The 72,089-nt window shown below is 37.9% G+C and overlaps 1 protein-coding gene across 1 annotated transcript; it reads left to right on the plus strand.

The window, feature by feature from the left end:
• Nucleotides 1-26,425: 26,425 nt before the first annotated feature.
• Nucleotides 26,426-26,923, plus strand: LOC128128378 (uncharacterized mitochondrial protein AtMg00810-like). Its single transcript, XM_052767169.1, has 2 exons — nt 26,426-26,548; nt 26,630-26,923. The coding sequence occupies exons 1-2, from the start codon at nt 26,426-26,428 to the stop codon at nt 26,921-26,923; spliced, it is 417 nt and encodes a 138-aa protein (XP_052623129.1).
• The last annotated feature ends 45,166 nt before the right edge of the window (nt 26,924-72,089 follow it).

The following is a 72,089-nucleotide window of genomic DNA, read 5'->3' on the forward strand; positions in this document are numbered from 1 at the left end:
TTATAAGAATGACATTTTTGGTCAATAAAACCAAAAATTTACAATTTATACACATTTTTGGTATAAATGACACTTTAGGTCCCTTAAGACCCAAAAGTTTACATTTATGGGCTTATTTCAAGTAAAATGACATTTTTAGCCCACTTTTATTAGAAATAACATTTTCAGCCCAATTTTTATGAAAATTGACATTTTCGGCCCAAATGTGTATAAATTACCTTTTCGGCCCAAGTTTAATAAAATTGGCATTTCCAGCCCTTTAACCGAAAATTAACATTTTTGGCTCAAATTTGTTTAAAATGACAATTGAATCCACAAGAGTAAAAAATTTACTAATTTAGCCCATGAAACCATGTAGGCCCAATTTGAGGCCCATTTTGCGAAAATGTACACTTTTGGCCCTTTTAAAACTATGAACTTCATAAAAATCCATTTTATTTAAAAATGACCCATTTTGGCCCTCTTAAAACCATGAATTACATAAGAACCTCACTTTTTGTTTACTTTGTCAATTTTTCGCCCTTTACACGATTTTACTTTGTTTCAAATATCCTTAACATGTTTTTAATCCTTTCATCTTCATAATAAGTTGCATGGAGTGTTTTAGTTTAGCAATATCACCATATTTTAGTAGATCTATCGAAATCTATGAAGTTCCAACACATAATCACACCATATAACATGGAAAAACACAGATAATCATGCTTAAGAACATAGATCTAACAGAAAGCACTTGTATCCTCCCCCAAAACATAGTAAAAACCGAAATTAGGGGGTATGAACTCAGTTTGGGGTTTGGATCGGTTTTAGTGAAGAGTTAGAAGGATTTTTCGGCCTTGGAGTATTCCTTGAGCTATGTTTTCGAATTCTAGAAAGTTCTAAGAGCATGATCATGAAAACATGTGTTCATGAGGATTCATCTAGTATAGAATGACACAAATTACCTTGAGTTTACATGATGTTACCTAAGTATGAAGTTTGGAGAGATCTTCTTGTATGCACCCAAACTCACGAAAATTTTGAGGTAAAGATGAGAGAAAGTTTAGATGGTCTTTTATAGGAAATCTTGGAGTGTTAGTAGTTTGAATCGAGAGTGGTGCGTGGGGATCCTTATGGCCGAGAGTTATGAAGAGAAGAGAGAGAGGTTTAGTTAGGTTAATACATGGAGGGTTAAACATAGATGTATGGGAGATATTAATGAGGTGTCATCCTCAAATTATCCCCATAATATCCCTTTTTTTACAGTGTATATATATATATATATATATATATATATATATATATATATATACATACATAACCAAGAATGAGAGGAAGGAAAAAAGAAAAGAAAAGAAATGTTTGGGCTAGTTTTTGTTATGCTTGAAATTATAAGGCCTATTATGGAAGTCTTCAGCCCATTGGGCCCTCTTATGAATTCACGGCCCAAAAGGGGTAAATATAATGGGTTTTCGGCCTAATGAAATTCAAGAAGACATTTATGGCCCATTAAGGCCCATGTAAACAAGGTGAGACATTTTAGGCTCAATATGGCCCAAAATGCTATTATTTAATGAATGTGGGTCGAATTAGGCCCCAAATGAGGAGTCTTAGCCCAAAATAATTCAATCGAGAGTTTATTGGCCCATTAGACCCAACAAATGATTCCTGGCCCAATAAATGTTTTGAACCGGGAAGTTAGGGTTACAAACCCAAAGTCCAGTGAATGTAGTATATTGAATTAGGTTAGGGCTTCATGATAGAGTTTTGATTTGAATAGTTATTTTTGAATGGGTAATATGTATATCATCAAACTTTGAATTACAAGATACATTGAGAGTTTATCATCCATGGATAGAATTTCCTAGGCAGAAATGCTAGTTGTGACACTCGTTGAGTACATGAATAGACTCAACAAGTCCACTCAATAACTAGGGAAACTCGGCGAGTCATTTTATGTACTCGACGAGTTGAAGGCCCTGTTTGCAGAATTTTGAGTATCTTGGCCTAGTTTGGATTAGGAACACTACCACAAACTGTTTTGGATCTGTAGAGTCGAAAACTCTTGTAATATGTCGAAGTCTTTGTATTTGTCAATTTCATATGTTTTATATGTATTTACTAAGGCTACTTTTTAACAAAGCATAATGTCTAGCCTTAGTATTTTTGTACTTTCAGCTGAACATAGAGTTGATAGTAGAGTTTTCCATGTTTTGCTATCAGTTTTGTACTCTTGCTCATTGAAAGTAATATGAGCTGAACCAGGCCTTATTTACTTCTCGTGTTTATCTTTTAAAATAATTTGATTCTTATACTCGATTAATCATAACTAAAACTGGTATCAGAGCAGGAATCAATACAGCGAAGATTTGATTTTCAATTGAATCTCTAGTTTTTTAGTCGAGAGTTTGTCCCAAAAGTTTATGCACTATTTGATTCTGAAAATCATCTATGATCTACAATTTTGATTTGATTATGCGTTTGAATTATGTAATTGAGTAATCGATTGTGAGTTTCTGATCAATTCATTCATTCAATTTTGAATTCTTTCAAGTTCTTCTGAAAATTCTCATCCGTACATTAATGGAGAATTTCAACATGAACACGATGACTTCAGTTTCTCATCTGTTAAGATCTTCTACGAAGATTCTTATGTTGATTCTAGAGTACTATGATCAGTGGGCTGAACGAATGGATGATAACTTGAACGGATTGGACGAGGAACTCTGGAGCCACGTTACAGGAATCTCTCAACCTCCATCGAATGTTCAAAATATTGGATCATCTGGATCAACAACTTCAGTTACTGATCAATCCACCAGGCTGAAGAACAACGAAAAGCGTTGTTTGAGAGAATTATGAGGTACCTTGCCACATGTTGCTTACAATTACGTCCATGGTTGTAAAACTACAAAGGAAGTTTGGAATAGTCTTAAGGAAAAGTATCAAGGAAGCGAGAAAACGAAGATAAATTATGTTAAACAGTGTCTTGTGGAGCTGTAAGAGTTCATACAAAAAGAGAATGAAACAATTAAAGTTTATTATGATTGTCTTAATGAACTGATCTGTAGATGCAATCGTTATGGAATCACAAGGTCATCAATGGAGTTCAATCTCACTTTTGTGATGGGACTTCATAAGGAGTGGAGAAGTGTCAGCATGATGGTGAAGAAACAACAAAGCTTCGATACATCATCTCTGAATGATTTGTATAATTAGTTGAAAACTCATGAAAGTTAATTGAATGAGATGGCTGAAGAGTCGAAATCTAGTTTGGGTTGTCCTTTAGCTTCTGTTTCGAAAGTGTAAGAGAAAGAAGCAGTTGAGAAAGATGATTCTGATGAAGAAGGTTTTCTAATGAATTCTAATGATGAAGCGATTTCATTTTACTAGAACAACCGAGTTAAAAAGTTTTACAAGAAACCTTTCAATCCCAAGGTGAAGCAAAGTGAGTTGAAAGGAAGTTTAGTGTGACATCCCCAAAATCTCGGCCAGAAAATACCGATTTTCATTTATGCTTTTAAAATAATTTCAGAGTAAATCCTTTTGATTCGAAAGAGTTGCGGAATTTGTTCCCAAAAACAAAACGTGATAAAACAATGTTTACCAAAGCATTTCATAAAAGAAATGTATTTTCATTATATAATCAAAACTCGGGATGTCATGTTCCGATACAGACCATAAAGCATAAACGATAACATTACAAGTCATTCAACAAATATATACATATACAGGCTTGTAAACAAAACAACTTGATGGTTCATCCATCTTATGCCCTTGCGCCACTTCCTGTAATACAAATAAACTGAGTGGGTCAGGCTTGGGAGCCTGGTGAGCATATAGGGTTTTCAACCCACAATAAATAATAATATTTAATTTCCACCAACCAACAATAACCCAATTACCCATTCCTGTTATTCTCACTTTACGTCCCTAAGACAACTAACATAAGGGACCTAGTCTAAGAATATTTCATCGGGGCGACAACACATGCTTCGGGGGTTCCTCAGCAATATAAGTCAAATAAGGCAACCATGAAGGGGATGAAATACAGCGAATGAACACCCAAGTTCATTAACACCTACAGGTTATGAGCCTGCTAGCATTCCACTGGACTGTCTAGAAAAGTCCGTGGTCGTCATCTAAATTCCGCTAGATGACTGGATCAAAACAACATCGAGGCCTCTCATTTGTTTATTACACACCAACTATCTACCCATGCTCTACCCAACATATTAGTAGATAAAATATACATTTTTTATACATAGTTTCAAAACCTATATAGCATGCTCAATCAATACATTTTCTACATAACAGATGAGGCACACACACATAACATGTATTTCATAGAGAAATAATGAGATCTATAAGATAGAAGAAAGTGAATATACATTCACACACATAACAACAAACTATACACATAACACGTATTTCATATAAAATACTTCATAATTATGCGTTAGAAGAAACTAACTACACACTCACTTGATCAGAAGATGATCGGACAGCACTACGGCTTGTAGAAGTAGTAATCCTCAGCAGATCTGGAAGACCTCTATAAAAATCGAACTTCTCGCAGGCAGAGCTTCGGCTCGGGAATCGCACTTCTCGAGATCCCGGGAGCGTAAAACTTCCTTCGGGGGTTTACGCGCAGAGCTTCGGCACAAAAGACAGAAGAAATGAGCAAAAATACCCGAAACCCTCGCATCCTATTTATAGGAGGCTGAACCTCGCACGTACGCTGGGCGTACGCCTGTACGCGCGGCGCGTACGCGTCCGAAGTCGTCATGGTGTGCATCATCCGAAGAACTCGAGTGCGAAGGTCGTCACTCTTCGTTGTACGCTGGGCGTACTTCGGATATGCCCGGTGACTCCCCTTCGGATAATACCGGATTTTATAATTAAATTTAAATATTAATTATTTAATAAAATTTGAAAATTCATATCTTCTTCATACGAACTCCGTTTTCGACGTTCTTTATATCCACGCGTAGGTGAGACTACGCTCTACAACTTTTGTTTAGACTTCATCGGCTAATTTTGACTTAATTTTTATTATTTATTTTTAATAGGCCGCGACAGAAAAATTTCGTTATAAATTCATAACTTCTTCGTTTGACGTCCGTTCTCGCCTAACTTTTCATCGCTTCGATACCAACAACAAGATCTTCGGTTCTCGTTTAGATTGTTTCTGCTAAAAACCGCTCGATCTCAAATCGAGTATTTCGGGCTGCATACCGCTAAGTCGAAACTTCAGAAAATCATAACTTCCTCATACGAAGTCAGAATTTGGCGTTCTATATATATTCGGAAACCTTGTTTCAACTACTACAACATTATCCAAAGATAACGAGTTTATTTTACACTTAATTTATGACGCTTATTTTTATACTTAATTAATCAAACCACATAATTAAGCAATTTAACACAAAACACATAATACTCAAATAATACACTTTTATTATTTCCAAACGGGTTACAAAGGTTAACCTAGACTATTACATCAACGAAAATGTCTGGCCTGGAAACGCGGGCATTACAATTCTCTCCTCCTTAGGATGATTCCATCCCCGGAATCACACATCAAACAAACAAATGCGGATAGCGACTCAACATGTCACTCTCCTTTTCCCAGGTGAGATTTGGCCCATTCGAATGTTTCCAACGAACAAGCACCAATTCGACCATCTTGTGTCGAAGCTTCTTAGTCTTTCGGTCAACAATTGCCTCTGGTTCTTCAATCAACCTTTTGTTCTCATCGATTCTCAACTCCGAAAGTTGAATCATGTCGGGAACTTCCCCCGTGAACTTCCTCAAATAACACACATGAAAAGTGTTATGAATTCCATTCAGTTCTTCGGGTAATTCGAGCTTGTAAGCTTGGTTCCCAATCCTCTGAAGAACTTTAAACGGTCCAATAAACCTTGGACTTAACTTTCCCCTTTTACCAAATCTTATAAGTCCCTTCCACGGTGAGACTTTAAGCAAAACCGAATCTTCAACCTCAAAAGTCATCGGTCTTCGCTTCTCGTCAGCATAGCTCTTTTGACGATCTTAAGCTGCTAACATTCTTTCTCTAATTATTTTCAACTTTTCAGCAGTTTGATGAACCATCTCTAGTCCCATAAACTGCTTTTCCCCAGCCTCAAGCCAACAAGACGGCGTACGACACTTATGTCCATACAAAGCTTGATAAGGTGCCATCTTAATGCTCGAGTGAAAACTATTATTATAGGAAAATTCTACCAAAGGTAAATGTTCATCCCAATTACCTAGGAATTCCAAGGTACATGCTCTTAGCATATCTTCAAGTGTTTGTATCGTTCGTTCGCTTTGACCATTAGTCTGCGGATGGTAAGCTGTACTTAAACACCACTTGGTACCCAATTCCTCTTGTAGACTTTTCCGAAACCTCAAGGTGAAACGGCTATCACGATCCGACACAATCGTTAACGGAACATCGTGAAGCCTCACAATTTCCTTCACGTAAGAATTCGCAAGCTTTTCCATAGACCATTTCTCCTTGGCTGCTATGAAATGCGCACTCTTAGTGAATCGATCAACGACCACCCAAATCATGTCGTGACCATTCTTTGTTCTGGGCAGTTTAGTGACAAAATCCATAGCAATGTCTTCCCACTTACCCATAGGCACAGGCAATGGTTCTAAACTCCCGTACGGTTTCTGATGTTGTGTCTTTACTCTCGCACAAGTCACACACTCAGCCACATACTTTGCAACATCAAGCTTCATCGTTGGCCACCAGTAGTAGGGTTTCAGGTCCTTATACATTTTAGTGCTACTAGGATGAATCGAGTACATGGTTTTGTGAGCTTCTACCATCAGAAGATCTCTTATCCCTCCAGACTTAGGTACCCAAATATGATCTTGGAATACCTTCAGTCCATGACCGTTTGTACCAAATACCAACATTTTGCCCAAACGTTCCTCCTTTCGGTCATTTTTCTCAGAAGCTTCCTCTTGAGCTTTCTTTATACTCTGCACAATGGTCGAGACAACTTCAATTCTCAACGCTCTTGGCCTCCTTCTTTCAAGATTGATTTTCCGACTGAGAGCATCAGCAACAACATTAGCTTTACCAGGGTGGTAAAGTATCTCACAATCGTAGTCCTTGAGTAACTCTAGCCAGCGTCGTTGCCTCATATTTAACTCTTTCTGATTGAAGAGATATTGGAGACTCTTATGATCAGTGAAAAGTTTACACTTCGTGCCATAGAGGTAATGCCACCATATTTTCAGAGCGAAAACTACCGCTGCCAACTCCAAATCATGAGTCGGGTAATTCTTTTCATGCTCCTTCAGCTGTCGAGACGTATATGCTATCACCTTTCTCTTTGGGTCAAAACACAACCCAATCCAACCCCTGACGCATCGCTATAAACAGCGAAGTCTTCAACTCCATCGGGTAGAGAAAGTATTGGTGCCTTGCATAGCTTCTTCTTTAGCTTCTCGAATGCTTCTTTATGGTTATCATTCCAAGCATAAGTAGCTCCTTTGTGGGTGAAAGCTGTTAATGGAGTAGCGATCGAGGAAAAACCTTGGATAAACCTTCAGTAATATCTGGCTAATCCTAAAAAGCTTCGGATCTCCGTGGGACTTTTCGGTTGTTCCCACTTCATTACAGCTTCAATCTTTGCTGGATCAACCATTATCCCTTCTTGGTTGACCACATGACCCAAGAATTGGACTTCACGAATCCAAAAATCACATTTGGAGAACTTTGCATACAACTTCTCCTGCTTCAAAACTTCTAACACTTATGGCAAGTGTCACGCTCCTCCTGGCTTTTTGAGTAAATCAAAATGTCGTCTAGGAACACTATCACGGATTTATCAAGGAAGGGATTACAAACCCTATTCATTAAATCCATGAATGCTGCCGGAGCATTGGTTACTCCAAACGACATAACCAAAAACTCGTAGTGCCCATATCTAGTTCTGAATGCAGTCTTCTCGATATCTTGCTCTCTTACTTTTAGCTGATGATATCCTGACCTTAGACCGATCTTCGAGAAATAGCTCGAACCTTGCAATTGATCAAACAAGTCATCAATCCTTGGCAACGGATATCTATTCTTTATTGTTGCCTTGTTCAGCTCTCTGTAATCAATGCACATTCTCATACTTCCATCTTTCTTCTTCACGAATAACACCGGAGCTCCCCAGGGCGATGAACTAGGTCTAATGAAACCTTTGTCCAATAACTCCTGAAGTTGCATCATCAGCTGCTTTATCTCCTTCGGTGCTAATCGATAAGGTTCTTTTGCTATTGGCGTGGCTCCTGGTAACAAGTCAATTCTGAACTCCACTTGTCTATCAGGTGGTAATCCAAGAAGATCTTCGGGAAATACTTCCGGAAATACTTCCGGATAATCACACACCACTGGAATACTTTGCATCACCTTCTTTTCCTTCTTAGCATCAATCATGAATGCTAAATATGATGTACATCCCTTGGTCAAACACTTTCTGGCTTTCATTAGGGAAATGATTCCAGAATTCACTCTATGTTTGTCCCCATACACCATAAACGAATCCTTCCCAGGCGGGTTTACTTTAACTATCTTCTTCTTGCATATAATTTTGGCATCATTGGCGCTAAGCCAATCCATTCCCAACACGATGTCGAAACCATTAAATTCGATAGGCAATAATTTCTCGTGAAACTTATTCCCATTAAGGTCGATTAAGATGTTTTTCATACGATGGCTAACAGGTACAAACTTGCCACTAGCAACTTCGACTAATAAATCATTATGTAGTCTATCAACAGGCAAAGCTAGTTTTCTACCAAACTCATGCGAAATAAAGGAGTAGTTGGCTCCAGAATCAAACAAAATTTGAGCAGGTAATTCGTTTATGAGAAAGGTACCTGAAGCAACATCAGCTTCATCTTTCGCGGCCTCAAGTGTCATCTGGAAGGCTATCGCCTTCGGCTTTGGTGGAATGTTGGGCTTAGCTGCCTCCTTCTTCTTCGGACAGTCTTTCAAAATATGCCCCTCTTCATTACAACCAAAACACATCCTTTTGTTGTTCGGACACTCATTGGCAAAATGCCCAATTTTTCCGCACTTGTAGCAGGTTACATCCTCGCTACATTTCCCAAAGTGCTTTTTCTTACACTTATCACACCACTTCGCTTCGCCTTCTTTTCCTCCACCAAACTTTTTCGAATCAGATTTCGAAAATTTGCTTTTCTTACCGGAACCAGATGTTCCTTCAAATTTTCTCTTCTCACCAACCTCAACCTTGTCAGTGGTTCTCCCCTTAATCATATTCTCAACAGACTTAGTAGCCCAGATAGCTGCCTCTAGAGTATGTGCCTGACATACTGGCACCTCGTACTCCCATGGGAGTCCCTTCGCATACCGGTCCACCTTTGTCAGCTCATCTGGAACGATGCGCAAAGCAAATTCCATCTTATCTGTAAAGTTATTAGTGTATTCATCAACTGACATGCTGCCTTTCATCAATGTCAGAAACTTATTCTCTAGTTCCAACAGATTTTGAGCCGAGCAGAACTTGCGCTTGAACTGCACCAAGAATTCTGCCCATAACAATTGCAGTGGCTCATTAGGGCTTAAAGTCTTCCCTAGATTGTTCCACCAACGAACAGCTCCACCCTGGAATTGACGCACTGCGTAGATAGTCTGCAACTTGCCTCTGCAGCCACAAGTCATGAAGGTCAATTCCATTTCTGAGATCTAATCCATAAATCCAATCGGATCCTCCTTTCCATTGAAGGTCGATGGTTTGCAAGTTAGAAAGTCCTTGTACTTGCATCCCATTCCATCATTCCTTCCATCATGGTTGTCTTGCCTAACTATCGGTGGGTTGGCTTGACCAACAGACCCACTGAAGTTTCCACCTTCCGAGTGCCTTTCATTTAATTCGGGCTCTTCCACATGAATTGACAGTTCTTCACGATTCTGCTGAAGCAACCGCCTAGTTTCATCCATATGACGATCCAACATTGTTTGAATCATCATTTGCACACCAGCCATGGTTATTGGCTCAGGTGCTGCTCCTACGACATGTATTTGTTCAATCACTGGTGGTTGATTCCTGTTTTCATCAGCATTTCCAACTCCACTTCTTGTTCTCACCATTTTTGATCTACACACCGAATAAGGTGAAATTAGATCCTCATTCATGATAGATATTCAAATCATCCTTATCACTTCAAAACGTTTACATGCTAGTTCTAATATCGTAGACGTACGCTTAGAATCCTACACATATCAAGTTTCTAGATTCGGTCGGCAGCAGACCATAGATCCGAACAAATAATATCATATATGGCAACATATAACATTTAGCACATAAAAGCATTTTAGGCAACTTTCCTAAAATAAACTAGTGCTCGTGTCTAAAACATAACAGACACATATCTCAAAACTTCACTTAGCATTCTAAGTTTAAGTCTAGAAATCCTACAAATTCCTAGTTCGCTTAAACTAATGCTCTGATACCAACTGTAACATCCCCAAAATCTCGGCCAGAAAATACCGATTTTCATTTAAGCTTTTAAAATAATTTCAGAGTAAATAATTTTGATTTGAAAGAGTTGCGGAACTTGTTCCCAAAAAACAAAACGTGATAAAACAATGTTTACCAAAGCATTTCATAAAAGAAATGTATTTTCATTATTTAATCAAAACTCGAGATGTCATGTTCCGATACAGACCATAAAGCATAAACGATAACATTACAAGTCATTCAACAAATATATACATATACAGACTTGTAAACAAAACAACTTGATGGTTCATCCTGTTGGATTAATGTCTAAGTCCATAACTATAATTGGTAAGACTTGACCCGACCCGGCATGGTCCATTTGGGTTGCATGGCATCATGCACTTGGATAGACTATAATGAGAGAAATAAGACACTTACGGTTATTAATATATTATAAGTTCTAGTATATTAATAATAAGAATAATGAGATTATTTAATTAGTATTGATCAAGAATTAATCTAGTATTAATTAAGTGATCAAAAGAAGACTAATTAAATATATGGGTTGATTGTGTAAATCATTCATTCTTATATATGTGGGCTTGTGATCCAAGATTCCTTATGTTGGACTAAGTCCATGGGGTGATCCATGGATACTCCATGGAGGTTAAAACCCATGGAGCATAAGGAATGGGTAAAGTCATGAGTTACATGGTGTAACCCTAATAGCCACCATATAAAAGAAACCCATGGCTCAAGAAATCGTGACTAACACGAACACTATGTGTGTGTATGAGGGCTAACCGATTTCATGAAGTGTTCTAGTTTCTCTCAAGTTATTCCAAGTGTATTTGGTGTTGTGTGAACCATTTGAGGCATCACCACTTGTGGTGCTAGGCTCACAAGGTTTCAAGGAACACAAGCAACAACGAGGTATGTATTCTATCTTGTTATATTCATTATTTTGTATGCTAGATTAGGATAATACCTTGGATGTTCATATTTGCATGTATAATAGAGAAAACATAGATCCAAGGTATTTAGGGTTGCATGTACACTTAGGAGTGTTAGAATGCTCATAACCCAACAGTGGTATCAGAGCCTGGTTTTTTTTCTTGTTATACCTGCAATAGAAGCTGAAAAAACGAATCTGGCCATCAGACTCGGCGAGTCCATCAGGAGACTCGACGAGTCCATGCCTTAAAAATGATGAATTCGATCCAACTCGCCGAGTTTGTTCATGCACTCGACGAGTTGGACCCCCAGACAGCATATTTTCGAGTTTTTTGGCTAGAAATGGACTAGGAACATTACCCTAAGTTATTTTTGATCTTATAAACTTGTTTTTGATGTGGTAATGTTCATGCTAATCCATTTTCAAAGATAATTGTCAATAGATTCATGTTTTGTATTAGTTTAAGGTTTAGACTAATTACATGAAAAAGTTTGATTTGAATTATCTTGTTCTTATGAGTTGCTTAGATTAATAGAAATGTTGAGTGAAATAGTTGTTTTCAATCCATTTTAATCTAAGAGTTGAGTATAAAATGTGTTTGTGTAACTTGTCCTCAAGTTACATGAAGAGTCACATTAAAGACTCATAAAATTCATAAGAGTTGGCAATGGTTACAAAATGAAGAGTCTTGTGTCATTGAATAACTTTTTATGACTCCATAACTTGTCCTCAAGTTATGGAAGTTCAAGAGTCACTTCATTAAAGAAAAATATGTAACCATAATTAAATCCATAAGTTATAAAATAAAGAAAAAGTTAGTTCTTTTATTAGTTTAAAGTCTTCCATAACTTGTCCTCAAGTTATGGAACTTGAAGAGTTTTTGGATTAAAACTACTTTAAACACTTAAGTTATGGAAATTAATTAGTTTTGAATAGTTTCAAAACTTGCCCTCAAGTTTTGGAATTTGAAAAGTTTTCAAGTATGAATACTTTAATTCCAAGTTAGCCCTTAGAATTTTAAAAAGTTAAAATTCAACCCTTATACTTTATAGTATTATAAGTTAATAATACATATATGTATAAGAGTAAAGTCAGTCTTACCGCTAGTACGCCTCATTCACGAAGTCGGTCTATAAGGTGGGTATAAGGTTGTTGCCTATAAAATGGCAACTTAATGGGTGTCCACTCTCACCCACCGCTTGCTTGACTGGTGGAGGGTCGTTAGCCGAACGGGTTTGACAGGACTAGAATTCTCCCTTCATTAAAAGTATTAATGATAATACTAAGTAACTAAACTCTTAATAATACCCAATCTTAGTTACTTAGGAAAAATGTGAATAAGGTGCTAATCCATGAAATTGCACTTTACACTTTGTCTAAGTCGTTAGTGGAGCGTGTGTGGTTAACCGGCACACTAACTTGGACTTAACAAGGTAGGTAAAGGGTGACTTAATATTTATCATAGTATCGATGGAGCGTGTGTGGTTAACCGGCACATCGATTGAGGGGTAATTTATTAAGGGTACCAAGTGATTTGCATGGTTACTTCACACCTTGTTTTGTGATCCTCGGCATCCCAGTCACAAAACCTGAAGGGCACACTCGAGATTGAAACATGCCATTGAACAGTTCAATGAATCTCAAAAGATCTAGGAGTTTCAAAAACCAATTAAAACCTAATAATACATTTCGTTTATCTTGGTGGAAATTGGTGAATCGTCATTCACCTACCTTCAAATTGTTTTATAGCTTGGATTACGGCATACCTCTTCTAAGTTATAAAATAGTTTGTTGGGTCCTAGCCTTAATATTTCATATTAGGTGTCATATTAAGGACTCAAAGATCAACTATCTTGAATATCTCCCATAACATGTCTGGATTAGACATTTATGATCTTCCCAAATCTCTTGAAACAAGCTTTCCTAAATGAAGATGATGTCCCATGGATATCATACTTCTCTCTCCTCTTCCAATTATTCTCCCTAACCCACAAGTTCTTGAAAAAGTTTAAGATCACTCAAGCCCTAATGGCAAGGCAAGGTCTAGGTGTGATCACATCTTGGAGATGTAGTCACATATTGACAAGCCGGGAGAGTTGGGTGTCAAAGTCTTGAGAAAGTTGGTGGTTCAATCACTTTCTAAGTCACATAGTGAGTTCCTTTGGGACACCTATGAAATAGACTATGACAAGACCCTTAATGATCTTATCTATTGTTAAGATCAACTTCCTGAAACTTTATGGACATTGACAATGGTGACACTGGAAATACAGAAAAAACATTCTCTTCCCAATGGAAAGGGATCGGCCATAGTCAACTCGGTTGACCAAATGGTAAAGAGAAAAGTCTAAGTCTGTGATAGTCTCGTGTACCATTATCAAAGGGTCCATATGTTTGTATTGCCAAAGAAAGGGCATTGGTTGCGAAGCTGCCAAATTTACCTAAGGATGTTAAAGTCAATAAGTTTGACTCTACTTCAGGTAAATTCCACTATCTAACTCTGTTAAGTTTCTATTCTGAGATTCTTGATACATGATGTGACTGGGTCACATGGCGATGTTTTAAGAATCAAAGGAAAAAAAGTGAAGAAACTTAAAGAAAGAATATGCTGAATCTAATCGCGTAGATGGATTTCTATCGCATAGTTTGAAAAATCGGATTCTTGAGCTACTTCTTAGGAGTTATGAGATATTGCTTAAGGAATAGATAACAACAAGTTTTCATATGGATTGTAAGGATAGTTTTTCCGCAAAGTTTTAAAATAAAAGGAAATTTTTGATTTTATTTATTTTAAAATATCCTTACAATGGCATCTGTGGAAATTTTTGTTGCTTATAAGATTCCATTAGTAGCAAGAGTGGAAGTATGAAATTGATTCTTTCATTTGTGGTAATGTCTAAATTTACCAAATAAGGAAAGATTCTCATCATCCAAGGTTCAATTGGACCGGAACTTGGAATCATGCAAGTTGTATAGCATGATGAATGAGAACTTTCAAGTTTTGGAAAATTAAGACTAAATTACTCGGCCACATGGATGTGTGAGTCAAGTAAAGGACTAAGGGATCGAGTACACATTCTTGTGCACTGATTAAGTCCACCACAAAAGATTGATAAGACTATTCGTCATAGTTTACTAAAGCTCAGTAAATATGATTATACTTACAAGCTTAAGTGTAACTCTGAGACATTGGAAAAGGTTCCAATGTATGGCAGGGCGAATAAGAAGAATCAAATTAGGCAGAAGGATAAAAGTTTCTCATATCTGAAAAGTTGGGAGAGTACTTTAGTATCAGTTTTGTGATCATCTTAATGATTAAGAAACCATAGCACAATTAGTTCTCTAAGGAAGTCTTAGTGCATTCTTATGACTAAGAAGAGGGATCTTGAATTGTTGAAGTGGTTAAATCAAGAAGATGAGTCATACTTCGTTCCAATACAAGTCTTAGAGTAATACTCCAAGATTGTAACTTGAGTGACATGTCTTAAAGAAGGTTTAAAACACTTGTCAAATGTAAGAGTAAAAGTTTTCTACTCTTGTACATTTGAAATTGGTAAGTTGTGATGTTTTGGATAAAACAAAGATCAACTTTGGCCAATTGTGTGAAGTGTTTGTCTTGATTAGAATCCACACTATCTCTTGGATATTTGACAAGGGAGTCTTATAGGTCAAGAGGACAGTGGGAGTCTTAAAGGTCTTGAAAGTCTCAAGAACTAATCAAGAATAAACCTGAAGTTCTTCACTAGCACACGACTTGAGGTTTATAACCTATCGTGTTGACATATCTGTGCCCATTCCAGTTAAAGTTGGCTTTGCATATGAGTTCTTAGAGTTCTCAGTTTGTTGCATAACAACTTGGAAGCAATGGCAGGCCCTTGAGCTGCCAGGTGGCAAGAAGTTAAGATTGAGTTCAATCCATATGGTTTTGGATTTGTCATTATCTTTGTCTTGTGATTATGGTTTGACAAATTCATATGGGTAGGAACTCATACACCATATAAATCTAAGTGTCATAAGGTTTCTCTCCGATTCATGAAAATGATGGTGAGGAAACACTTTCACTAAGTAGATTTTATCTAGATAGCCATTGTGATATTTGCATTCTCAAAGTCGTTAGTGGAGCGCGTGTGGTTAACCGGCACACTAACCTGGACTTGTGAGAAGTGGCAAAAAGGTCTAAACATTATGATTACGGCATCCCTCTTCATAATTGTTTAGATACACAAGTGTGCTATCTAAGGGAAGGTGTATGATTTTGATAAAGACTTATCAAAACAATCTAGTATCAGAAATCTGAACTTTGGTAAGAAAGTCAGCTGATTTCTGAGTACATGTCAAAGCTAGTGGGAGCATAAGTGTTATGCTAATAATCATCATGTTAGTGGGAGCATGATAATTATGATAAGTATTGCAAGTCAGCAATGTTAATTATAGAAAACAAAAGTTTCAATTGGGAAAAAGTTGTTTTGCTATAATTAAGGGAGAGGAAACTATGCTTCATCTCAAATCTATAAGCTTAGATCGTGAGGTTTTAATCATTTAGTCAAGGATATATATGAATTTCATTTTGGAATGGCTCAACATAAGGAAATTCTGTATATGGGTCCATTATTTGCGTTCTAAAATTCGATTATGATTACGGCATCCCTTTTCATAATCTGAATTATGAGAACTTGGCAAATTGAAATGGAAATATTATAGCAAAAGACTGGTTTAGTCTTTATGTAAGACATCATGAATCGTGTCCCATATGCTTCGGATATAGGATCGATTACATGTGCTATATTCATCCGTTCTAAAATTTTCCAAATGCCTGGGGCATTAAGAAGGGAAAAGGTTTAGAACTGGATATGACTAAAAGGATTAAACAATTGTCGAGGACAATCTAAGGTTTACCAAAGATTGGTTACTCAAGGACAATTGGAAGTATAGTGATAATTCTGGAAGGACCATATTGACATAATCTGTAAGGAGGCAACTCTTGTTCAGAAGTGATAGTCAAAATGGAATCTGGAAATGTTTCAAAGTTAGAATTTTCAATCTGTGTAAAATTAAGGAAACTTAATGCAAGAAGGATATTTCCAAGGAGTTGATCTCCTTTGGAATACTCTGTAATGATTGTTGCCAAGTCTTTATGACTTTGTGCATAATCATTACGAGAGGATCAATGCATATAAGTTTAGAAGCTAACAGATTTCAGTAAATGGCATGAATTTGGAATTCTTGCATTTGCGGTAAGGATTTAGGAGTGTGAAAAGAGAATCATTGAAGTTATGTTCAATTGATCTAGTTCACAAAGTAAGGATCATAGACAAACATAGTATGCATACTTGGTGTGTGGCATGACTAGTGTTTAAGAAAACATAGTGTACATGCTTGGAGCATGGGACAACTATTGTTTTAAATTCAAGAATAAAGTTGATAGCTGAAACAGTATACAATGAATAATGTGTAATCATATGGTGATAAATAAAAGGTGTTTTATTTATGTTCAAAGATTTGATACCATATTGGATTCAATTATTATTGTGTTTCACTTTGCATGTTTTGACTTCCCGAATAAACTAGGTTATTCTTCCGGAATGACTAAGTTATTCAAACCATCCACAGTCGGTCGTATTTTGGAAGTAGATATGAATTAAGACTGTCATGATGGGTTGTAGAGGTCTAAGGTGTTGGACAAGGCTACAACAATCATGAGTGCTCATAAGTTCTGAGTATTGGATTCAACCCGCGCTCATTGGAATCACTTCATGGATTTTATCACGAGTGATCATGAGACGATAATATCTTATATTCTTCAAACCTAGAGATATGAGTTGTTACTATGAGTTGGTTGTACATTAATTGCACGAAACTGCATTTGGTAACTCGGTGCTATAAAACGTGTCTTTATGTATGATTCAACAAGTAGTAGAACAAGCCATATGAGTCGAAGTTTATCCATTCCTTTTACCTTTGGGATGAAAGCGATATCTGTGGGCCCCTCGATGATTTGATGATGACAAATGGAAGTGCTCGGCCGGGCCAGGACTGATTTGATTTGTTCAATTAGTCAGTCGTCATAAATCGGAAATCGAGAAACAACTAATGGACAGAGAGAATGATTATAATCCATGTCTCAGTCCATATGATATCTAGAATGGAGGAATATATGATCCCTTATCTAATGGACAAGTCATTGACAAAGATCAGAGTTCATCTACAAGGTCAGAGTTCGACAGAAGCTTTTGAGAGCTACGATTGCTAGTTGGTTCCTGAAGTCATACGCAATAATAGTTTTAGACTTATCCAAGTGGGAGACTGTTGGATTAATGTCTAAGTCCATAACTATAATTGGTAAGACTTGACCCGACCCGGCATGGTCCATTTGGGTTGCATGGCATCATGCACTTGGATAGACTATAATGAGAGAAATAAGACACTTACGGTTATTAATATATTATAAGTTCTAGTATATTAATAATAAGAATAATGAGATTATTTAATTAGTATTGATCAAGAATTAATCTAGTATTAATTAAGTGATCAAAAGAAGACTAATTAAATATATGAGTTGATTGTGTAAATCATTCATTCTTATATATGTGGGCTTGTGATCCAAGATTCCTTATGTTGGACTAAGTCCATGGGGTGATCCATGGATACTCCATGGAGGTTAAAACCCATGGAGCATAAGGAATGGGTAAAGTCATGAGTTACATGGTGTAACCCTAATAGCCACCATATAAAAGAAACCCATGGCTCAAGAAATCGTGACTAACACGAACACTATGTGTGTGTATGAGGGCTAACCGATTTCATGAAGTGTTCTAGTTTCTCTCAAGTTATTCCAAGTGTATTTGGTGTTGTGTGAACCATTTGAGGCATCACCACTTGTGGTGCTAGGCTCACAAGGTTTCAAGGAACACAAGCAACAACGAGGTATGTATTCTATCTTGTTATATTCATTATTTTGTATGCTAGATTAGGATAATACCTTGGATGTTCATATTTGCATGTATAATAGAGAAAACATAGATCCAAGGTATTTAGGGTTGCATGTACACTTAGGAGTGTTAGAATGCTCATAACCCAACACATCCATCTTATGCCCTTGCGCCACTTCCTGTAATACAAATAAACTGAGTGGGTCAGGCTTGGGAGCCTGGTGAGCATATAGGGTTTTCAACCCACAATAAATAATTATATTTAATTTCCACCAACCAACAATAACCTGATTACCCATTCTCATTATTCTCACTTTACGTCCCTAAGACAACTAACATAAGGGACCTAGTCTAAGAATATTTCATCGGGGCGACAACACATGCTTCGGGGGTTCCTCAGCAATATAAGTCAAATAAGGCAACCATGAGGGGGATGGAATATAGCGAATGAACACCCAAGTTCATTAACAACTATAGGTTATGAGCATGCTAGCGTTCCACTGGACTGTCTAGAAAAGTCTATGGTCGTCATCTAAATTCCGCTAGATGACTGGATCAAAACAACATCGAGGCCTCTCATCTGTTTATTACACACCAACTATCTACCCATGTTCTATCCAACATATTAGTAGATAAAATATACATTTTTTATACATAGTCTCAAAACCTGTATAGCATGCTCAATCAATACATTTTCCACATAACAGATGCACACACACATAACATGTATTTCATAGAGAAATAATCAGATCTATAAGATAGAAGAAAGTGAATATAGATTCACACACATAACAACAAAATATAAACATAACACGTATTTCGTATAAAATACTTCATAATTATGCGTTAGAAGAATGTAACTACACACTCACTTAATCAGAAGATGATCGGATAGTACTACGGCTTGTAGAAGTAGTAATCCTCAGCAGATCTGGAAGATCTCTACAAAAATCGAACTTCTCGTGGGCAGAGCTTCGGCTCGGGAATCGTACTTCTCGGGATCCCGGGAGCGTAAAACTTCCTTCTTAATTTGGATATGAGATCCGGGGTGTCGGGATGGCTTCGGGGGTTTACGCGCAGAGCTTCGGCACAAAAGGGAGAAGAAATGAGCAAAAGTACTCGGAACCCTCGCATCCTATTTATAGGAGGCTGAGCCTCGCACGTACGCTGGGCGTACGCGTCCGAAGTCGTCATGGCATGCGTCATCTGAAGAACTCGAGTGCGAAGGTCGTCACGCTTCGCTGTACGCTGGGCGTACTTCGGATATTCCCGGTGACTCCCCTTCGGATACTACCGGGTTTTATAATTAAGTTTAAATATTAATTATTTAATAAACTTTGAAAATTCACATCTTCTTCATACAAACTCCATTTTCGACGTTCTTTATATCCACGTGTGGGTGAGACTACGCTTTACAACTTTCGTTTAGACTTCCTCGGGTAATTTTGACTTTATTTTTATTATTTATTTTTAATAGGCCGGGACAGAAAAATTTCGTTATAAATTCATAACTTCTTCGTTTGACGTCCGTTCTCGCCTAACTTTTCATCGCTTCGATACCAACGACGAGATCTTCGGTTCTCGTTTAGATTGTTTCGGCTAAAAACCGCTCAATCTCAAATCGAGTATTTCGGGCTGCATACCGCTAAGTCGAAACTTCAGAAAATTATAACTTCCTCATATGAAGTCAGATTTTGGCGTTCTATATATATTCGGAAACCTCGTTTCAACTACTACAACATTATCCAAAGATAACGAGTTTATTTTACACTTCAATTATGACGCTTATTTTTCTTCCTAATTAATTAAACCACATAATTAAGCAATTTAACACAAAACACATAAGACTCAAATAATATACTTTTATTATTTCAAAACGGGTTACAAAGGTTAACCTAGACTATTACATCAACGAAAATGCCTGGCCTGGAAACGCGGGCGTTATATTTAGTTAATAAGTCAGTGGGTTAGGAGAAGAAGAAATTCGAGAAGAATGATGTGAAGTCAATTGAAGCCATAATCGGATGCATGGGGCTATGCTCGCACAATTTGAAGAGGATGAGGACGAAATGGTAGTTGGTCGTTGTTTCAAGACCAAATCAGGAGACAAATCACCGATTACAACGAAGGTACATATTCCTTTATAAGCTTATGATTATGAAATAATCGCATTTAATGATACTATTGCTTACTTTCATACAATTGTGGTGTCTGCTAGTAATGTAGCTAGGAAGCTAAGAATCAAGTTGCTAGAGACCCAGAAATTGCTAGATTCGGAACGAAGCAGGGTAGAGTATCTGGAATTGCAATTGAATAATGTGAATAATGATAGGAAATGCCTAGATAATGAAGTTCTAATGATACTTGCTTAGAGAAACATTTACTGTAATTCAGCAAAAGGACTTTATGCTAAATTGACTTCATTGCATCATTCATCTGATATAAGCAAAGAACAACATAGGAAATTGTTGCCTTTTCTTGTTTTTGAAAGAGAGAAAGTTGATAGTTTGTCCTATGATTGTGATAAAACCAGAGCATAATTTGATCAAGTGTCTGATAATCGATTTGCTTATGGTATTGTTAAGATAGACGAATATTTGAATGCTGATGAACTTGTTGAGATAGTGAATGATACTTTGACCAAAAGTGAACAAATCAAAATTTTGAAAAGAACTGAGAATTCGAAACTTGAATCTCAATCTAATTTTGCTGATATCGATGATAATTTTGATAGTTTTAGTGAAATCAGTGAAACTGAGGAGGAGGAAAATATCGATTGTTCTCAGTTATCAGTCATAAATGTCACGTCTAAGTCAAGAGGTAAAGAAATTTGTGATGATTCGATGGTTGAGGATAACATTGATAGACCCTCTACTTCAAATGTTTGTGACATTGATCATGTGAGTGTAAGAGACAGTCAAACGGATAGTAGTGAGGATGAGAATGAAGAAGAAGTTTCGAACAATTCTGAGCCAGAAAAGAAAATTTCGAATGAAACATCCATTCCACGAGTTGTTGTTGATCAAGTGTTTGGAGATACTAAAAATTTCGACAAAGTCTTATACGAAAAAGTTGCTCATTATTTTTAAACAAATACAGTTGTGTATCCAAATTTTAAGTGCTCAGATGAAGTTGTATTTCCGAATCAAGTGTTTGTTACTACTGGAAATGTTGAAAACATCAAACCAGAGTTCAACAAAATGGTCGAAGAAGATAACAATAAAACATCAGACGAAGGATTCTTTTCAAAACAAAACCCTGTCGAAAATAATCTAACAAAGAAGTCATATGTTTTTCAAAGACGAAAACCACAACAAAAATGGGTTGAAAATCAAGAAAATACAAAAGAGATGTTGAAACAAGAATCTAATGAAACAAATGAGAATGTGAAACTAAATTCACAAGAATTTAAGGATCTTGTTGAAAAAATTTCGAATGAAAAAGGAATTTCGAAAAGACAGGCACGAAATAATTTGTTTTGGAAAGTAGTGTAAAATGAAAAGCAATCAAAACAGGGGCGGAACACGAGACTTAAACCTATGGGGCCGAAACAAAGTTACTTACGGTTTTTGGTAAACAAAATTATGAGTTTTGATATTTCAAAACCTTTTTTTTTCATATATGAAATTTAAAAATAAAAAATAGTCAGAAAGATCAATATGAATATATTGAACAAACTTTAGTTGTAAGATCGCTAAATATCACCATATTTCATATGTACTATATAAAAAACAAAAACAATTAACTATAACATAAAATAACACAAAATCCTAAAATCTCTTTATATACATAAACAGTTAGGTTAAAAGAATACACCACAAACATTCACATGGCGGCAAAGAAAACTAAAAAAGTAGGTGAGAACAAAATCGAGGCAACAGGCAGAGAGAAGAGAACTAACCATCGTATGGTAGGGACGGCGATTAGTAGGGTGCCGGAAATGGAGCAGTTCTCCGATGTCCGCTGTTTCTTTCAATCTTCTCCAATTTTACAGTTTCACAAATTTGATTTCACGTCTAATAGTGGTGCTGTGGTGGACAATATGTTTTATTTTTTTATTTTATTTTGTGTATATTTTAGTTTTTAATGATCCGCAGGATCTACCTTCCTTTATTATTGGAATTTGTGGGATTTCTATTGCGATTTTTTAGGGTTGAACAACTCTATCGACTCATCTTGCCATTTGATTTCTATCCCACAAATTTCTATGGATAAAATTACTACTATAATTTAAAAAAAAAAAAAAAAAAAAAAGATAAAATGAGTGATTTACCGAACAAAAATTAAATTAGTTGGTTTTGTGTATTCTCATAGATGATTGACTTGTCTATAGCTAATTGTTGAAGAGTTTTATATCTTACGCAGTTACCAGGCTTAAAAGCAGGGGGGCCATGGCCTCCCCTGGCCTCTTAAGCGCTCCACCACTGAATCAAAAATACAAATCAAGAAAATGTGAAAATGGGGTGTCTAAATCAGTACAAACAAAGTTTTCAACTTGCTCGCATAAAAAGTAAAATCACGCTTAACCAACTTCGTCTGATTCACAAAATTATTCAAAGAAGTTTTCAAAATCAACATCTTTAAAGACTTTTCAAACAAATGAGCAACAAAAGAATTTTCAATCAAAAAGCCAACTAAAGTTTTCAACTTCAAAGTCATCTTTTCCAAAACCAACAAACGATCAAAACAGATTTTCTTCAAATAGAACAAATCGAAATTTTGCTAATGTTCGTCAATTCGAAAATGTTCAAAAATTTGAGAATATTCGAAAATTTGACAATGTTGAAAATTTGAGAATATTCGAAAATTTGACAATATTCGAAAATTTGAAAACGTTCTAAAGTTGGCAGACAATCAAACATTTGTGAATGATAAATCCAAAACATCTGCAAAGTTTATTCCACAAAAACCAAATTTTCCGAATCCATCCGTACACGAAGCCACTAAAGTTTCGTACACAAAAGGTTCATCTGGTGAGAAAACAATCAATCATTGGCTTGAGGAAAAGGGAAAAAGTCAATCGGGAAAGTTTTCTCAACATCAAATCAAGCAGGCCTATGAACAGTATTCGAATGATACTTCATCTGGAAGTTCATCTTCGAAAGAATCAAATACTCCAGTTCAGAAATGGCAACCAATCACAAAAGTACAACATACTGAGAAGCACGAGAAGAAAGTCAGTGCAAGTCCAACACTATCAAAAAATTATGTTTCGATATCTTTAACTGATGATGTCGACTTAATTGATACTTTCAGAACCAACGTTCAAAATTGGGCTTTAGGTTCTAAATTTCATTCACTATTTCAAACTAATGACCAATGACCCAAACAAACTTGCGTACCTAAATTCTATTAATAATTGAAGTACTGTGTGACGAGCAATATGATGAGAAATGGTACATTGATAGTGGTTGCTCAAATCACATGACTGGAAGGAAGGAGAATTTATGTGATTTTAGAAGTTTGGAAAATGCAAGAGTAGTGAGGTTTGGAAATAATCATAAGTGTCAAGTTAAAGGTTATGGCAAAGTAACAAATGGACAATTTACAGTGAATCGTGTTGCTTAAGTTGAAGGTCTTACACATAATTTGATAAGTGTTTCACAACTTGTTGTGGGCACTGGCCATCAAGTTATGTTTAACGAAGCAGGAAGTATCATTTCTAATGTTGAGACGAACGAAGTTTTGCTGAAATCAAAAAGATTTGGCGACATGTTCACTCTTGACATCAAACCTAATGTTGGGAAACCCTCAGTTTGTTTACTTTCGAAAGCTTCATCTGGTGTTAGCTGGTTGTGGCATCAACATTTATCTCATTTAAACTTTCGAAATCTGAATAAGTTGTTAGTAGAAGATCTTCTTCGAGGTTTACCTGTTCCAAAGTTTGACAATAATACTTTATGTGCAGCTTGCGAACAAGGTAAATAGCATCATAAAGGACATCCCATTGTCATAGATTCGAAAATACTTGAACTGTTGGAACTCCTTCATATTGACCATTATGGACCATCAACTATTGAAACTCTCAACAAGAAACGGTACATTTTGGTTATTGTTGATGATTTTTCACTATTTACTTGGGTGTATTTTCTCAGGTTAAAATCTGAAGTTGCTCAAACAATGATTGAATTTATCAAGAAAATTAAGACAAGTCTAAAAAAATCTTCTTAAAATCAAAAGTGATAATGGTTCCGAGTTTAAAAACAATGTGCTTGATTCATTCTTAATTGAGAAAGGAATTTCGCATAATTTCTCATCACCATATACACCACAACAAAATGGTGTGGTTGAAAGGAGGAATAGGTCTCTTTGCGAAGCAGCCAGAACAATGTTGACATATGCAAATCTTCCTCAATATCTATGGGCAGAAGCAATTTCGAGAGCATGTTTTACTCAGAGTCGATCCTTTATTCATCGTCGTTTCAATATAACTCCATATGAAATCATAAATAACTGAAAACCAAATCTTAAATTCTTTCATGTGTTTGGTTACAGGTGTTTTATCATGAATATCAAAGATAATCTTTCAAAATTTCAAGCTAGGGCTGATGAAGGAATATTTATGGGATATTCAAATAATTCGGTTGCATACAGAGTGTTGAATAAGAGAACAAGAAAAGTTGAAGAAACGTTTAACCTCACTTTTGATGATTATTATGTGAAACAAGTTGAAAAACATTTCGATCAAAAACCAATTCTTAATGAATCAAATGATGAGTCTGAAAGTTATAATTCATCTGATTTTGATTATGATTTAATTTTTGGTGTTCCAGATAGGGCTAAAGATGTTGAAGTCCATGCTGCAGATAATCTAACTCCCGAATCTTCAAAACATACTGATGATACGACAATCACATCAGATACAACTGCTAATGGCGAAAGTATGCTAGATGCACAAGTGTAAGGGGAGCACTTGAATATACCTTCAAATGTTGAGGGGGGACATCTTTTCGAGGGGGGAGAATAGCAGTGTAAATGAAAGTTTCGAGGGGGAGCATCAAAATGACAATTATGTTGAGGGGGAGCATAATGATACTGAAACCATAAATGAAGAAATGTAGGATCTGAAAATGAAGAAATGTACGAAGATGCACCTTTGGACTTTGATCCAGCATATCCACCATTGGAAAATGGACAACAAAATCATCCAAAAGAACAATTCATTGAGAATCCACAAGATGGAGCTTTGACTAGAGCTGGAATTTGTGCACAAAATGAGGTATTGAATGCTCGTCAAGAATTTTGCATGTTTAATGTTTTCATTTCAAAAATCGAACCCAAGACAGTTAAGTTTACAATGGAACACTTAGATTGGGTTGTAGCAATGCAATCTGAACTTGTTGAGTTCGACAGAAAAAAAAAGTTTGGAGGTTAATTCCTAAACCTGAAAATGTTTCAATTATCGGATTAAAATGGATTTTCAAAACCAAACCGACAAGGATGGAAATATTTTTCGAAATAAAGCTTGATTAGTTGTTAAAGGATATTCACAACAAGAAGGTATCGATTATGAAGAAACCTTTGCCCCTGTCGCAAGACTTGAGGTTGTTCAAATATTTTTGGCTTATGCAGCTCACAAAGATTTTGATGTTTATTAAATGGATGCGAAGTGTGCTTTTCTCAATGGTGAACTCAAAGAAACAGTTTATGTTGAACAACCAACAGGTTTCATAAATGAAAAATATCTTGATCATGTTTATATTTTAGATAAAGTTGCATATGGTTTAAAACAAGCACCAAGAGCCTGGAATGCAACTCTTACCAGTTTCTTAAAACAATCGAAATTTAAACAAGGATCAGTTGACCCCACATTATTTCGAAAGAAATTTGGGAATCATCTAATTCTTGTTCAAATTTACATCGATGATATTATTTTTGGCTCTACTGACCCTGCTTTGTCTAGTGAATTCGAATATTTGATGAAAAGCCAATTCGAAATGAGGATGATGGGTAAAATCAATAATTTTCTTGGTTTAAACATTCATCAAAGAAGAGAAGGAATTTTCATCAATCAAGAAAAATATACTAGGAATTTGCTCGAAAAATTTAGTATGACAAATACCACAAAGTTAAGAGTACCAATGGCGGTTGGAACAAGGCTAACACCTTCATTAGACACACCTGTTGTTAATCTTACTTTATACAGGAGTATGATAGGTTCATTGCTTTATCTTACAGCAAGTCAACCAGATATCATGTTTTCTGTATGTAATCGTGCTAGGTATCAATCAAATCCAGTAGAACCACACTTGACCGTGGTGAAAAATAATTTTCGTTATCTCAAGGGAAAAATTTCGTTTGGATTGTGGTATGCTTCGAAATTAGGATTTTTCATTCAAGCGTTTTCGGATGAAGATCTGGGTGGATGTACACTTGATCGAAAAAGTACAAGTGGAGGATGTCAATTGTTAGATGGGAAGCTTGTAAGTTGGCAATCGAAAAAGCAAACTTGTTTTGCAATTTCCACTGCTGAAGCTGAGTATGTTGCAGTTGACAGTTATACTTTGCAAATCATATGGATCCATAATCAATTGCGTGACTATGCAATTAATATGAAAAAATATTCCATTGTATTGTGATTCACTAAGTGCTATACGCATTTTTCATAATCCAGTACAACATTCGAAAACCAAACATATTGCACTTTGTTATCATTTAATTAAAGATCATGTGGAAGATGGCAATATTGAAGTTCATTTTGTAAAAACTACTGATAAGCTTGCAGATATTTTCAAAAAAGCATTGGATGAAAAATCATTTGTTAGAATTTTGACAAGATTGGGAATGATTGAAGCAAGTTCGGTTCCAGAAATCCTTTCGAAAGAATAACAAAGAAAGAAGAAGAAAAAGTGTTGATTTAGAGGCATTATTGAATGGTTCAGAGGCATATAGTATTAACCATTCATAGGTTACTATTCATATTCAACGCTTGGATATGCTTCGTTTTCTACATTTGGGAAAGAAAGTTTTGTTAGTTTGGTACATTGTTAAGTTTTAGTTTATATTCGAAAAATTGGAAAAGCCAAAAATATTTTCGTTAATTTTGTATTCTTTTCGACAAATCAAAAATACCAAAAAGATTTTCTATTGTTATTTGTTTAATTTTCAAAAAATGTAAAAACACAAAAATATTTCTTTACTTTCAAAAACATAAAAGACCAAAAAGATTTTGCTATTTTGTACTTTGTCTTTTCTTTCTTGCTGCAGATTCAAAGGAAGTTTTACAAGGGTCATGCTTGCGTTTCTAGGGTAAGGTAAATTTTCGAAACTTTGTACTAGTTAGAATGTCCCAAGAAGAATGTTGCAGCGTGTCGACCCAAGCCTCTATTGACTCAATGTGTGATTTTGAAAACCTTAATGAAATTTTTCATTAGGAAAATTTCTTCCAAATTAGGCTTGCATTCACATTAGTCTACTGAGCTACCTAACTCTTCTCAAATGAGTTAAGAGTTTTCAGTTTGGTCCAAACATAATAGAGGTACAATTGAATTCGTGAAACAACCTTTTTCATCTCAAACTTCTAACACATTTCACACACAATGAAGTATGTCCAAGAGGTTATTGATCAAAAAAATCATCACTTAGACATATCAAAACTCTGTGTTTATGATCTTGATTCATGAGGCCGTGATGAAAGTGAAACCCAATTTTCTAAATTCTTAAGGAATTAACGGGGAACTATGTTCTAGATTTTCACAAAACATTTGTTTTAGTACCAAATTTTTGATGCTCCAAATCATATTCTTTCGTTATGAGTGGTCTTGATCAAATGTTCGATGCCCACGACATTTGATACCAAATAGGATCCAGCTAAAAATAGTTTTTCTTTGAATATGATTTTCATGGGAGTATCAATTCTTTCAATTCTCACTTTCAAATTAATCCAAAGCATACTTGTCACTGACTACACTGGTCACACAAGTAATTTATGTTACAATTACTCACCTTATGTTTAGGTTGATATGTAACGAAATTTTTAAGCCACCCGCGAAGCCTTGAAAAGAATCCCTTCGATACTTCTTTATAAGTATTCGATTGTAATTCACGGGAAACCACACAAGCTATTTATTATCTCTCTTTATAATTAATGAAGTAACCTTTGTCCGGGGTTTAACTGCCTTTGTGTCGAAATTTTATTTTTCGACATCACAGATCCCAAATTTTCGTTAGTTTTCTTCTAATCTTATTCTATCGGCACACTGCACTCACGAAATCCTTGAGGTTCTGAGTATTACCAACTCAAGCTGATTATTTCAACAGTCTGGCATATGACTTCGTCTCTAATCCCAAAGACGAAAGAGCCTAACCTCCATGTTGAAGGTTTTCGATCTTATCCACTTGGTACTCATGAACAGTTTGATGTGACGGTTTGGCAACGTGGTCCGACTTTCCAGGTACTTTATCTAACATGGTACAAGTTACAGCTAATGGTGCGAGTTGCAAGGGCAGACGTGGCTTACTCTATAAAGAAAACATTTGGAATTCTATTGGGGATACATATAAAAGGAAGTTATTATCTCTTTTTATAATTACGCGTTCAAATTCTCATCCGATCAAAAAGCCCTAAATTTCTTTGTTCTTCAAGAATTTCTCAAAACCCTAATCAATGGTTGCTGCTCCAACCGACACTACTGACGAAATTGCATCTCAACCAATTATGAAGATTCAAAGCACAAACTATCAGGTTGAAGGATATGTGTCAATGTATCCTGGAGAACTCAAGATGCTGATTGTTTCTCTTTAACATTCAGGTCTTACAATGTCACACCCCCAAACCAAGGATGGCGGAAACGTTCGAGGGTGGAGGACTTCATGTAGAGTATCACAACAATGAGTATAATAGTGCTCAAAGTAAATACAACCATCATAAATATAACTGAAAAAGTTACACCAATGTATATGTTTACATGATTCGAATCAATTACATTATGAAACAAAATGAACTGTTTGACGACTTATCGTCCCATCCTCAAAACGTTGTTGGTTTCCTGTTTTCACTGAATTCCTGAGAATACAAGTAGTTTTGAAAAGTGTCAACACAAAGGTTGGTGAGTTCATAAGAGATTTTATTGGAGAAATAGATCGTTTTCCTTGTAAAAATGATATGATATGTATTCAGAAAATCCGATATTTTCTTTATAAAGTTTATGTAATGTAGTCTCATAACCGACGACCAAAATGTATAAGTAACCTTTCTTATTAAAGGAAAATAAAATGTGCTTAAATTGACATAAACGCACTTGAATGAAATGATGTTCCCGCAAATTCTTATGTTTGTTAATACTTAATGTATATGTAGTCCTAAGTCTCAGGACCGAGAAAATAACAAGTATCGTCTATACTTAAAGTTATAAATGTGGTTTCAAATGATGTGTAGTCATAAATACCATAAACCGAATGTAGACAGTAATATCGGTACTTATTGAGGTAAAAGGTGATTTTAAAATCGTCATAAAACCCATTAAAGTTTTATAAAAATCCCGTAAACTTTATGTATTGTTATATCCTTATGTGAGCCGCTATAATCCTACTTAAGACTAAATGAACCTGCCACGACGTTTCTCAGGCGTCGAATAACTGAAATGACAATTATCACCCGTAGACCTGCAGGTCCAACTGTAGCTAGCAGCAAGGTGTGGGGTGTCAAACCCAATATAGATCTATATATAACTATCACGTTCTCCCTCCAGGAGACTCTGATTATAACGTACAGGATTTTATATTCCGCACTCGGACGTACGGAAAGAGAATGTCTCACAATCTAGGTTAACCAAGTTTACAAGTTGTATGCGGGAGTGTAAAACCTTTCTGTATGAATGTACCCTTTTCGTACGTGTGTGTTATGTGATGTATTTAAAACTATACCTATTATAGTTTTATCCAAAACGTTTGTAATATATAAGAACTCTTTTATGAAAAAGCGTTAGGATTATAAAATCCATTAAACTATGCTTCTTATAGTTTATATATATATATATATATATATATATATATATATATATATATATATATATATATATATATATATATATATACGTGTTCTAAATGAATGAATAATCTTATCATTAATGACTTATTTTCAGTTTATGATGATAAAATTTACAACATATCACATTCAATACTTAGAACTTGACATTATCCACTTTGCTCAACATTATACAAAGTGTTGTAAAAATTACAAGCTGTTAACAAATTTTCAGCCTTTCTACACTATTTTTGAAAATTCATAGAAAAATCATACGAAGTCGAAAACTAAATCCGTAAATTCTGGGAGTTCCCAAAATGTGTCTAGTTTACTCATAATTTTTATCATGATTTTTAATGACCTGTAACTTAGGTGAAAAAGTCCATAATCACAGACTGGTCCGGATTGGTGTTTGAAATGATAGGCAGTTTTGTAAAAATCACCATAATTTGTAGAAAAATCGTATGGAGATGTGCAAGTAGTCATTTTAAAGCTAAGAAGCGGAACTACATGCACCTAAAACAGTTTTGAAAACTAAAATGTTTAAGGTGTCCAAAATAGTCCGTGAATGGAGTCCAACTTTTCTGATGAAAGCTGTTAGGAAATTTTAGTTATGTTCTTGGTGTTTTAACTTGTATTCCCCCCCTAAAAACTTAAGAAAACATGAAAATGTAGGGGTATGAACTCACCTTGTGTGATTTCAGTAGATAAATATTGAAGAAGAGAAGTGTTCAACCCAAGAACACTTGAAGAATCGCTTGAAGATTTGAAGCTCTAACACAAATATAATGGAGTTTGTGTAAGATACTCATGATTTGAGTGGAAATAATTGAGGTAATATTAAAGGAAATGGATTATGCTTACCAAAGGTGGAGGAAACTCTCAAGATCAGCCCTTGAATCTCGGATTTCTAGAGAGAGAAAGGAGTTTGATCTTCTTGTGAAATGAGAACAAATGAGAGAAAATGAGGAGAGAGGATGAATATCCAGCTCTTCAAAAACGTGGGAATGAGTGATGATTGAGTGGAAATGACATTAATGTGACCTAGGTAAGGTGGGGAGGTATAGCTGGTCATAGAGTGGGTGTGGGAGTGGTTGCTTGTGTCATAAAGTAAAGCAAAGTCAACACTCCACCTCTTTGTACTTTTACCCACTTGCTTTTATTATTTAAATAGAGATTTTTATGAATTTATGATTAAATTGTGAATATTTAGGGTTTATTATGTTAAAATATGATTTTGGGTGAAAACCCCGCGTTAAAATAATTAAAAACGGGTCTTAAACGCAAAACTACGCGAAAACCGGGAGAAAAATGTGTTCCCAGCGAGACCTCTCGGTCCTAGGCCGAGGTTCGGTCAGGGGGGTGCATGGTTCGGAAGCGAAGGCGCGAGCCAGAAGAAGGAGCGAAGGCGAGGGTTCGTCCGAAGGCTCGGTCCGAAGAGAAGTCAGAAGCGAAGGTCAGAAGGTTCGGTCCGAAGAGAAGCCAGAACCGAAGGAACTGTAGTGAACAGTAATGAACAGTACCTTCGGGTTCGGTTCTTCCTTCTATGCGAGGTTCAGCTAGGATGAACAGTACTCTCGGTTCGGACCTTTCTCTTATGTGATGTTCGGTTCGGACCTTCATGAATAGTACTTTCGGTTCGGTTCATGAATAGTACTTTCGGTTCGCAGGGTTCGTTTCCTTAAGTCCGTTTTTCGCGTAGACTTCCGTTTTTGGGCTATTTTCGCCAAATTCGGGGGTCGGAATGCCCCGAGTGATTATAGAAAGTTGGGGAGAGATTTCGAGAGAGATTTGAGAGAGATTCCACATACTCAGAGAGATTTGGGAGAGATTTGACATACTTGGGGAGATTTCTCATACAAAGAGAGATTTGGGAGAGATTTCACATACTTAGGGAGATTTGGGAGAGATTTGACATACTTGGAGACATTTCACATACAGAGAGAGATTTGGGAGAGATTTCACATACTTAGCGAGATTTGGGAGAGATTTGACCTACTTAGAGAGATTTGGGAGAGATTTGACATACTTGGAGAGATTTCGCATACAGAGAGATATTTGGGAGAGATTTCACATACTTAGAGAGATTTGGGAGAGATTTGACATACTTAGAGAGATTTGGGAGAGGTTTCACATACTTAGGGAGATTTGGGAGTGATTTGACATACTTAGAGAGATTTGGGAGAGATTTGACATACATGGAGAGATTTCGCATACAGAGAGATATTTAGGAGAGATTTGACATACTTAGAGAGATTTGGGAGAGATTTGACATACTTAGAGAGATTTGGGAGAGGTTTGACATACTTGGAGAGATTTCTCATACAAAGAGATATGTGGGAGAGGTTTCACATACTTAGAGATATGTGGGAGAGATTTCACATACTTAGAGATATGTGGGAGAGGTTTCACATACTTAGAGATATGTGGGAGAGATTTCACATACTTAGAGATATGTGGGAGAGGTTTCACATACTTAGAGATATGTGGGAGAGATTTCACATACTTAGAGATATGTGGGAGAGGTTTCACATACTTAGAGATATGCGGGAGAGGTTTCACATACTTAGAGATATGTGGGAGAGATTTCACATACTTAGAGATATGTGGGAGAGATTTCACATACTTAGAGATATGTGGGAGAGGTTTCACATACTTAGAGATATGTGGGAGAGATTTCACATACTTAGAGATATGTGGGAGAGGTTTCACATACTTAGACATATGCGGGAGAGGTTTCACATACTTAGAGATATGTGGGAGAGATTTCACATACTTAGAGATATGTGGGAGAGGTTTCACTAGTGACCTTTTTGAGTGTCCGGCTACGCACTGCAAGGTCCGTAAACCCCGTTAAGCCTTGTTTAGGGATCTGGCATACTCCCGATGAGTATGTAACATTGTTTTTATCGGTTTGGCTCTCCACGTATCACCGTTTTAGGTTAAGGATATCTAAATGTACGCACTTTTCGATTTATGATTTCTCATTAGAATAGAGAGTTGTTTAGAAGTTACGTAACGTAAACTCTAGTACTCACGGCAAATTGAGTTGACCGGTTTGACTTGTTGACTTTGGCTTGACCGAAAATTGACGGTTGTCACATCATCCCCCCGTTAGAGGAAATTTCGTCCCGAAATTCGAATTTAGGCAAGGAGTTGGTAAATGACTAAGGTCGGCTCTACATTGTTTTGATTCTGACTAAGGGATGAGTTATTGTACACGAAATCTTAGCTCATACACATTATGATATAACCAATACTGGGCGGATAGTAAAATGTGTGATTCTACTTCAGTTTCACATCCCAACGAGGAAAAGAAACTAAGTCAGAATTCTCACATGCTATTATCTACCAGGTATTCGTTATATATAACTGGGGAATGTATAAGTGAGGAAATCATAACAAATAACTTAGTAATCCTTCTTACTACGAGGGTAGATAAGCGAGTCACTTACAACGACAACGATGAACTGATCCTAGTAAGAATGGCACATCCTATGAATACTGCGAACGGGTTGGTCCTATCCGAGGGGTATCACTACAGACTTGCAGCGTCCGCATCGAATTTGGAGGGTTGTCCTCGGACATCCTTATCCAATACTCGCGACTGGTGATATTCAGATCTCAGGTCTGATTCCTAAAGGGTACCTCGTTCCTTGTGGTTGGTCGGCCTATTCGTTTATGTGAGGCAGATAGTAAAGGTTTCTACTGGAGATATTGTCAGGGTCTCTGAGGTTAATGGAACTATGAGCAATTTGTCTTTCTATTTGAAGAATAAGAACAGAGCCTTCCAGGGTGAAAAGCTTGGTTCTTCAATTTTATTGTTGAATAGTTCGACAGGTTTGACCTAAGAGTTCTTGTAGCTCGGTAGGAAGCATGTGGGTTTGGTTTACACGATTAGGTCTTCTTAGATGGTAGGACGTTTACTCGCCCTCCTGGGCAACCTTGGCCCGAAGTTCATGGCAGAACTCGTACCATATCTTTCCCAGGCTTCTGTGCTTGGACCTTGCCTGCTACATGCGTGACATTCCCAAGGGTCTCCTATAAGCACTTGTGATAAGGTTTCGGAAGTATAACACTCCTCTGATGCGTGTTTTGGGGTTCCATAGCAAAAGATAATCCGTAGGTTCGAGCTGGATGTTTATGAGAGACGAAGGTTTCGATGTTCGCAGGGGTTATGTGAAAGGTCCTTTTGTAGATGTTAAATTGGGAAGATGAGGGCTATATCAATGAAGATTGGATGACGACAACAATATCTTTTTAGATAAAACTAGCTAAGTTGTATTCGCACAAAGAGATTACTGGAGTGATAAAGTATCTTGTGTTTCTTTTTAGGGTGATAAACTTTGTTTGATGTTATCCTTATCGTAGATGATTTATACCACAGTGCCTAGCACTGGCGGCAGGTGTGTTTCGAGAATTAGTAATGATATTTGACATCATGACCCCTGACAGGTCTCTCTATGATCGAATAGTATATGAACGTCGTATGTGATCTGATGTTGGGGAATCGTCGAGTGGGTGGCCCCACTCAATTCTTACTACTAGGCACGGATTAGGAGTCGGGATGAAATTATTTGTTTCAAGACTTCAGTATTTTGATTATAATTAACCCCGATGTATGTACAAAGTCATCACATCTTAGAGGTAATGATATTTAGATCATATATGAATGTATTTGGTTCGATTTAAACGAGAGAGTATTTTAACTACTTTTAGAAAGACGGTGACTTTAGCAAGCATAACAATTTCATTACAAACATATAGCACTTAAACGTTTTGACGTTGGAAACATTACAAAAGTCCTAATATGGTTTCCTACTGATCCTGCCGGTTCGTTTGTTACATTCCTCCAGCTCCTCCGTCATTCTTCTTGGTTGGACACTTTCTCTTGAAGTGTCCCATTTCACCGCATGAGTAGCATACTGGGCCCGCCCTGGTGCTGGTGATTGAAGGGAGATACTGGGTCGGGACCTTACAGAAACGGGTGGTATGTCCTTTCCTGTTGCAGTTATCACATTTTAGGATTCGGCAAGCTCCTGTGTGATGGAAACTGCACTTGGCACACTTTGGGAGAGATCCCTCATATGGTCTGGCCGACGTTTGGGTGGTAGATCCTGTGGCTAGTATTGGGGCATGTGCCGTGACTGTTGTTGCGATGGTGGGGGTGGTCATAGGTTGTTGTCTTTTAATGGATTTTTGAGATTGGTGGCGCTCTTTCATGTTCCAAAACTTTCTCTTCTTGTTCGTAGGTTTGAGACCTGAGGCATTTTTGCTGGCGGACACCCGCTGGTGTTCCTGAATATTACCATTATCTGCATTGTCAGTACCGCTTCCATTTCTGCTGGCGTTGTTAGCATTGAACTGTGCCATGACGGCTGCCACGGCTGCCGTGACTGCAGCCTGAAAAGTAGCAGCGTCTATCTGCAGAGTTGGCACCTTGCTAGTTGGTTGGTTCCCTCTTGGTGAAGACATAGTTCTGTTTCACGATGAAGAACATCTTTGTTAGTGGAAATGGTTATCTTAAGTGCATCCTTACAATTTATATTAACGCATATAAATTTTTGCACATTACTGTACTACTCATAGTGTTTCCGCTAACATTCTTGAAATAGGGTTACAGCAGTGGGTAGGGGTAGGTTTCATACGGGCGTCAAACTTTACCCATCTTAGAATCATGTGTGTCCAAACACGCTTGGCTGAGGAGTTTTGATGGGACCCAGTGCATTAGTGCTGGTATGATCGCACCCCTAAGTCTATGATGAAGGAACTTCTCAACAAAATGATTAAGGGTGAGATGATAATGAGTTTTTAGAATGGCTAAACGTCGTGAGTTTCTAACTAAGTTTTATCTTATATCGATTTGTAACGTAATTTGGTCGTTAAGGGCGTTCTGAAAAACAATTCATAACGGGAGTCTTTATATGGTAACCCATGAATTTTTAGTAGTTCTGCACCCAAGTGGTGCCTTATAGTTGACCCAGGCTAGGTACTTATTATGACCAAATGGGAACATGTTCTCGAAGGTTTGACCTGCATCCCTATGCTGCAGTCCTAATACAGAGTAAAAGTAAGTTCAGGTAGTGATCCTTTGATGTTTGTTGTTTGACACCGGGTTCCATTGGTTGGTGAATGACATGATCCAACCTTGGAGAGAAGATCAGGAATGATTACGGAGCTAGATTACTCTAGTCTTACAACTTGACTAGAGTGGGTTGTACGCAGGCTCCTATCGCAGCATGATGGGAGTGTTTGAACAAAAAGGTGACACATAATTTGGTTGATTGATACGTCATTGATGTTTAAGATGTAACAAATTAGGGAAAATTGACCTTGTAGGGGGTCTTATATCATATCGAAGCAGGAGTGTCTTGGCCGCCTAAAGGCCTCACTAAAGGTACCTACAGTACAAGATAGTTTCATAGGAAATACCACATAGGGCATAGATAGGGATAACGATTCCTTTTTAACATGAAATGAAGTAAGGCGTTTACTACTGGCGGCGGTCATTTTTCTTGTGATCTCTCAGTTCAGCTAGCTGCCGCTCCATATCAAGCATGTGCCTTTCGTACACCCTCTGGCGTACTCGAAGTTTTATGACATCGGTTCGCGATTCAGCCAGTGCTTGCAGCAGGGTTTCATAGTCTTCCTCAGACTTTTCACGAGTGCTCAAGGCGATTGGTGCGGATTGTATGTATTCTTGCATTTGCATCAACCTCTGCGATACTATGGAGAGTTGTTCTGTCCTGAATCTCGTCTCGGGCAACTCTACGGACCAGGATTGGAAAAATTCTATCTGCTGGGGTTCCTTCGTTTATGTTGTAGAAGCTTCGATCTCCATCGAATGACATAGGTTGGTCTTGCTCTTCGCTCCAGATTTCCAAGCACTCTACCCAAGGAGGCATCGGGCCTTGGAAAGCCGGTCGAGGATCGGGATTGGGAACACGGGTCATCGAGGATAGGTTCACCATTTCAGGTTCGGAGTCGAAACCGTCAGCAAGGCCTTCAGCTTGGTGACCATCCACAGGGATTGGGTGATCATTCTCTGGCTCCTCTCCGAGCCATTCAGTATTGTTGTGGCTAGGGTAGTACGGGTCGTCGTGGGGATGAAATCCAGCCATGATATCTTCGCGAGAAATGGGGATATAAGAAGTAACTAAGTAGATGTACTAATTAGATAATTATAAGATGATCTTTATCAGGTACTTCAGTACATTGTTTAGTGCATACTAGTCATATGTATTTGGAACAGGATAGACCTTCGAATAAGCAATCCTAACTTTAAATCCCCAATCCAACGAGAACAGGAAGTAAAGCAAAGATTCACAGATTCTAAGTCTATGACGTCCTAGCTACATATAATTTTTAATGTATCCACTAAGCAATTATTGACCTACTGATAAAAATCTATTTAGTTCTCAGATAAATGATTATAATAACACTAAATACCCCTATGGTATTTCATTGTGGTAGTGTTGGTAAGTTTTTAGACTTGTTGCCATATCACAACCATTCTTGGGCATGTGCTAATCACTCCTCGGATGAGCATAGTTGATCAGGCTATGCCAATCCCAATACTGACCATACATCCCCGAGCTTACCTGTGATATCCAACAATCATTACTTTTGTTTTGTTCTAGAACGACGTGACCCTAGTATGTATGCATGCGTGTATACTTTTAATAAGAAACTACTTATTTCTAAAAGTATAGTTGTTTTGAAGACATAAAATCAGAGACTCTAGTCCCAATGCATTTATAGTTTGTATATCTTATGTGGTTCGATATACTGAGTTCACTATAAACAATGCTCTGATACCAATCTGTCACACCCCCAAACCAAGGATGGCGGAAACGTTCGAGGGTGGAGGACTTCATGTAGAGTATCACAACAATGAGTATAATAGTGCTCAAAGTAAATACAACCATCATAAATATAACTGAAAAAGTTACACCAATGTATATGTTTACATGATTCGAATCAATTACATTATGAAACAAAATGAACTGTTTGACGACTTATCGTCCCATCCTCAAAACGTTGTTGGTTTCCTGTTTTCACTGAATTCCTGAGAATACAAGTAGTTTTGAAAAGTGTCAACACAAAGGTTGGTGAGTTCATAAGAGATTTTATTGGAGAAATAGACCGTTTTCCTTGTAAAAATGATATGATATGTATTCAGAAAATCCGATATTTTCTTTATAAAGTTTATGTAATGTAGTCTCATAACCGACGACCAAAATGTATAAGTAACCTTTCTTATTAAAGGAAAATAAAATGTGCTTAAATTGACATAAACGCACTTGAATGAAATGATGTTCCCGCAAATTCTTATGTTTGTTAATACTTAATGTATATGTAGTCCTAAGTCTCAGGACCGAGAAAATAACAAGTATCGTCTATACTTAAAGTTATAAATGTGGTTTCAAATGATGTGTAGTCATAAATACCATAAACCGAATGTAGACAGTAATATCGGTACTTATTGAGGTAAAAGGTGATTTTAAAATCGTCATAAAACCCATTAAAGTTTTATAAAAATCCCGTAAACTTTATGTATTGTTATATCCTTATGTGAGCCGCTATAATCCTACTTAAGACTAAATGAACCTGCCACGACGTTTCTCAGGCGTCGAATAACTGAAATGACAATTATCACCCGTAGACCTGCAGGTCCAACTGTAGCTAGCAGCAAGGTGTGGGGTGTCAAACCCAATATAGATCTATATATAACTATCACGTTCTCCCTCCAGGAGACTCTGATTATAACGTACAGGATTTTATATTCCGCACTCGGACGTACGGAAAGAGAATGTCTCACAATCTAGGTTAACAAGTTTACAAGTTGTATGCGGGAGTGTAAAACCTTTCTGTATGAATGTACCCTTTTCGTACGTGTGTGTTATGTGATGTATTTAAAACTATACCTATTATAGTTTTATCCAAAACGTTTGTAATATATAAGAACTCTTTTATGAAAAAGCGTTAGGATTATAAAATCCATTAAACTATGCTTCTTATAGTTTATATATATATATATATATATATATATATATATATATATATATATATATATATATATATATATATACGTGTTCTAAATGAATGAATAATCTTATCATTAATGACTTATTTTCAGTTTATGATGATAAAATTTACAACATATCACATTCAATACTTAGAACTTGACATTATCCACTTTGCTCAACATTATACAAAGTGTTGTAAAAATTACAAGCTGTTAACAAATTTTCAGCCTTTCTACACTATTTTTGAAAATTCATAGAAAAATCATACGAAGTCGAAAACTAAATCCGTAAATTCTGGGAGTTCCCAAAATGTGTCTAGTTTACTCATAATTTTTATCATGATTTTTAATGACCTGTAACTTAGGTGAAAAAGTCCATAATCACAGACTGGTCCGGATTGGTGTTTGAAATGATAGGCAGTTTTGTAAAAATCACCATAATTTGTAGAAAAATCGTATGGAGATGTGCAAGTAGTCATTTTAAAGCTAAGAAGTGGAACTACATGCACCTAAAACAGTTTTGAAAACTAAAATGTTTAAGGTGTCCAAAATAGTCCGTGAATGGAGTCCAACTTTTCTGATGAAAGCTGTTAGGAAATTTTAGTTATGTTCTAGGTGTTTTAACTTGTATTCCCCCCCTAAAAACTTAAGAAAACATGAAAATGTAGGGGTATGAACTCACCTTGTGTGATTTCAGTAGATAAATATTGAAGAAGAGAAGTGTTCAACCCAAGAACACTTGAAGAATCGCTTGAAGATTTGAAGCTCTAACACAAATATAATGGAGTTTGTGTAAGATACTCATGATTTGAGTGGAAATAATTGAGGTAATATTAAAGGAAATGGATTATGCTTACCAAAGGTGGAGGAAACTCTCAAGATCAGCCCTTGAATCTCGGATTTCTAGAGAGAGAAAGGAGTTTGATCTTCTTGTGAAATGAGAACAAATGAGAGAAAATGAGGAGAGAGGATGAATATCCAGCTCTTCAAAAACGTGGGAATGAGTGATGATTGAGTGGAAAGGACATTAATGTGACCTAGGTAAGGTGGGGAGGTATAGCTGGTCATAGAGTGGGTGTGGGAGTGGTTGCTTGTGTCATAAAGTAAACCAAAGTCAACACTCCACCTCTTTGTACTTTTACCCACTTGCTTTTATTATTTAAATAGAGATTTTTATGAATTTATGATTAAATTGTGAATATTTAGGGTTTATTATGTTAAAATATGATTTTGGGTGAAAACCCCGCGTTAAAATAATTAAAAACGGGTCTTAAACGCAAAACTACGCGAAAACCGGGAGAAAAATGTGTTCCCAGCGAGACCTCTCGGTCCTAGGCCGAGGTTCGGTCAGGGGGGTGCATGGTTCGGAAGCGAAGGCGCGAGCCAGAAGAAGGAGCGAAGGCGAGGGTTCGTCCGAAGGCTCGGTCCGAAGAGAAGTCAGAAGCGAAGGTCAGAAGGTTCGGTCCGAAGAGAAGCCAGAACCGAAGGAACTGTAGTGAACAGTAATGAACAGTACCTTCGGGTTCGGTTCTTCCTTCTATGCGAGGTTCAGCTAGGATGAACAGTACTCTCGGTTCGGACCTTTCTCTTATGTGATGTTCGGTTCGGACCTTCATGAATAGTACTTTCGGTTCGGTTCATGAATAGTACTTTCGGTTCGCAGGGTTCGTTTCCTTAAGTCCGTTTTTCGCGTAGACTTCCGTTTTTGGGCTATTTTCGCCAAATTCGGGGGTCGGAATGCCCCGAGTGATTATAGAAAGTTGGGGAGAGATTTCGAGAGAGATTTGAGAGAGATTCCACATACTCAGAGAGATTTGGGAGAGATTTGACATACTTGGGGAGATTTCTCATACAAAGAGAGATTTGGGAGAGATTTCACATACTTAGGGAGATTTGGGAGAGATTTGACATACTTGGAGACATTTCACATACAGAGAGAGATTTGGGAGAGATTTCACATACTTAGGGAGATTTGGGAGAGATTTGACCTACTTAGAGAGATTTGGGAGAGATTTGACATACTTGGAGAGATTTCGCATACAGAGAGATATTTGGGAGAGATTTCACATACTTAGAGAGATTTGGGAGAGATTTGACATACTTAGAGAGATTTGGGAGAGGTTTCACATACTTAGGGAGATTTGGGAGTGATTTGACATACTTAGAGAGATTTGGGAGAGATTTGACATACTTGGAGAGATTTCGCATACAGAGAGATATTTAGGAGAGATTTGACATACTTAGAGAGATTTGGGAGAGATTTGACATACTTAGAGAGATTTTGGAGAGGTTTGACATACTTGGAGAGATTTCTCATACAAAGAGATATGTGGGAGAGGTTTCACATACTTAGAGATATGTGGGAGAGATTTCACATACTTAGAGATATGTGGGAGAGGTTTCACATACTTAGAGATATGTGGGAGAGATTTCACATACTTAGAGATATGTGGGAGAGGTTTCACATACTTAGAGATATGTGGGAGAGATTTCACATACTTAGAGATATGTGGGAGAGGTTTCACATACTTAGAGATATGCGGGAGAGGTTTCACATACTTAGAGATATGTGGGAGAGATTTCACATACTTAGAGATATGTGGGAGAGATTTCACATACTTAGAGATATGTGGGAGAGGTTTCACATACTTAGAGATATGTGGGAGAGATTTCACATACTTAGAGTTATGTGGGAGAGGTTTCACATACTTAGACATATGCGGGAGAGGTTTCACATACTTAGAGATATGTGGGAGAGATTTCACATACTTAGAGATATGTGGGAGAGGTTTCACTGGTGACCTTTTTGAGTGTCCGGCTACGCACTGCAAGGTCCGTAAACCCCGTTAAGCCTTGTTTAGGGATCTGGCATACTCCTGATGAGTATGTAACATTGTTTTTATCGGTTTGGCTCTCCACGTATCACCGTTTTAGGTTAAGGATATCTAAATGTACGCACTTTTCGATTTATGATTTCTCATTAGAATAGAGAGTTGTTTAGAAGTTACGTAACGTAAACTCTAGTACTCATGGCAAATTGAGTTGACCGGTTTGACTTGTTGACTTTGGCTTGACCGAAAATTGACGGTTGTCACATCATCCCCCCGTTAGAGGGAATTTCGTCCCGAAATTCGAATTTAGGCAAGGAGTTGGTAAATGAATAAGGTCGGCTCTACATTATTTTGATTATGACTAAGGGATGAGTTATTGTACACGAAATCTTAGCTCATACACATTATGATATAACCAATACTGGGCGGATAGTAAAATGTGTGATTCTACTTCAGTTTCACATCCCAACGAGGAAAAGAAACTAAGTCAGAATTATCACATGCTATTATCTACCAGGTATTCGTTATATATAACTGGGGAATGTATAAGTGAGGAAATCATAACAAATAACTTAGTAATCCTTCTTACTACGAGGGTAGATAAGCGAGTCACTTACAACGACAACGATGAACTGATCCTAGTAAGAATGGCACATCCTATGAATACTGCGAACGGGTTGGTCCTATCCGAGGGGTATCACTACAGACTTGCAGCGTCCGCATCGAATTTGGAGGGTTGTCCTCGGACATCCTTATCCAATACTCGCGACTGGTGATATTCAGATCTCAGGTCTGATTCCTAAAGGGTACCTCGTTCCTTGTGGTTGGTCGGCCTATTCGTTTATGTGAGGCAGATAGTAAAGGTTTCTACTGGAGATATTGTCAGGGTCTCTGAGGTTAATGGAACTATGAGCAATTTGTCTTTCTATTTGAAGAATAAGAACAGAGCCTTCCAGGGTGAAAAGCTTGGTTCTTCAATTTTATTGTTGAATAGTTCGACAGCTTTGACCTAAGAGTTCTTGTAGCTCGGTAGGAAGCATGTGGGTTTGGTTTACACGATTAGGTCTTCTTAGATGGTAGGACGTTTACTCGCCCTCCTGGGCAACCTTGGCCCGAAGTTCATGGCAGAACTCGTACCATATCTTTCCCAGGCTTCTGTGCTTGGACCTTGCCTGCTACATGCGTGACATTCCCAAGGGTCTCCTGTAAGCACTTGTGATAAGGTTTCGGAAGTATAACACTCCTCTGATGCGTGTTTTGGGGTTCCATAGCAAAAGATAATCCGTAGGTTCGAGCTGGATGTTTATGAGAGACGAAGGTTTCGATGTTCGCAGGGGTTATGTGAAAGGTCCTTTTGTAGATGTTAAATTGGGAAGATGAGGGCTATATCAATGAAGATTGGATGACGACAACAATATCTTTTTAGATAAAACTAGCTAAGTTGTATTCGCACAAAGAGATTACTGGAGTGATAAAGTATCTTGTGTTTCTTTTTAGGGTGATAAACTTTGTTTGATGTTATCCTTATCGTAGATGATTTATACCACAGTGCCTAGCACTGGCGGCAGGTGTGTTTCGAGAATTAGTAATGATATTTGACATCATGACCCCTGACAGGTCTCTCTATGATCGAATAGTATATGAACGTCGTATGTGATCTGATGTTGGGGAATCGTCGAGTGGGTGGCCCCACTCAATTCTTACTACTAGGCACGGATTAGGAGTCGGGATGAAATTATTTGTTTCAAGACTTCAGTATTTTGATTATAATTAACCCCGATGTATGTACAAAGTCATCACATCCTAGAGGTAATGATCTTTAGATCATATATGAATGTATTTGGTTCGATTTAAACGAGAGAGTATTTTAACTACTTTTAGAAAGACGGTGACTTTAGCAAGCATAACAATTTCATTACAAACATATAGCACTTAAACATTTTGACGTTGGAAACATTACAAAAGTCCTAATATGGTTTCCTACTGATCCTGCCGGTTCGTTTGTTACATTCCTCCAGCTCCTCCGTCATTCTTCTTGGTTGGACACTTTCTCTTGAAGTGTCCCATTTCACCGCATGAGTAGCATACTGGGCCCGCCCTGGTGCTGGTGATTGAAGGGAGATACTGGGTCGGGACCTTACAGAAACGGGTGGTATGTCCTTTCCTGTTGCATTTATCACATTTTAGGATTCGGCAAGCTCCTGTGTGATGGAAACTGCACTTGGCACACTTTGGGAGAGATCCCTCATATGGTCTGGCCGACGTTTGGGTGGTAGATCCTGTGGCTAGTATTGGGGCATGTGTCGTGACTGCTGTTGCGATGGTGGGGGTGGCCATAGGTTGTTGTCTTTTAATGGATTTTTGAGATTGGTGGTGCTCTTTCATGTTCCAAAACTTTCTCTTCTTGTTCGTAGGTTTGAGACCTGAGGTATTTTTGCTGGCGGACACCCGCTGGTGTTCCTGAATATTACCATTATCTGCATTGTCAGTACCGCTTCCATTTCTGCTGGAGTTGTTAGCATTGAACTGTGCCATGACGGCTGCCACGGCTGCCGTGACTGCAGCCTGAAAAGTAGCAGCGTCTATCTGCAGAGTTGGCACCTTGCTAGTTGGTTGGTTCCCTCTTGGTGAAGACATAGTTCTGTTTCACGATGAAGAACATCTTCGTTAGTGGAAATGGTTATCTTAAGTGCATCCTTACAATTTATATTAACGCATATAAATTTTTGCACATTACTGTACTACTCATAGTGTTTCCGCTAACATTCTTGAAATAGGGTTACAGCAGTGGGTAGGGGTAGGTTTCATACGGGCGTCAAGCTTTACCCATCTTAGAATCATGTGTGTCCAAACACGCTTGGCTGAGGAGTTTTGATGGGACCCAGTGCATTAGTGCTGGTATGATCGCACCCCTAAGTCTATGATGAAGGAACTTCTCAACAAAATGATTAAGGGTGAGATGATAATGAGTTTTTAGAATGGCTAAACGTCGTGAGTTTCTAACTAAGTTTTATCTTATATCGATTTGTAACGTAATTTGGTCGTTAAGGGCGTTCTGAAAAACAATTCATAACGGGAGTCTTTATATGGTAACCCATGAATTTTTAGTAGTTCTGCACCCAAGTGGTGCCTTATAGTTGACCCAGGCTAGGTACTTATTATGACCAAATGGGAACATGTTCTCGAAGGTTTGACCTGCATCCCTATGCTGCAGTCCTAATACAGAGTAAAAGTAAGTTCAGGTAGTGATCCTTTGATGTTTTTTGTTTGACACCGGGTTCCATTGGTTGGTGAATGACATGATCCAACCTTGGAGAGAAGATCAGGAATGATTACGGAGCTAGATTACTCTAGTCTTACAACTTGACTAGAGTGGGTTGTACGCAGGCTCCTATCGCAGCATGATGGGAGTGTTTGAACAAAAAGGTGACACATAATTTGGTTGATTGATACGTCATTGATGTTTAAGATGTAACAAATTAGGGAAAATTGACCTTGTAGGGGGTCTTATATCATATCGAAGCAGGAGTGTCTTGGCCGCCTAAAGGCCTCACTAAAGGTACCTACAGTACAAGATAGTTTCATAGGAAATACCACATAGGGCATAGATAGGGATAACGATTCCTTTTTAACATGAAATGAAGTAAGGCGTTTACTACTGGCGGCGGTCATTTTTCTTGTGATCTCTCAGTTCAGCTAGCTGCCGCTCCATATCAAGCATGTGCCTTTCGTACACCCTCTGGCGTACTCGAAGTTTTATGACATCGGTTCGCGATTCAGCCAGTGCTTGCAGCAGGGTTTCATAGTCTTCCTCAGACTTTTCACGAGTGCTCAAGGCGATTGGTGCGGATTGTATGTATTCTTGCATTTGCATCAACCTCTGCGATACTATGGAGAGTTGTTCTGTCCTGAATCTCGTCTCGGGCAACTCTACGGACCAGGATTGGAAAAATTATATCTGCTGGGGTTCCTTCGTTTATGTTGTAGAAGCTTCGATCTCCATCGAATGACATAGGTTGGTCTTGCTCTTCGCTCCAGATTTCCAAGCACTCTACCCAAGGAGGCATCGGGCCTTGGAAAGCCGGTCGAGGATCGGGATTGGGAACACGGGTCATCGAGGATAGGTTCACCATTTCAGGTTCGGAGTCGAAACCGTCAGCAAGGCCTTCAGCTTGGTGACCATCCACAGGGATTGGGTGATCATTCTCTGGCTCCTCTCCGAGCCATTCAATATTGTTGTGGCTAGGGTAGTACGGGTCGTCGTGGGGATGAAATCCAGCCATGATATCTTCGCGAGAAATGGGGATATAAGAAGTAACTAAGTAGATGTACTAATTAGATAATTATAAGATGATCTTTATCAGGTACTTCAATACATTGTTTAGTGCATACTAGTCATATGTATTTGGAACAGGATAGACCTTCGAATAAGCGATCCTAACTTTAAATCCCCAATCCAACGAGAACAGGAAGTAAAGCAAAGATTCACAGATTCTAAGTCTATGACGTCCTAGCTACATATAATTTTTAATGTATCCACTAAGCAATTATTGACCTACTGATAAAAATCTATTTAGTTCTCAGATAAATGATTATAATAACACTAAATACCCCTATGGTATTTCATTGTGGTAGTGTTGGTAAGTTTTTAGACTTGTTGCCATATCACAACCATTCTTGGGCATGTGCTAATCACTCCTCGGACGAGCATAGTTGATCAGGCTATGCCAATCCCAATACTGACCATACATCCCCGAGCTTACCTGTGATACCCAACAATGATTACTTTTGTTTTGTTCTAGAACGACGTGACCCTAGTATGTATGCATGCGTGTATACTTTTAATAAGAAACTACTTATTTCTAAAAGTATAGTTTTTTTGAAGACATAAAATCAGAGACTCTAGTCCCAATGCATTTATAGTTTGTATATCTTATGTGGTTCGATATACTGAGTTCACTATAAACAATGCTCTGATACCAATCTGTCACACCCCCAAACCAAGGATGGCGGAAACGTTCGAGGGTGGAGGACTTCATGTAGAGTATCACAACAATGAGTATAATAGTGCTCAAAGTAAATACAACCATCATAAATATAACTGAAAAAGTTACACCAATGTATATGTTTACATGATTCGAATCAATTACATTATGAAACAAAATGAACTGTTTGACGACTTATCGTCCCATCCTCAAAACGTTGTTGGTTTCCTGTTTTCACTGAATTCCTGAGAATACAAGTAGTTTTGAAAAGTGTCAACACAAAGGTTGGTGAGTTCATAAGAGATTTTATTGGAGAAATAGACCGTTTTCCTTGTAAAAATGATATGATATGTATTCAGAAAATCCGATATTTTCTTTATAAAGTTTATGTAATGTAGTCTCATAACCGACGACCAAAATGTATAAGTAACCTTTCTTATTAAAGGAAAATAAAATGTGCTTAAATTGACATAAACGCACTTGAATGAAATGATGTTCCCGCAAATTCTTATGTTTGTTAATACTTAATGTATATGTAGTCCTAAGTCTCAGGACCGAGAAAATAACAAGTATCGTCTATACTTAAAGTTATAAATGTGGTTTCAAATGATGTGTAGTCATAAATACCATAAACCGAATGTAGACAGTAATATCGGTACTTATTGAGGTAAAAGGTGATTTTAAAATCGTCATAAAACCCATTAAAGTTTTATAAAAATCCCGTAAACTTTATGTATTGTTATATCCTTATGTGAGCCGCTATAATCCTACTTAAGACTAAATGAACCTGCCACGACGTTTCTCAGGCGTCGAATAACTGAAATGACAATTATCACCCGTAGACCTGCAGGTCCAACTGTAGCTAGCAGCAAGGTGTGGGGTGTCAAACCCAATATAGATCTATATATAACTATCACGTTCTCCCTCCAGGAGACTCTGATTATAACGTACAGGATTTTATATTCCGCACTCGGACGTACGGAAAGAGAATGTCTCACAATCTAGGTTAACAAGTTTACAAGTTGTATGCGGGAGTGTAAAACCTTTCTGTATGAATGTACCCTTTTCGTACGTGTGTGTTATGTGATGTATTTAAAACTATACCTATTATAGTTTTATCCAAAACGTTTGTAATATATAAGAACTCTTTTATGAAAAAGCGTTAGGATTATAAAATCCATTAAACTATGCTTCTTATAGTTTATATATATATATATATATATATATATATATATATATATATATATATATATATATATATATATATATATATATGTATACGTGTTCTAAATGAATGAATAATCTTATCATTAATGACTTATTTTCAGTTTATGATGATAAAATTTACAACATATCACATTCAATACTTAGAACTTGACATTATCCACTTTGCTCAACATTATACAAAGTGTTGTAAAAATTACAAGCTGTTAACAAATTTTCAGCCTTTCTACACTATTTTTGAAAATTCATAGAAAAATCATACGAAGTCGAAAACTAAATCCGTAAATTCTGGGAGTTCCCAAAATGTGTCTAGTTTACTCATAATTTTTATCATGATTTTTAATGACCTGTAACTTAGGTGAAAAAGTCCATAATCACAGACTGGTCCGGATTGGTGTTTGAAATGATAGGCAGTTTTGTAAAAATCACCATAATTTGTAGAAAAATCGTATGGAGATGTGCAAGTAGTCATTTTAAAGCTAAGAAGTGGAACTACATGCACCTAAAACAGTTTTGAAAACTAAAATGTTTAAGGTGTCCAAAATAGTCCGTGAATGGAGTCCAACTTTTCTGATGAAAGCTGTTAGGAAATTTTAGTTATGTTCTTGGTGTTTTAACTTGTATTCCCCCCCTAAAAACTTAAGAAAACATGAAAATGTAGGGGTATGAACTCACCTTGTGTGATTTCAGTAGATAAATATTGAAGAAGAGAAGTGTTCAACCCAAGAACACTTGAAGAATCGCTTGAAGATTTGAAGCTCTAACACAAATATAATGGAGTTTGTGTAAGATACTCATGATTTGAGTGGAAATAATTGAGGTAATATTAAAGGAAATGGATTATGCTTACCAAAGGTGGAGGAAACTCTCAAGATCAGCCCTTGAATCTCGGATTTCTAGAGAGAGAAAGTGAGAGAGAAAGGAGTTTGATCTTCTTGTGAAATGAGAACAAATGAGAGAAAATGAGGAGAGAGGATGAATATCCAGCTCTTCAAAAACGTGGGAATGAGTGATGATTGAGTGGAAAGGACATTAATGTGACCTAGGTAAGGTGGGGAGGTATAGCTGGTCATAGAGTGGGTGTGGGAGTGGTTGCTTGTGTCATAAAGTAAAGCAAAGTCAACACTCCACCTCTTTGTACTTTTACCCACTTGCTTTTATTATTTAAATAGAGATTTTTATGAATTTATGATTAAATTGTGAATATTTAGGGTTTATTATGTTAAAATATGATTTTGGGTGAAAACCCCGCGTTAAAATAATTAAAAACAGGCCTTAAACGCAAAACTACGCGAAAACCGGGAGAAAAATGTGTTCCCAGCGAGACCTCTCAGTCCTAGGCCGAGGTTCGGTCCCTAGGCCGAGGTTCGGTCAGGAGGGTGCATGGTTCGGAAGTGAAGGCGCGAGCTAGAAGAAGGAGCGAAGGCGAGGGTTCGTCCGGAGGCTCGGTCCGAAGAGAAGTCAGAAGCGAAGGTCAGAAGGTTCGGTCCGAAGAGAAGCCAGAACCGAAGGAACTGTAGTGAACAGTAATGAACAGTACCTTCGGGTTCGGTTCTTCCTTCTATGCGAGGTTCGGCTAGGATGAACAGTACTCTCGGTTCGGACCTTTCTCTTATGTGATGTTCGGTTCGGATGAACAGTAGTCTCGGTTCGGACCTTCATGAATAGTACTTTCGGTTCGGTTCATGAATAGTACTTTCGGTTCGGAGGGTTCGTTTCCTTAAGTCCGTTTTTCGCGTAGACTTCCGTTTTTGGGCTATTTTCGCCAAATTCGGGGGTCGGAATGCCCCGAGTGATTATAGAAAGTTGGGGAGAGATTTCGAGAGAGATTTGAGAGAGATTCCAGATACTTAGAGAGATTTGGGAGAGATTTGACATACTTGGGGAGATTTCTCATACAAAGAGAGATTTGGGAGAGATTTCACATACTTAGGGAGATTTGGGAGAGATTTGACATACTTGGAGACATTTCACATACAGAGAGAGATTTGGGAGAGATTTCACATACTTAGGGAGATTTGGGAGAGATTTGACCTACTTAGAGAGATTTGGGAGAGATTTGACATACTTGGAGAGATTTCGCATACAGAGAGATATTTGGGAGAGATTTCACATACTTAGAGAGATTTGGGAGAGATTTGACATACTTAGAGAGATTTGGGAGATGTTTCACATACTTAGGGAGATTTGGGAGAGATTTGACATACTTAGAGAGATTTAGGAGAGATTTTACATACTTAGGGAGATTTGGGAGAGATTTGACATACTTAGAGAGATTTGGGAGAGATTTGACATACTTGGAGAGATTTCGCATACAGAGAGATATTTGGGAGAGGTTTGACAAACTTAGAGAGATTTGGGAGATGTTTGACATACTTGGAGAGATTTCTCATACAAAGAGATATGTGGGAGAGGTTTCACATACTTAGAGATATGTGGGAGAGATTTCACATACTTAGAGATATGTGGGAGAGGTTTCACATACTTAGAGATATGTGGGAGAGGTTTCACATACTTAGAGATATGTGGGAGAGATTTCACATACTTAGAGATATGTGGGAGAGGGTTCACATACTTAGAGATATGCGGGAGAGGTTTCACATACTTAGAGATATGTGGGAGAGATTTCACATACTTAGAGATATGTGGGAGAGATTTCACATACTTAGAGATATGTGGGAGAGGTTTCACATACTTAGAGATATGTGGGAGAGATTTCACATACTTAGAGATATGTGGGAGAGGTTTCACATACTTAGAGATATGCGGGAGAGGTTTCACATACTTAGAGATATGTGGGAGAGATTTCACATACTTAGAGATATGTGGGAGAGGTTTCACTGGTGACTTTTTTTAGTGTCCGGCTACGCACTGCAAGGTCCGTAAACCCCGTTAAGCCTTGTTTAGGGATCTTGCATACTCCCGATGAGTATGTAACATTGTTTTTATCGGTTTGGCTCTCCACGTATCACCGTTTTAGGTTAAGGATATCTAAATGTACGCACTTTTCGATTTATGATTTCTCATTAGAATAGAGAGTTGTTTAGAAGTTACGTAACGTAAACTCTAGTACTCACGGCAAATTGAGTTGAGCGGTTTGACTTGTTGACTTTAGTTGACTTTGGCTTGACCGAAAATTGACGGTTGTCACATACAACTGCGATGTTCAATGATTTTGATGTCCCGATGTCATGGTTATCAGTGGTTGGTTCCACTGCTTCTTACAGCAAAGCCACTGATGTAATCACATTCAATCTGGTGAATGAAAAGCGAATTCGACTTACGTTAAAGTTTTTTACTCAAATCTTGGTGATTCCAAATTCACCTCCATTGTTTAAACCTACTTGTGATCAAGTTATGTTCATGTTTAATGATATGGGTCATCAGCTACTAGTTGTCAAGATCAGTGATTTCAAGAAGTCTGGTCTTCCTTGCATATGGAATTTTTTGTTCGGGATATACCTTCGTTGCTTAACTGGGTGAAGTGTAGGGCTTGACAAGGTGATAATGGAAGTCTATGCTATGGTAGCAGGGTTGTACTATGATCTCAATGTTGATTATGCTACTCAAATTTGGAAAGAGTTAATAAAGAGCCTGGAAAACACGAAAGTAGTAAAAGGAATTTCGTGTGCATGTTACCGGAGTTTGGTTCTTCAGTATGTATATGACAAAGAAGGTATTCCAATTCCTACTGATGAGGCTAAGGCAGAATTCGTGAAGTATCATTTTCCAAAGACTGTTGCAGATGATTCAGAAGTATCCCCAAATGTTGCTCGAATTCCTGATGGGATACTGAACAAACTTGATCCAACAAACTTAGTATTGGTGGCATACTTGCAACATGTTAATCCTTTAGTCGAAACTACGATTTTGCTGAAAATAAGTGATGAATGATCATCTAAGAAAGTTAAGAAATTGAAGAAGGGAGCTGATGATCTTGTTCACGAAAGCCCCAGAAACAAGATAAGTCTCCTAAGAAGCCTAAGTCTAAGTCTCCTAAGAAGATTACAAACAAAACTGAGAAGCCTAAGGAGAAGGTTGTGTTGGATTAGTGTCTAAGCCCGTAACTATATCTAGTAAGTACTTGACTCGGTTGTGCATGGTCCTTTTGGATTGCCTTCATCATAGCAACTTAACACGGTAATTTATGGATAGAGAGAAGATATTATGGTTCATTAATATACTATAAGAATAATATATTAAAAGAGAAATCATATTATTTGATTAATATTGGTCATAAATTAATTAGGAATTAATTTGGTGACTAAAAGAGATTAATTGAATAAAGGGGCATAAACTGTCAATTGTGTGATAGTTGAGTTTTGGGCTGGGAAACCTAATGGACTAAGGGGGAACGAAATTATGATGAAGGATCATCATATTTTCGTCCAAGGCCCTATTCCAAAAGGTTCCATTGGCTGCTTGCTGACTAAGTTGTCCATTAGGGTTTTGGCAAAAACCCTAGCAGCCTATAGTATAAATAGGACCCTTGGGCTATGAAAATCAGCTACACTTGATCCCAAGAGAAACCCTAGAGCCGATTTTAGCATCCTCTCTTCTCTCTCATAATTGCCTTCTTGCTAGTTGGTATTTGTAAGCCATTAGAGGTGTTACACTTGTGACTCTAAGCTCCAAGACAAGAAGAATCAAGAAGGAATCAAGCAATAAACAAAGGTAATCATATAGATCTGATTTGTTATGCTAAATTTCGAATTCATACTACTAGATCTAGGGTTTTCAAGTCTTGGATTCATTGCATGCACAATAGAGAAGCCTAGATCCAAGCATTAGGGTTTGCATGAGCACAGAAGATGTTTATTTGTGTAAAACCCATTAGTGGTATCAGAGCCTTGATTTGCTTCTGTTGTATGTGATGCAATGCTTGTTTATCTACTGAAAATCGTTTTTATGGCCTCTGCCTTACCCGAATCGGCGGGTCAGTATCTGGACTTGGAGAGTCAGCCCAACTCAGCGAGTCCTGGTAGTGACTCGGCGAGTCCCGGAGTCAGGCATAGGATATTTTGAGATTTTATGTTGTTTTTGCTTAAGGATAGTTGCCTAAATCATTTTTAACTTATAAAATCCAAATTTTATTATTTATTTATGATTATCCTTGCCAAAACAAAAGATAATTTCTAATTATTTGAATATCATTTTCCTTATATGATAAAAGATGATTATTTAAATTATTTGGTAAATTATCTTGCAAATAAAACGGATTAGGTCAAATATAGATAATCATTAAATTAATTGTTTAATTTATATTATTTGCTATTTGATCCTTTGTGTTTTGAAAAGTTCAAAACTTGTCCTCAAGTTTTGAAATTTAAATTTTTGCGTAAAAAGTTAAATTTAAATTATTTAAATTTCAAACCCTAGAATTTTAAAAGTTTAAAATTCATCCTATACAATTATATTATTACAAGATTAATTTATATATATATATATATATATATATATATATATATATATATATATATATATACATACATACATACATATATATATATATATATATATATATATATATATATATATATATATAACTTAAATGCTAGTCTTACCGTTAGTAGGCCTCATTCACAAAGTCGATCTATAGGGGGGGGGGGGTATAAGGTTATGGCCTATAAAATGGCCATTTAATGGGTGTCCACTCTCACCCACCGCTTCCTTGATTGGTGGAGGGTCGTTAGCCCAATGGGTAGGATAGGGCAACCCTTTCTCATTAATAAGTATAATGAATCTATATAAAGTAACTAAATGTTTTTACAGAATTCCCAATCTTAGTTACTTTAGGCAAAGTGAATTCATGCAATCCCATGAATTTACACTTTGTACCATTGCTAAGAAATTAGTGGAGCGTGTGTGGTTAACCGGCACACTAATTGGTTCTAAGAAAATGTGGCAAAGGGTGACTCATTGTTTGTCATAGTTCGATGGAGCGTGTGTGGTTATCCGACACATCGAATAGGTGACTGTAACAATGAGGGCACCATGTACATTTGCATGGTTATTCACACCCGCTTTGTGATCCTCGGCATCCCATTCACAAACTTGAGGGACATATCGAGATTTAAACATGCCATTGAAAAGTTCAATGAATCTCAAAGGAATCTAGGAATTTTCAATACATTTAAAACTTAAAGCCTTTTATGTTTTTCATGGTGGAGAATTAGTGAATCGTCATTCACATACCTTTAAATTATTTGCATGTTAGATTACGACATCCCTTTTCTAATGTGTAAATAATGTTGTTGGATCCTAGCCCTAATTTCTCATTTTGGGTGTTTAATTAGGGATTCATTTCTAATCAACTTTGTTCTTTTCTATTTTAGATGTCGAACTCTATCAACAACAATGCTTCCGGCTCGAACTCCTCTGGCTCATTCTCATTCATGAATTTGTGTGGGAGAGTGATCTTTGACGGGTCCAATTTCAATGATTGGACCCTTAACATTCGAATGGTCACTCGTTACGAGGACAAATAATATGTCCTCGATAAGGAGCTAAAGGAGGTGAACATCAACACTGCTACTCCCGAAGAGATCGCCGCCTGTGAGGCCCATGAGCACGATGCTACGAAAGTCCATTGCATCGTGTTGGACACCATGACTACTGAACTTCAGAAGTCGTACGAGGACTACTATCCCTATAAGATGCATCAAGACTTGGTGGACCTTTACCACCAAAGTGCGAGGCAAGATAGGTATGAGATCATCACTTCGATGATCACTGCCAAAATGGGTAGTGGGGAGTCCCTTACTGCTCATCTGCAAAAGATGCAGAGATATGTTGACCGCCTACTGAAGTTGAATGTTAACTTCGATGAAGAGCTAGCAATCGACATTATCCTTCACTCCTTGCCTCCCTGCTACAACCAGTTCTGCATGAGCTACCACATGAATAAGGAAGAAGTCACCTTGAGCAAGCTTCAAGGATTGCTTAGGACTGCTGAGAGCAATCTCAAGGATAAGTCTATTGCATCAACTCCTACTCCAACCGCTGCACCTGTTTTGGCCATTGGGCAAGGGAGGGACAAGAAGAGGAAAGCTCCTTCAAAGAGCCACCACAAGGGAAAATCCCAAGATGGTACCTCTTCTAGTGGAACCAAAGTTGGTTCTCCTAAGCCCAACTCTAACCCAAAGGAGGCAGAGTGCCACCGCTGCTACAAAATAGTGCATTGGAAGAGAAGCTGCCTAGAATATCTGCAAGCCATCAAGGACGGGAAGATCAAGCCATCATTCGCAGGTATTTACACAATTAAGTCTAATGATTCATCACATGCTATTTCTTGGGTTCTTTATACAAGATGTGGTTTTCTCATATGTTCTTATTTGTAGGGACTAAAAAGAGATATGGATGTGGAGTGTGGAAGAATAAATCTAATCATGGGGAACAAAAGATCGTCGCCTGTCACCAAGATTGGAGTGTATTCTCTAGCGCTTAGTAATGGATTAGGTTTATCGCCAGATATGGCAAGAAACATCATTTCATTTCATGGTTTGTTTAGACAAGGATTTAGATATTCATTTGATAATGAGAAAGGTTCTATTTATGCTTATCTAAATGGTGTTTTATATTTTGAAGCATTACCTTGTAATGGAATTTATGAAACTATTATGGTTTTAGATAACCTAGGAAATGATGTATTGTGTGTGGATTCTTCCAATATTATGGATAAAGTAGGCTTGTGGCATTGTCGTCTTGGACATGTTAACAAGAAACGCATAGCCCAACTCCAAAAGGATGGAGTGTTGGAGTCGTTCGACCTTAGGGACGATGACGTATGCGAGTCTTGTTTACTTGGAAAGATGACCAAGTCACCCTTTACTGATACTTGTGAAAGGGGTGAGGGTCTATTGGATCTCATACACACCGATGTGTGTGGGCCCTTTAGATCCACCACAAGGGATTCGAACTACTTCTATGTGACTTTCACCGACGACTAGAGTAGATATGGGTATATCTACTTAATCAAACACAAGTTAGAAACCTTTGAAAAGTTCAATGAGTTTAAACAAGAAGTGGAGAATCAATTGGCCAGGAAAATCAAGATGCTTCGATCCGATCGAGGAGGAGAGTACCTAGGTCTTGAATTCCACGACTACCTCAAGGAATGCATAATAGTTTCGCAATTGACGCCATCCAGGACACCGTAGTTGAATGGTGTGGCTAAAAGGCATAATCGAACCTTGTTAGACATGGTTCATTCCATGATGAGTCGTGCTTCACTAGCTATCTCATTCTAGGCGTATGCCTTAGAGACTGCCGCCCATATCCTTAACTTAGTCCCTACGAAGAAGGTTGCCAAAACACCTCACGAGATGTGGACAGGGAAAGCTCCCTTGTTGGCACATATCAAGGTTTGGGGTTGCGAGGCTTTCGTAATACGAAAGACTCGCGACAAGCTCGAACCTCGTAGTGAGCGGTGTATTTTCATTGGCTACCCGCAGAAATCCTTTGGATATCTCTTCTATAGACCGGGTGACAATGTTTTCTTTGTTGCTAGGAGAGGGGTTTTTCAAGAGCGGGAACTCATAATCCAAGGAGACAGTGGGAGGCAAATCGATCTTGAAGGGATTAAAGAGCCGAAAGATGAAGGAACCTCTAACACTGGCGCTCAACCCGAGGAGGAAACTCCGGTTGAACCGATTGATGAGTCCTTACCTCTTAGACATTCCGAAAGAGTTAGGGTTCAACCCCAGTTTTATGGTTTTCATATTACTATGGAAGGGGATACGTTCATTAGCGATAGTATAATAGTGAATTTGGACGAACCTAACAGCTATAAGGAAGCCATGGCGGGCTCGGAGTCTGTAAAACAGAAACAGGTAGGAAATGGACAATGAGATTCAGTCCATGTATGACAACCAAGTTTGGAATTTGGTTGACCATGTGCCCGGACGTAAGACGGTCGGATGCAAGTGGATCTTCGAAGAAGAACGAAGTGGATGGGAATGTGCGCACATATAAGGCGCGATTGGTTGCGAAGGGTTTCACTCAAACTCCCGGAGTTGAATATGATGAAACTTTCTCACCAGTTGCTATAATAAAGTCTATTACGGTGATGATGGCCATTGTTGCATTTCATGATTATGAGATATGGAAAATGGATGTCAAAACCACTTTCCTTAATGGGCAGTTGGCTAAGGATGTTTACATGGCTCAGCCAGAGTGTTTTTTCAATGCCAAGCATCCCAATAGAGTGTGTAATCTTAAGAAGTCCATTTATGGACTTAAGCAAGCGTCTCGCAGATGGAATCTTTGCTTCGATGAGAAAGTCAAAGAGTTTGGGTTTATACGAATCAAGGATGAATCATGTGTGTATGTCAAAGATAATGGGAGTATAGTTAGGTTCCTCGTATTGTATGTCGATGACATACTACTCATAGGAAACGAAATTCCGACACTACAGGAAGTTAAGTCCTGGCTTGGGAAGTGCTTCACTATGAAGGACCTCGGATACGCTTCCTATATTTTGGGAATAAGGATAGTGAGAGGCCGAAGTAAGAGACTAATAGGACTTAGTCAGAATACTTACTTGGACAAAGTACTAAAACGTTTTAGTATGGAGAACTCAAAGAAGGGAGAGTTACCAATCCAAAGTAATGCCAAGTTGAGTAAGACTCAATGGCCGAGTACTAAAGTCGAGAAAGCAGAAATGAGCTGAGTACCATACGCTTCCACAGTTGGCTCAATTATGTATGCTATGACTTATACTCACCCTGATGTGGCCTTCGCTTTGAGCATGGTCATTAGATATCAAGGGAACCCTGGCAGAGCGCATTTGACCGCATTCAAAAACAATATTAAGTACCTCCGGAGGACCAAGGAATGGTTTCTAGTCCTCAGAGAGAGAGTGATGACTTAAAAGTCCGAGGATATAGTAACGCCTGCTTTCAGACCGACAGAGACAATTACCGTTCGCAGTCGGGCTGGATCTTTACCCTTAATGGAGGAGCAGTGACATGGAAAAGTTCCAAGCAAGAAACCATAGCTGATTCAACGTGCAAATCAGAGTACATTGCAGCGAGTGAAGCGTCAAAGGAGACGATATGGTTGAAGAACTTCATTGGAGACCTTGGAGTTTTGCCTACCAAAAAATATCCCATGGAAATTTTATGTGATAATGAAGGAGCGGTTGCCTTGACCAAGGAACCGAGGGATCATGGTAGATCTCTACATATCGATAGAAAATATCAGTTTATTCGACATCGGGTAGAAGAAGGACTCCTCGTAGTGAAGAGTGTATCATCAGAAGATAACCCAACAGATCCGCTTACGAAGGGACTGAGTAGGGTTAAGCACTTGCAGCACGCTAGGAGCATTGGGCTGAAGGACGATACTAGTTTAGATTAGATAGTTTAGAAACATGTAATAGATAAATGTAATTGACATTTGATGATTAAATAAAGGAGTATTATTTATAAGTAAAGTTACTGTCTTATGTTGATTGTTTAACTATTGTTTCACTTTGCATGTTTTGACTTCCTGAATAATTGAATTATTTAAGAATAATCGAATTATTCAAACGGTCCACAGTCGTTCATATGTTGGACGTAGATATGAATGATGACTGTGATGAATGGGTATGTAGATTGTCTAAAAGGTATTAGACATAGCAAAGGTTTGCTACAACGTTCATGAGTGCTTATGAACAAGTTTTGAGCATTGGAATAAACCCACGCTTGCTGGAATCGCATCATGGAATTTATCACGAGTGATCGCAAGACGATAATATCATATGGTCTTAAAACCTAGATATATGGTTTATTGTTGGCTGATTAGTTGTGCATTGATAATGTGAAAACGCATCAGTAACTTGATTTCATAAAACGCATTCTTGTGTATGATTTGATTAGTGAATAGTAAATGCATATAAGTCGAAGTTTATATGTTCCTTTTATTCTAAGAGGGTAAAAGCGATATCAGGGCCCCTCGATGATTTGATTTGACTTATGTGTCGGGCCCGGTCAGGACTAAATTGATGTCTTCAATTAAGTTCTATGTCAAATGAATCTGAGATCGAGAAACAAACTGTTGGACAATAAGTATGACTATGCTCCATGTGATTGTCCGCACGATATCTAGAATAGAGGATTATAAAATCCCTTATCTAAAGGACGTGTTACTGCTAAGATCAGAGTTCGACAGGGTCTTTCAAAGCTACGATTGCTAATCAGAATATGCTTACATTATAGTTACTAGACTTATCCAAGTAGGAGACTGTTGGATTAGTGTTTAAGCTTGTAACTATATTTGGTAAGTACTTGACCCGGTTGTGCATGGTCCTTTTGGGTTGACTTCACCATAGCAACTTGACAGAGTAATTTATGGATAGAGAGAAGATATTATGGTTCATTAATATATTATAAGAATAATATATTAAAAGAGAAATCATATTGTTTGATTAATATTGATCATATATTAATTAGGAATTAATTTGGTGACTAAAAGAGATTATTTGAATAAAGGGGCATAAACTGTCAAATGTGTGATAATTGAGTTTTGGGCTGGGAAACCTAATGGACTAAGGCGGAACAAAATTATGATGAAGGATCATCATATTTTCTTCCAAGGCCTATTCCAGAAAATTCCATGGGCTGCTTGGTGATTAAGTTTTCCATTAGGGTTTTGGCAGAAACCCTAGCAGCCTACAGTATAAATAGGACCCTTGGGCTATGAAAGTCAGCTACACTTGATCCCAAGAGAAAACCTAGGGCCGATTTTAGCATCCTCTCTTCTCTCTCATAATTTCCTTCTTGCTAGTTGATGTTTGTAAGCCATTAGAGGAGTTACACTTGTGACTCTAAGCTCCTAGACAAGAAGAATCAACAAGGAATCAAGCAATCAACAAAGGTAATCATCTAGATCTGATTTGTTATGTTAAATTTTGAATTCATACTACTAGATCTAGGTTTTGCAAGTCTAGGATTCATAGCATGTACAATAGAGAAGCCTAGATCCAAGCATTAGGGTTTGCATGAGCACATAAGATGTTTATTTGTGTAAAACCTATCAGGTTGTTCCTGAATCTTCGAAGGAATTGATCCCTTCGAAATCGGTGTGTTCAAAAGGTTAAGGAATTTCTCTTATAAGAAATGAACTTCATCAGAAGATCAATCTGCTACTATTCGCAAACCTCTGCTGAACTAACAAGGAGTGAAAGTTCGTAAGATTCCTGCACCAGTTTCACCATCATCTACGAAGCGAAGAGCTGAGGATATGGCGAAGCACATCAAAAAGAAGAGAAAGAAACGAAAGTTTGTGGTTTAAGATGAGTCATCAGATAGTGAGATCGTCCCAGAGACACCTTTGAGTTCGAATTCCCCAAAACTCTCTCAACCATTGCCAACAACAACAATTCCACTCGAAATTGTTGTAACCAGATAGTGAGATCGTCCCAGAGACAACTTTGGGTTCTAATTTCTACCATTGTTGCAAACGTATCTGATACGGGTGCACATGTAGTTATGAGTACTGATCCATCATCTCAAGTTATTCCTACTACATCTTCTTCCGAACCTATTTCAAGTACTTTTGTTTCACTTCCACCTTTTATTCAACACATTTCCACTGCCTCTACTACACCGAATTTCGATCAAGTATTACAATAAACCTTCACTACACTTTTCCCATCACAATCCACCGATCCACCAAAACCAAATTTCGATGATGAAACAGATGGAGGAGGTTTCGGAGGAACATTTGCTAATTTGGAATTTAATCTTAAAAGGAGAAATACCTGATCATATGTTGATATCAGGGAAGCAGTTCAAGAATCTTAATCGAAAACTCAATTCTATTCTTCAATCACAAGCTGATTCTGGAGCAAAGAATTCAGTGTAAGGGATAAAAGTTGATGTGATGCTCAAAGCTGTAGACCTTCGAATGTAGCATCACTTGGATGTTATCGATAAGAACAACGAGTGTAGAATCAAGGCTCAGGTTGATTCATTTAACTCTGAAATCAAAGATCTTTGTAAGGTAGCCAAAGAACGTCATGTTCTTTTTGTTAAAGATGTCAAAACCATAAGAGAAGATGTTAATCGAAAAATTGAGGAGCTGAAGGTTGAAGTCTCAAAAGAGCTTAATTAGCTGAATTCCAACTATTCGATAATCAAGTCGAATGTTGAAACTATAGCGACTACAGTCAAAAAGATTGTCAAATGGTATCAAGCATTAACTCCCAAGTTTGATGCCAAGGCTACAGTAGATGCTCAAAATTTCAACAAGATAGGTGTTTTGCTTGGTGAACTGAAAGAGTTAACATCGAAACCGGTCCAACTTCGTTTTTAACTCCTGAGTTTTTAACTCATAAGTTACATAGTTTGGATCAAGTTATTCTGAAGGTTGTTGCTCCAATTTCAAAATTTGCCAACATGTTGCCTGTTGTTGGTGCCCCTCCTGTTGTCACATGGGTGCAAGGGGGAGAAAAGAAAATTCAAGAAGGTGAAGATCAAGAAGGTTATCAATATAACAAAAGATGTATTGTTCGAGAATATGATACAAAATTTTCTATATCATGTTGTAAGAGCGAATAATCAAGTATGTGATTTTTCAGTTGCTGATTTTCCTCTAATGAACTTGAATGATCTGATTCAAGTTGCATTCATTTTGAAAGACATGGATGCTTCGCAACTTCAAGGGACAAACAAGGATGTATTGAGACTTGGTCTTGCCCATATCAAAATCTTCACAGACAATTACTATGATTGTCTAGAATTGACTGATGTGGAGTTAGCATCAGCAATGGGAAAGGAAGTGAAAGTGTCTATGGATATGTCGAAAACTCAAGCTGAACTGAAGAAATATGTTGATGGGGAGATATGCTTAAAGCCTTTTGGATTGGTCTTTACAGGAAAAGATAAGAATGGAAAAGCTAAGAGGTTTTTATTCCACTCTTCAGAGATACAAAGATATACTACTTCGCAATATACGAACTTCATTGTTCGTATGAATAATTGCATGAACAATGATGGAAATAAAGTTTAGTTAAGGAAGATAATGACATGGTATTCAGAGATACGAAGGATGATGCATTTGTTGGGTTTTGAGAGTTCTAACACTCCTATGGTGTACATGCAACCCTATAAACCTTGGATCTATGTTTTCTCTAAAATAAATGCAAATATGAATTTCCAAGGATTACATCCTAACCAGCATGGCATGGGGAACTTGAATCATAAAATTACTAGTAGAATGACATACCTTTTAGTAGTGGTTGATTGCTTGGATTTTGAGAGCCTAGCACCAATAGTGTGGATGCCTCAAATGGAAACCACAAATCACCACAAACTTGAGGAAAACTCTTGAGAGAATAATGCACACTCTAGAATTGGCCACCACTCTTGTATACACACAACTAGTGCCAAATCAAGTGTCAAGGATTCCCTTATATAGTGTGGAGGATTAGGGTTACATCCATATAAACCCTAATCCCCATGACTCTTCCTTTCCTAGGATCCACGGGTTAAAAGCTCCATGGACTCCCATACAAGCCAAGCCCATTCCAAATGAGTATTAGCCCACACTACATAAAATACAAAAGTCCATATTTAATTAGAAACCTTTTTTATCACCAAATTAATTCAAAATTAATTTATGATCATTCCTAATTAAATAATATGATTTCATATTAATATATTATAACTTATAATATATTAACAAATCATAAACATATTATTCTCAAAAGGTAATCCAAATCGTTTGAGTGAAGTGCAACCCAAATGGACCATGCCAGGTCGGTTCAAGTGCATCTCAAATAGTGTTATGGACTTAGACACCTTATACAACAGTCTCCCACTTGGATAAGTCTAATAACTATTTTTTAGATATGACTTAAGGAACCAACCGACAATCGTAGCAATAGAAAACTCTGTTGAAATAAGAAGCACCATTTTAGATAAGTGATCATATAATCCTCTGTTCTAGATATCAGCCGGACAAATACATGGAACAATGTCGTTCTTATTGTCCAGCAGTTTATTTCTCGATTCTCGATTTTTTTAACATAGAACTTAATTGAGCACATAAACTTAGTTCTGACTGGCGGGCCCGCTACATGGGTCAACACAAAATCATCGAGGGGCCAAAATATCGCTTCTAATCCTCGAAGGACTAAAAGGAATAGGTAAACATTGACTCATATACTTATTTCTACTACTTGTAGAATTATACATAAAGGCACGTTTTATAGCATCAAGTTACTGATGCATTTTCGTGCAATCAATGCATAACCAACTCATAGGCAACAACTTATATCTCTAGGTTTGAAGACTTATATGATATTACTGTCTCATGATCACTCGAGATAAATTCCATGAAGTGATGCAAGTGAGCATGGGTTTATTCCAATACTCAGAACTTATGAGCACTCATGAATGTTGTAGCAACCGTTGATATGGCTAAACACATTTAGTCATCTACAAGCCCAATTCATGTTAGTCTTAATTCGTACCTACTTCCGACATATGACCGAATGTGGAAGTTTGAATAACTTAGTCATTCGAAAGAATAACTTAGTCATTATGGAAGTCAAAACATGCAAAGTGAAACACAAGCATAATTGAATCCAATATGGTCTCAGCACTTATGAATATAAATAAAACACCTTTTATTTATCACCATATTGATTACACATTATTCTATTTCGATTTATCAACTTAACACTTGAATTAAAAAAAATAGTTGTCCCATGCTCCAAGCATGTACACTATGTTTTCTAAACAATAGTCATGTCATACTCCAAGTATGCAAACTATGTTTGTCTATGATCTTTACTTTGGAAATAGATCAATTGAACATGGTTTCAATGATGCTAATTTCACAATCTCAAATCCTTTTTGTAAATGTAAGAATATCAAATTCTTGTCATTTACTATAATCTGTTAGATTTTAAACTCGTATGCATTGATCCTCTTGTAATGATAATGCACAAAAGTCACAAAGACCTGGCAACAGACATTACAAAGTATTCCAATGGAGATCAATTACATGGAAACAAAGTCTCACATTCAAAGTATATTCCTTTCAATATCCTTCTTGCGTAAAAGTTTCTAACTTTCTCATAGATTCTTAAAATCCAACTCCCAATATGGAAAACAATTCCATATTCCCATTTGAACTATCACTTCTGAACTAGGATTACCTCTTTTTAGAATATGTCAATATGGCCCTTTCCAAAATTTAACATCATACTTCCAACTGTCCTTGAGAAACAATTCTTAGGTAAACCTTAGATTGTTCTCGACAGTTGCTTAATCATTTCAGTCATATCCGGTTCTATCCTTTTTCCCTCTTAATGCTCTAGGCATTTTTGAAAATTTAGAACGGATAGATATTGTAGCACATGTGATCGATCCTATATCCGAAGCATATGGGACATGATTCATGATGTCTCACATAAAGACATGATACTAGATCAGTGTTTTGCTAGAGTATTATATTTGCCATGTTTCCAAAAATCGACGAGGAAGAGGGATGCCGCTATCATAATCGAAATTTGAGAACGCAATATACATACAATTCCCTCATGTTGAACCATTCCAACATAAAATTCATATATATATATATATATATATATATATATATATATATATATATATTGATAAGATTAAAACTTAATCTTGAAGATTGATTAGATCTCAAACAGGTTAAATAAACAGTAAACAGCAAGAACACGAAAACAATAAACAACTCAAGAATGAATCAAATGTGTCGAATGATTATAAAACAACCCTCAGAAGAGCTCGATAAAGAACATCAACTGTAGAGGGTTAGAAGGTTTAAAGGAACGATAAAGAAAATCAAAGCTATCGTAATTCTCTCTATTGTATTCTTGATCGTTCACCTAATATGCATGCAAGCATATCCTTATATAGTAAACCTAACAGCTCACGGTTGGACAGGCCCAAACCGGAGTACAAAATTATTGGACTATTAACCGAGCCCAATGACGCAATCCTTAAACGAATCTGCAACCCAACAATCTCCCCCTTTGCGTCAATTGGAGCGAGATCTTCACTTCTTACTTGGGTCGGCAGCAGCAGGAGCCTTCTTCTTTACAGTCTAAAACAGACGAGAGATAAGGGAGAGTATCGTCTGTCTGAATTGGATGTACCACTGTATCATATCATTGAAATATTTGATATCATCCGCTGCATTCTCTTTACACCGATGGATGATCGACAGCACATGCTCAAGACAAGCAGTGGTATAAAGATGTTTATCCGCTAAGGCAAAGAGACATTTATGTCCTTCTGCTCTAGTGAACATGACCGAATTACGTCTCGGGTCAATCTTGCCCATCTTCATCTGATTGAGATCACTGGCCGATCCAACAGGAGAGATCTTCGGTTTCTTCTTGAAGACGTTGGCAATCTCCTGGTCCATCAGGGCTACCTCCATGATGTAGCACACCAACATTCTTTTGAGATGGTCTATGATCGGACCATATTCAGCTTCATTCGTCAAGAGGATGTTATGAAGAACGATCCAATCATGGGGGGTTGAGGTTTGGTAGGTCTGCTAAGGATATGAGATGTTCGGTTCTTGCAGACCCTCTGATCACCCTGAACCGAACGTTGATGAATCTCCCTTCGGTATATGGCTTCAAGAACCGAACATTAACGATCTTCTGAGTGCTCCATGTTTGGTATTGTGGTTGAGCAGCCTTCAAATAGAATTCGATTAACTCCCGATCAACCTCAGCATTAGGTAGCCCTTCAATTTCAGCAAGGGTGCGCCTTACCGAATGATTGAGAATCGGATCGTGTGCTTCTAGGATGTTGGATAGGGCAGAGTGTACATCCGAAACACATGTTTTGATAACCTCCCATTCGGATCGAAGAGCTTCAATCTGTTGCTGAGAATTGGAAAGCTGAGCGCTCTTAACCTTGAGGGCGGTGGTTTTACTTGCAAGAACGTCCATTAACGAGTTTTCGGCAGCGAGATCCTCTTGAAGTTTAGTGAGACGCCCGTCAATGGAGGCACGAAGGGCCGAGTTGTCGTCACTGATGGATTGGCGAAGGGTAGCGAACGAATTCAACTCCGTTGAGACGAACATGGCCAATTGCTGAACGATTGGTTCCAACGTTGTCTTTGTTGCATCGACGCTCTCCTATAAGGACTTTAACAGGGAAGAGGCTTCAGAGAATAGTTTATCGACTTTTGCGGTCGCTGCCTCACAAGCTTTTGTGGAGGCGTCTATTGCTGCAGAGGCAGAGGCGACGAAATCATGCTGAGCCCTGGAGAAGGCATCAACAATCTTCTGAAGAGCGGCTTCAGAGAGAGAGTGGACTGAGTGTTGGAGGATGAAGCAATAAGCAAGTCAACCTTCTCATTTAGCTCCTTAAGATGCTTCTTTGTTACTGGAGCATCCTCTTCATCGTCGCTTTGGACCTAAAACGGACTAAAGCAGACCGAATCAAAGGTCATATTTTCCCCTCCAAGAAAAGGGTTATCTCCATCAGAGGCATGATCTGGAGATGTTGGGGGTGGTGAAGCTGGGGGTGTGATGGTTTGTGTAGGCTCAGGTTGAGTGTTGGTAGGGGTAGTTTCGGGTGGTGGTTGAGTGTGGATAGGTTCGGTTGTATGCTGGGGTTCGGTTACAGATGGTGGTTCGGTTGTATCGGTATGAACCCCCGTATCAGATACGTTGGTTGTAACCTTTGCAGTTGTTGTTGTTGTTGTATCAGTGAAAATGGGTGGTGGTATAGGGAAAGAGGTTTGAGGAATGGTGGTAGAGGAGTTTATTGTGGGAATGGAAGTAGGGATTGTTTGAGTAGGAGAGGGAATTGGTGAGATATGGATTTCCATGTCTGGGGTAGGTGATCGGGGTGGGGTGTTGCCTCTTGGAGGGGTTTCGCCTCGTTGAGAGCCGTCCGAACCCAAACTCTCACCTTCTGATTCACTCGAAGAGGAAGCGATTATGAGCTTGCGCTTCGGTTGAGTCTTTCGCCTCTTCGGCTACGGGGATTGTGCAGCTTTGGTTGGTTTCCTCTTCCTGGGAGAAGGACCTTTAGCCCCTTTGGTCACTTGCTTCCCTTTTTCTGCCTTTTTTCCCCTATTAACAGGCTTATCAGCGTCATGGATGGACTTGAGCATTTCCGGTGTAAGTTCCCTCGGTCCAGACGCCTTGAACTCCTTAATAGTCCGGATGATCCGGCTGTCAGATGGAACATCGCTGTACATGGTCTCCGGAATTGAGCCAATGAAAGAGAACTTGGATGCATCTGAGACGATAATCTTCGTGGTATAAAAAGTACCGATCGAAGACATCGATGCACCGACAGTAGTGGGGACATCGAACATATCCATCGCCCACTTGGTGATGAGAGTCCAGAACCGTGCATACGACACCTCAGAATGTCGTGAAGAAGAAGAGAGGCTCTGGATGAGTTGTTGCCAGAGAACAAACCCATAGTCAAGATTGACACCGTTGTAGACGCCATACATTATCGACAAGAAGAGTCGACTAGAGCCGTCGGAACCTGAGCTCCATTCAGATAAGCCCTTGAAGAGGACCGTGAACATGCCGTTCCACTGTGGCGGCAAGCAGGTTTTTTTAAATTTCGCGACGGAGGTGAGCGCCTCCGTGTACCCCATGTTGTAAAACATACTGTAGAGGTGCCCAATCGGAATCGTCTCCGGATTAATCCTGGAAGGGTCAGCAGCAAACCCTAGCAATGCGCCAAATCGTTGCCTTGAAATAGAGGTCTTGTGATTAGAAACCTCGAAGAAAACCCTATCGACTGCTTTATCGTAATGTGCAGTCGCATACACCTGTGATAGGAGCTCCATAGGCACAGATTCAACCCTAGAAAGTGCAGGAGCGATTGGCGAGTACTTCAGGCACTCGATGATCGGAAACATGTAGGAATCATACGATTGAGGGGTTAAGTCAATCACCAAACACTGTTGACGGTGAATGGGAAGGATGTGGGAGGTTGCATGGACGGATGATGAATCTGCCATTGTTGAAGTTAGGAAGAAGAAGATGAACAGTAAGGGCTTTAGGGAATTTCTGCTCTCTTGGGAATTCGGATGCAGTAAAGAGGTAAATGGGAGAGGAGACTACCTTTTATAGTGGGTGAAAGGAGAGAGAAAAATCTGTTCAAATCTTCTATGGAAATACGAAAAGGTTTTCCGGAATGACAGATGCGTGACAGTTAAGGCATGCGATGATCACGTAGGAGAGAGTGTGTCAGATTCCTAGGAACACGCCGCCCAACAAGCGCCGTTTCAGAAGAAAACGTTTCAAATCCACACGCGCCTGTTTAGTGTCAGAGAGGAACCGCTTAATATTCTCCCACGCGTCCACGACGTCAGTTGTGGAATGGGCGTTTCAAATTCGCATGCGTCCCTTTTTACCGCCTTTTGAAATTCAATCCATTTATCCCCCGCCTGAGTCAGCAACCCTTTCATCTTATCCTTGTAACGGCATCTTTTGAAGGATACTACCACGTGGATGATTTTTGACCATGTCTTAATAATTAACCACCAATGCAGTAAAACAGCCTGTAATTATTAGTACCAGATTTTTGGAAAATCAAAGATTTTCGTTCTAAGAGTGTAAAAAGAAAAGAAATAAAGCAACTCTTTTTAGGAATAAATGTGATGTCAATAATGACACGAAACAAATGATCCCGGACACGAATCTCTTCCTTCAAGATCAAGAGAGACCTTAAAGTATTGATGTGGGTTCCCATTGAATGACGATCAAACACTTATTAATAAATGTTGAAAGGCTTCTTTTAATTAGGCTTCTTAGGGTGGCTTTATCTTTGATTCAATAGTCCTAATCTTGAAATAAGATAGAAAGTGAACAAAGTACTTGTGAGACCGGTGTAGTTTGTTGAACAAGTAGGTAGGAATTAATTTTAAAGTGGCTTGGAAAAATATGAAATCTCAAAAAAAACGTAAAACTGGATCCCAAGGGAAGAAATGTTATGGGTTTTAACAATTTCATAGGAATCACACAAAATAAAATTTGAGATTTCATCAAGATACATCCGTCAATTCTTTGGTGAAAACTTGAGCAAATTAATTGTTCACCGTCAATTCAGATTTGGTTTTGAATTTTTGGGTTTCACTCAGCTCGTAGTGGCACGAAACTGAGATCATTAACACAGTTGTTGTGTAACCATAAACCTCAGTGGTAAGTTCTGAGAGTCTCAAGGTTTACGTTGATGAAACGAATGTAATAGAGAAATGTAATGGAGATGGTGTAAGAAATTAAAGTACCACTGCTGTGAAAATAAGGACCAAGCAGAAAACTCTTATCTCATGTGAGAAGAGAGTGAGGTAGCTCACGATTAGAATAAATGTGATAGCCTAATTGGGAAGACAAGGTTTGTTTATACCAAGTCGGTAAGGCTATTATCCAGAATCTTGTATATCCCCATAAACGAACGAACACATAGAAAAATGTTTTTGGAGTTTTTGATATATATAAAAAAATATATAAAAAATAAAAAAATAAAAGAAAATAAAACAAATAAAATAAGCAAGAAAAAAATAAGACTTAGAAAGAGTAAAAAAAAACTTTGGAAAAATTTGGTAAACGAACCCGAACGTTCGGTTGGTTTCGGTTGAGAAAATTTTGAAAAACCGAAGCCGAGCGTTCGGTTGGTTTCGATTGAAGAAAATTTTGAAAAGCCGAACCCGAGCGTTCGGTTGGTTTCGGTTGAAGAAAATTTTGAAAAACCGAACCCGAGCGTTCGGTTGGTTTCGGTTGAAGAAAATTTTGAAAAACCGAACCCGAACCTTCGGTAGGTTTCGGTTTTGGAAAATTTTGAAAAACCGAACCCGAACCTTCGGTAGGTTTCGGTTTTGGAAAATTTTAGAAAACCAAGGAATTTAGGCTTGCAATAAGAAAATACTTTTGACAATAAGATAAACAACTTTGTACATGAAATTTACAACCAAGAAAACTACCTTTGTGGTAATGAGCGAGTCAGATGATTTAACCGAATCTGAACGTTCGGTCAATTTCGCTTCTTACGTTTGAGGTTGAGAGGTAGTTTGAGGTACTGACTCTGATTCCATCATACCTAGCCCTTGTAAAATTCTGTTGAATGATGCTTCAGGAAGAGCTTTGGTAAAGACGTCAGCCAGTTGATCAGTGGTTCTTACAAAGTGTACTTCAACGTTTCCATCTTCCACATGATCGTTGATGAAGTGATACCTCAATGCTATGTGTTTGGTTTTGGATTGTTGCACTGGGTTATGACAGATCCTAATTGCACTTTCAGAGTCACAATATAGTGGGATCTTCTTCATATTGAGTCCATAGTCTCGAAGTTGACTTTGGATCCAAATCACTTGAGAGGTGCAGATTGCAGCGGCTATGTATTCAGCTTCGGCAGTAGACAACGACAAGCATGTTTGTTTCTTTGATTGCCAGCTAACCAACTTCCCGTCAAGGAATTGACAACCGCCAGTGGTGCTTTTTCTGTCGAGTCCACATCCTCCAAGGTCTGCATCTGAGTAGGCTTGAACGAAGAAGCCTGAGTTGGAAGGATACCATAGACCTAAGGAGGTAGTTCGCTTGAGATATCGTAAAATGTTCTTCACTGCAAGCATGTGAGGTTCGCGTGGATTTGCCTGAAATCTAGCACAGTAACACACAGAAAACATGATGTCAGGCCTGCTAGCAGTAAGATACATCAGTGAGCCTATCATTTGACGATAGAGCGTGATATCAACAGCCGGTTTGTCCAGGGATGGAGTTAGCTTGGTGCCGAATGCCATTGGGACTTTGACTTTGGAATCTCCCATTATGCCAAATTTTGCTAAGAGAGTCTTCGTGTAAGCTTCCTGATTGATAAAGATGCCTTCAGGTCCCTGTCTAATATTTAAGCCAAGGAAAAAGTTAATAGGACCCATTGAGCTCATTTCAAATTTAGTCTCCATCAGCTTTCTGAATTCAGCTGTTAGGCTGGGATTCGTTGAGCCAAAGATGATATCATCGACATAAATTTGAACGATCATAAGGTGGTTACCTTCCTTTTTGCGAAAGAAGGTTGGGTCAACCGAACCTTGTTTGAATTTAGACATCTTTAAGAATTTAGTTAGCGTTTCATACTAGGCTCTCGGAGCTTGTTTGAGTCCATAAACAGCTTTATCGAGAATGTAGCAATGATTGGGATACTTTTCGTTCACGAAACCAGGAGGTTGCTCCACGTACACTGTTTCTTCGAGTTCTCCATTAAGAAAGGCACACTTGACGTCCATTTGGAAAACTTCAAAGTTTTTGTGGGCAGCATAGGCAAGGAAAATTCTGACAGATTCAAGCCTAGCTACAGGAGCGAAAGTCTCTTCATAATCAATCCCTTCCTCTTGACAATATCCTTTTACTACCAGACGAGCTTTGTTCCGTATAACATTTCCTTCCTTGTCCATTTTATTCCTAAAGACCCATTTGAGACCAAAAACCGAGGCATCTGGAGGAGTTGGAATGAGACGCCAGACTTTGTTCCTTTCAAATTCGTTTAGTTCGTCTTGCATCGCTTGAACCCAATCGAAGTGATCGAGAGCAGTGCTAACTGTCTTCGGTTCAACTTTTGATACGAATGAGTTAAACATGCAAAATTCAACTTTGGAAAGTAAGGATGTATGTTTTGCCTTTAGTTGTGATCGGGTCAGAACCTTTTCAGAGACATCACCAACCACTTGAGAGACAGGATGGTCTCTTGTCCATTTGGTGAG

Source organism: Lactuca sativa, chromosome 1 (assembly GCF_002870075.4).
Source record: "Lactuca sativa cultivar Salinas chromosome 1, Lsat_Salinas_v11, whole genome shotgun sequence".
NCBI classification, from domain to species: Eukaryota; Viridiplantae; Streptophyta; class Magnoliopsida; order Asterales; family Asteraceae; genus Lactuca; species Lactuca sativa.

Excerpts from the sequence above, each read along its gene's own strand:
- LOC128128378 (XM_052767169.1), top strand. The coding sequence starts at position 26,426 with ATGGCGGTTGGAACAAGGCTAACACCTTCATTAGACACACCTGTTGTT. Across the intron at positions 26,549-26,629 it reads AACCAGATATCATGTTTTCT|GGAAAAATTTCGTTTGGATT; the intron begins GTATGTAATCGT and ends CGTTATCTCAAG.